This window comes from Panulirus ornatus, chromosome 35, assembly GCF_036320965.1.
Source record: "Panulirus ornatus isolate Po-2019 chromosome 35, ASM3632096v1, whole genome shotgun sequence".
In the NCBI taxonomy this organism is placed as follows: Eukaryota; Metazoa; Arthropoda; class Malacostraca; order Decapoda; family Palinuridae; genus Panulirus; species Panulirus ornatus.
The window spans coordinates 8,522,628-8,594,716 of record NC_092258.1 but is presented as its reverse complement, the minus strand read 5'-3'; the positions used below and the strand labels follow the sequence as shown (position 1 = coordinate 8,594,716).

General features: G+C 40.6%; 1 protein-coding gene across 1 annotated transcript; it reads left to right on the top strand.

Annotated features, from left to right (window-relative positions):
* The first annotated feature begins 18,896 nt into the window (after positions 1-18,896).
* Positions 18,897-50,735, top strand: LOC139760128 (protein O-mannosyl-transferase TMTC1-like). Its single transcript, XM_071683012.1, has 18 exons — positions 18,897-19,029; positions 19,433-20,143; positions 28,028-28,205; positions 34,363-34,436; positions 35,401-35,556; positions 36,437-36,509; positions 36,913-37,013; positions 37,675-37,861; positions 38,073-38,194; positions 38,736-38,894; positions 39,483-39,596; positions 41,893-42,045; positions 43,293-43,507; positions 45,134-45,269; positions 46,693-46,837; positions 47,585-47,845; positions 48,832-48,909; positions 49,222-50,735. The coding sequence occupies exons 2-18, from the start codon at positions 19,467-19,469 to the stop codon at positions 49,345-49,347; spliced, it is 2,955 nt and encodes a 984-aa protein (XP_071539113.1). The 5' UTR covers positions 18,897-19,029; positions 19,433-19,466; the 3' UTR covers positions 49,348-50,735.
* The last annotated feature ends 21,354 nt before the right edge of the window (positions 50,736-72,089 follow it).

Below are 72,089 nucleotides of genomic sequence, written 5' to 3'. Positions count from 1 at the left end.
CCTAAATCCTTTTGCTGTCTGACTATGTTAGCATTATAGCGCTAAGCTCTCTGTCAGCAGAGAAAACGAGAGAGAGCCTCGTTAAAGGTCTGATCTCATAGATTACTGGAAGGTATTTGACCTTTAATGCTAACCTGTATCCCCCTCTTAATCATTAGGCAATCGCTGGCCCTGATAACCTCTCAGTACAGTCAACAAATATCAGTTTATGTATATGATTTGTATGACTCGAGGCACGAAAACCAATTTGTATTACATGTTGACATTCATTCACTTGCAAATGACTTCACAAGGGGAAGGAAATGTGTGCAAGAAAAGTGTTTTGATGGCTCTAAGGGTTGAGGGAGGAAGTGGTGGTGGGGGGAGAGAAGGAGGGATTTCGCTTTGATGCCTTTGTGTTTATGTTGATTATGGTAATGGCCAAGAGCCTCGTACAGACCTCCTTCTTGAAGTTGTTGGCAGAGATGTGATTTGTGGTATCTGAGATAATCTAAAATGAGGTCCCCCAGACTAAATTGGACGTCTTTTAAGTGTTAAGCCTTTCTTGATCCTTCGCCAACAAAGAATGAGAGAGAACTCGGACTGTCACTCTCTCTCTCTCTCTCTCTCTCTCTCTCTCTCTCTCTCTCTCTCTCTCTCTCTCTCTCTCTCTCTCTCTCTCTCTCTCTCTCTGTTTCCAACCCTCTCTGTCCCATGCTTCTTTCCGGCCATCTCACCCTTCCATACCTTCAGCGCACTATTACATTTGATTGGTTACCTCCCCTCCCTTTTACCTTTCCATTACCTCTGATTATATGCAATCTCCTTCCCACTCTCTGTAATCTCGTCGACTCCGCGAGCCACTATCTCGTGCCTCGCCCTTATTGAGCAATGTCTCTTGTCTCGACGTTGTAGCACCCCACTGTCTCTTGCCTTGATCATTCGCCACCCACTGTCTCTCATGCCTTAACCACACAACACCACACGGTGACCGTGTCCTTACCACACAGCACCCAGTTCCATCCTCTCTGTATCACTTCTCACAGCATGTGTCACCAGCCTATCTTCAACTCTTCCATCAAAAAAAATAGAAAATGCCAGGTTTCCATATTTGTAAGCATCATCCTTTTCCGTTTTTCCTCTGCTTCTGTTGGTATTTCTTGGGGGAATATCTACAGCTTCGTAGAATTATCTTTACATACCAATATTCCTGATATTACTGATGTACAACCGCTCTCTTATCTATAGTGCTCTCCACTGTCTTCACGTAAATAGATAAACGACACAGGATATATCATTGAAGACTCTTATCAAAATGGGCTGAGGTCACCTGGTTCCCGCTGGCGTACCTCAGGGATATGTACTGGGACCGTTGTTCTTCTTGATCCGTACCTCAGGGATCTGTCCTAGAACCGTTGTTCTTCTCGATCCGTACCTCAAGGATCTGTCCTAGAACCGTAGTTCTTCTTGATCCGTACCTCAAGGATCTGTTCTGGGACCTTAGTTCTTAATCAGTACCTCAGGGATCTGTCCTGGGACCGTTGTTCTTCTTGATCTATGTTAATGACTGGCCAGATGTTTTCGATTCTTACCCAACTGTGTTTGCTGGTAATGCCAAGGTCTTGCGGGGAGTGAAGAGTGAGAAGGATTGCATCAGCTTACAAGGGGACCAAGACAATCTCTAAAGCTGGGCCCATTTTTATTTCTTTAGGTTTATTCATCTTGACTTTCATCAAACATGGATCGCACTAACTTTGGATTTTGTCTAGGTCCTCTTGTAGATTGATGGAATCCTCTTTCACTCTTCACTTCCCTCATGACCTTGGAATCATCTGCAAACTTATTCAGGTGGGAATATATATATATATATATATATATATATATATATATATATATATAGTAGAAGGGACGATAAATGCTTTACTTACTTACTCTGAGACGAAATGAGATATTCACTTCTATACTTGAGCCAAACACACGCTACCCAGCCCTGGATAAAACATTTCTATTTTGCCGTAACATAATTAGGGACATGTAGGATGGTGGGGGGAGATGTGTGTCTTTTGTTGGCTAATGAGGTTAGCGAGAGGAGTTCTCGTAACTCAGTGTGCAAGAAGAGGATGAGGGAACCTCGTTTCCTTCTCCGGTAACTCAGAGGTGTCGCTTCGCAAGGCGATTGGAGAAACTTTGCTTTTTTTCCACTCTCTCTCTCTCTCCAGTCTCGGACGTAATTGGACCACAAATAGAATCATTTTCTTCCGGGGTTCCGTCCCCACTGTGACGACGAGGGAATAAGCAATGTGAGGCGTAAAAAAGTAATCTAATAGGAGAGCAATCAGAAAAGTAAATAGAGGAGAGGAGAGATGATAAATTAGAATGAAGATCAGTGGATAAGGCGATTGTGCGATGACACAAAAATAACATCTTTGAGTGAGAACAGAGAATAGATAGGAATACATAATTCATTTCAGCTTTCGTCAGACAAGCTCCCTTGCCTCACTGCTAGACTGCTGAGAACATCTAGGTAATTGACTCTGAGCACATCTATCGACTTGAGTGCCTAACTGTTACAGGTCCGGGATGGGACTCTGCCCTTGAGTGTCTTTGATTAATTGCGACGTTAGATCCGTTTGTTGACTGGCGAGTTGGTGAGTTTGACTTGCTGTGTGGATACACTTATCTTTACCACATTATACGTTGCAGTGCATCATACTAAAGTTTGATAGTAGTTGATATACTTTACTAGTAAAGTAAGTCCAAAAGAAGTAAAGGCTGTAGTAAGGAAAAACTATATTCCAGATTATGGATAACAAGAAATTTGCATATTCTTATATATTTATATATATATATATATATATATATATATATATATATATATATATATATGTATATATATATATATATATATATATATATATATATATATATATATATATATATATATATATATATATATATATATATATATATATATATATATATATATATATATATATATATGTGTGTGTGTGTGTGTGTGTGTGTGTGTGTGTGTGTGAATACAACACTGACAAAACACATATGCATCAAAATGACTCAACAAGCCCTAAGAAACACTAGCCTTCCAACTAAGCCTTAAAACTACCTTACTATACATACACCCACCTGAAGTCACAGTCCCCAGACATACACGAGTTGCACTTTCCCCATCTGCGAGTAAGACATCAGTATACCTCACGACCCTTGATGCCCATATTGCAAATACCACAGTGAAGATACTGAGGACTTGCTACTCATATACCCTACACTCCTCTCACATCATGTATGACCTACATATAGTCCGCCCGGTGCCTCAAGCGCCAATGGATTCCCATAGAGGATATGAGGCGATTCTTGGGATAGCAGTACCATGAGTGGTATTAAGCCATCATTTGTAACTTTTGGTACAAATGTCAGTATGATGAGAAAAAGAATTGCGAACGCGTACGCTCATCAAAGTCCCATACATGGAGTGTGAACGTTCTTGAAAATGCGCTTTGGTTTATCATACAGTCTGGCTTCACTCTTTTCCCATCCTACCGCCGTCCTTTTATTCTTCATTATAACTTTGACTCTTAAAAATGAATAATTACCTCCTTCATCAACGTGTTTTTCATCCCAGCTCGCCTATGCTTCACGTCTTGATCATCTTCATCGCAAAACTCTCTTCACATGATGAATGACCTCTGAGGAAGGGGGCAGGTCAGAACGATAACTCGGTAGGGTAAAGGCTGTTTGGTCACCAAATTCATTGCTACTTACGGACCCGAACAGTCTCATAAAACAGGCCTGATCCCTGCCGCATTGCAGACTACCTTCTCCTGTTAACTATGAGACGCATATCTTCCTAAGACTCACATCTGATCAGCGACGAAGGGCAAGAGATATAGACACAGGGAGTTATATAAACCTTGCCATTCTTTCACCTTCTCAATGTCTTCTTCCTCCCCCTCACACAGCCACGACCTGACCCTTCCTTAAGACTCGGAGGAGGAGGGGGTCTGTCTCTCTTCCAAATAGCCATCAGAAACGTCTCTATCTATCTTCCGTCCTCTCTATTAACTTGTGTATCGTTTCAGTCGTATTTTTGTTTAATATTTCATATCAGTCCCGGAACAGATGAGGACCTCTCCTTTCCCCCCAGTCCCGTGACCAGATCTCTCTCGGCGTAAAAAGAAATAGGCTTCCCATGACGGTTCTTCAGCTCCGGTAGCCAAAGACATAACCTGGAAATATCACAGTACATATTTCACCAGTTTCTCCCAGGCTCCGAGGCCGACTGGAAAGGTTACAACAATGAGAGCAGAAATATCGAATAATATATTCATAGTCTGGTGCTAGGAATGGCCCCAGAGTATAGCAAAACATAGCTGTAATATAACCCTGATTTTGAGATTAAATTCGAGAAAGGGATTTCCCGTTTTTTATTATTTCTTCGACGATGACTTATAAAATACGTCTCCATCGTTCAGCCTGGTAGGAAAAAAAAAAAGCATATTCTCACTCAGAATCAGAGGTAGAAAAATAGAAAGTGTGATATAGCAGTAATAAAAAAGATAGTGGTAGAATAGTTATACATTCACGAGTACATACATGTGCACAAAGATACATGAAAGCCTATGTATACATATACCAGAAATATCAACGCAAATATATATATATATATATATATATATATATATATATATATATATATATATATATATATATATATATATATATATATATATATATATATATATATATTATACTATTTGCCTTTTGCCGCACCAGCGAGGTAGTGTTAAGAACAGAGGACTGAGCCTTTGAGGGAAATCCTCACTTGGCCCCCTTTTCTGTTCCTTCTTTTGGAAAATTAAAAACGAGAGAGGTGGATTTCCAGCCCCCCGCTTCTTCCCCTTTTAGTCGCCTTCTACGACACGCAGGGAATACGTAGGATGCATTTTTTCTCACCTATCCCTAGGGACTATGTTTTTTATAGACTGTGTTATGACGCTATGACTTTAGTCTCCAATATTGTTGGAACAGTACAAGTGTTCTCGATAAGGTGGAGTTCCTAGCGACGTCTTTTATGCTTTAGCAACCGTGCCGTTTATAGATGCCACTTGGGTCAAATAAGCATATCAAATAACGTCACTGAAACTCGAAACAGATGTTTTATCAATGTTTTTTTTTTCACCAGTCTTATTGCAATCAGTTTCCTCTTGTTAGCTTCAGTCCATCAAGGTTACCAAACTACTTTCAGGATAGATCCTTCTAACTAGATTAAGGAAATTAGGTTCTATTTTCACTAGTTTCACGGTAATGAGGTGCCTTTTTTGCAAGTTTCAGGGCTTTCTGGTTCCTTTCACTAGTTTCTGGGCACTATGTGTCCTTTTTGCGAGTGTTAGAGCAATCAGTTTCCTTTCCTCTATTCATTGGAAGTCGCATATGTAACCACATTAATTAAAATTACAGATTCGTCTTAGAAAATGTCAGTTCTGAATATGACAAAGATATTATATAGAGATTATGAGCACTCGTATGGTGAATATAGATTGCACCATTGGCCAACTTATCAAGATATCACACCTTCATATATACACACACACATCAGTCCACATTGCAAGGGCACGTATGTACCAGCGGATAAAGAATAGCTTAAATTAGATATGGTTAACTGATACGTTTTCCATAAGAGTAATGTCAATTTAGTCTGTATGCCAGTTTGTTTATAGATATACCAATATCTGGCATGCATTAAGGCGTATGAAGTGACATGCCAACGTGCACAAACTGACACTCATACACAAATACATACACACATTGCTAGAAAACACTGACTCTGTCACACACACACACACACACACACACACACACACACACACACACACACACACACACACACACACACACACACACACACATTACTTTGAACAAAATTAATGAAATCGAGAATGAGGCAGCGATCGGACTATAGCAGCTCTGGTGGTGCTTTGACTCAGGCAACTAATTACATCCAGAGCAAATAGTTTACAACAAAGACATTCTCTCGTGTGTTGCTGGAAAAACGAGCAAAGTATTTGCACAAAATGTATATTATCCAACTACATGCACTTTCCTGACTGTAAAGATATAGAAAAGTCCAGTGATGCATATATATGTATAAATGTATATATATATATATATATATATATATATATATATATATATATATATATATATATATATATATATATATATATATATGTGTGTGTGTGTGTGTGTGTGTGTGTGTGTGTGTGTGTGTGTGTGCATAAGGAAATCTAAAGTAGCTGGTGTCACAAGCAGGTCGTGTTCATAGCCCAGAATGTACAGAAAGAAGGGACACATTGGTCTTTCAAATGCTGCCGTCGAGGTTTTACAGTCATCTTCACTAGGTTCCTCCCTGCTGGCGAGGGAGGTAAGTTATGGCTCCTCCTCCGCTCATGAGTCTAATTTCCTTCCATATATTACTGAAATCTGGTTGATTTATTTCGTAAATGTAGTGAAGCCAGGCGTGGTTGCTGAGGATGGAGGGGTGGAGGATATATATATATATATATATATATATATATATATATATATATATATATATATATATATATATATATATATATATATATATATATATATATATATATGATAAGAACATAGATGTGAGTTGGGATGACGAGCCATAAGTCTCGTGATGAAAGGGTAGTGTGTTGTTGGCATTAGGTGGAAGAGAGAGAGAGAGAGAGAGAGAGAGAGAGAGAGAGAGAGAGAGAGAGAGAGAGAGAGAGAGAGAGAGAGAGAGAGAGAGAGAGTTAGCTTTGCCTCATGTTACAGTACATCGAACCACAAACACTAACTACTGAAGTTTCTGGCACAATACGTACAGGGAGAACCGTGTTAGGTATTTGAAATATCTCAAACACTTTAACAAGACCTTATGACTTGAGATTGGAGGCCTGAGTGACCCTGGTAATCGACAGGGTTAAGGCCTGAATAAGCAGCCAATTAACATAGGATTCAGCTCGTCACTGCTGATGCTGCTTCTCTCTCTCTCTCTCTCTCTCTCTCTCTCTCTCTCTCTCTCTCTCTCTCTCTCTCTCTCTCTCTCTCTCTCTCTCTCTCTCTCTCTCTCTCTCTCTCTCTCTCTCTCTCCCCCACCCTATTTTCCACGTTTAGAGCGCCGTCAATTTCACAATAGGTCAGGGAAGAGGAGGAACACCCCCCCCTTTCCCTTCCCACTCACCCACACCCACACACTTACCCTCCCTCCCAAACAGGAGGTGACTCTCTATCGGGCTGGCAATAACTCCGCCATCTCCCCCGTGCAAGACCAAGAGCCACTCGCCAGCACTCAATTAGGAGAACAAGGGATATCTGCTGTGTAGTGGGTCCTTGGCCGTGCCTCGCTCACTGTTGTATCTACTTGAGTTACGGCTCGATTGGTATTGATAACGAGAACGTGATGTTGTGATTTTCACGGGCAATTTTTTAGGCGTTTATGCCTTGCGTATAATGCTGGATTTGACTGGCCGTCGGATGTCGAGTGGATTAGTGGGACAAAAACTGCATTCACGCCACGAGATATTCAAGTGAAGATTGAGCATTTCCAGTAATTTCAGGTAACTGTAGTCATGATTCATGTACAATTTCAGGTAACTGTCGTCATGATTCATGTACAATTTCAGGTAACTGTAGTCATGATTCATGTACAATTTCAGGTAACTGTAGTCATGATTCATGTACAATTTCAGGTAACTGTAGTCATGATTCATGTACAATTTCAGGTAACTGTAGTCATGATTCATGTACAATTTCAGGTAACTGTAGTCATGATTCATGTACAATTTCAGGTAACTGTCGTCATGATTCGTGTATAATTTCAGGTAACTGGCGTCATGAATCATGTTCAATTTCAGGTAACAGTAGTCATGATTCATGTACAGCAAGACTGAAGCCTTACAGTTATATATAATTGTTTTCAAACATTCATCATTTCATATTAAGTTGTTGAAGAATAGATGGTGTAAATTCACACACAATGATGCATTCTTATATATGTATATTCATGAATCTATATATTCAAGTATTTATCATACCCGTTCCTTTCATATTCTTACATATATTCTAGCTTTTCACACGCAAAACGCTCATTTCTACAGTGGCAACACTGGGTAACAACATGTTATCAAAATTTACGAGACAGATTCTAAGATGCCCTTCAATCTTAATGTTATATTACATAATCATCATTATTCCCATCTGAGTCTATTACTTCTTTGGCCAATTAGAATTTTGGTACAATTTTTATACACACAATTTCTGCTCCTTGAATATTTCTGACACACGTGATGTCCTTGAATTATATCTAATAAGGTCAATTAATTACATTCCGAATGACTCCCTGTCTTTATCTTTGGGTACTTCAACGGGCGAGTGTCCAATCGCATTAGTCTGTCACAGTCGAAACACTCCTCTCAAAGTGATTAACTTAATCACGTTGATTTACAGCGGTATTTTGCTCAGAGATGATTATAGTATCCATCTTTCACATTTTGATTTTTTTCTCTCGTGAACGTGATTCATCAACTGAACTTTTAAACAATTTCTTTATTGTCAACTACTGAGACTGAGTTCCTGAGTAATATATTTCCTATATTACTATATTATCAACAGCTCAATTGTGATTGTATACCACGGTACAGAGGTTGAAAAAAAATGGCCTTAAAACCTTCGGGAAATTAAACGCTAAACAGAAACGAGTTTTATTGCACATAGTATAATCATGGGCGGGAAATTAAGCTCAGTTTAATTAGGTAATTACCTGCGGGAACCTGAGGAATATACATGGAAATTGGGTACTGTGTTTTCCTAAACTCGTGGCTTACATGGTATATCTTGTATTATCGTTTCTATAAGCTTTTCCTGAGGTTTTGAAGGTTGATTTCCGTTTAGGATTGGGAAGGACAGATACCAGAGAAGACCTGATGGTCTATGACGAGGTTATCTGCTGGAGGACAGTACATGTAGAGATAGCAGTTGACCTGATGGTCTATGCCGACGTTATCTGATGAAGGACTGTAATGATATTCTAAATACCTAATCTATATAGATGAAGAGAGGATGATGTGAAAGAAACATATGATGGTATGCTACAGAATAACAATGAATAAATTCAAGGAATAGCAGAAAATGATATACCATACGAATGATATAATATATATATATATATATATATATATATATATATATATATATATATATATATATATATATATATATATATATATATATATATATATATATATATATATATGTGAGAGAGAGAAAAATTTATGACATATAAAGATTATAGAAAGGTTTTCTTTTAGTCTTTCCAGTTAGAAAGCATCCATAACGTAGAAAGTATTGGCTGTAAGAGTTTTTTTTCTACCTTTTTCGACTTCACTTGCAGGGTCAAAGTTTTTTTTCTCTCTCACTTTTCTTTCTTATTACTGAAGCAGTGGTTGGTCTGAGAGCTTTTAGAACGAGCCCTCCTGATTCAGAGGGAGAAGGAGAGGAGGGAACAAGTAAACTTTCAATTTACAAATCAGTTTTCTTGCTGGAGTGAACCTTTGAACACAAATAATGCTCATACCTTTTGCATTGTCTCTAAACCCCATCGTCTTTGAGCACGAATCAAAGCACCAAATGCTAATCTATTATTGATCTAACTAATCGCGAACGAGGAACACGAAACATGATGAATCAAACTGAAGTAATATCATTTTTGTATTGTTTTTGTCTTAAAGAAACGAGAAAAGAATCCTCTTCTTCATCTTGTCTTCTAAGAGGCAATTTTCTCTATGGAAATTGTCCAATATGATCTTTGAAATAGAGCAGAATATACACCCCAGAGGCTTTCCACCATTCTTTGACTTCGTGGGGGAGGGAGTTCGATGTCGTTTTCTACCAAAAGTGTTTTGCCGACGAGTTCGCCTTTGATGGCTCTTTGCAAGAATCTCTTTATGGCGCCTGCAGTTGTGATGTTCATTTCTTGTTGAATGGTGTTTTGAATATCAAGACCAACAATGTAATCAAGATTGGAAATTAGTACAGTATTAAGCATATCAGACTTGTGCTGCAATTTGATTACTTGATGGATAAGATATGCCAGTCTTTCCTTGAAATTCTTGTGGACAAACTTGTTTGATTTGCCCTAAGATAATCTTCAAGCAACAGTATAGAACTGACTGATATTGGCTACCATCATAGAGCGATCCCCAGTATCAGAATCCATGCAAAGAAACCTTTTATGAGGAGATTATTAATCTACTTTTCTTTTCTTTCTCCTTAAGTGCACTTTGGCCTCTCCTCCCTGAAAGTAGCCGAATTGAAGATGGGATCAAGAGACTGGAACACGGCTTTCCAGAAAGCCACACACAGCCCCCAGCTTTAACCACCCCATAAGGAATATTTTCCTTTTAAACTAACGAAGAAAAGAGACACAATTGCAGCCAGGTCACAAGGTGTGTGTGAGCGTATCACACTACAGTTTTCCCCGATGTTCTTTTTTTTTCAGCGTTAGCCACTTCGAAGGTATCAGTCCACTGAGGAGGAACTAGTCTTATAGACGATAAGGGAAGGTAAACCTGTTTTGACAGACTGTGGTATTCTCTCACTAAGCGCCACTCTTACCTCCTTCCTCCCTTCCCCGTAGAGCGAGGTTGTGGAGCCTCTCTTCCTCCTCCTGTCGTCTTGTCCTCTTCCTATGATCATCCACCTTTGAGCGTCACGGAGCTCGAATTAATTTCTTTTTTATTTTTCTTCTCATACTCTGTAGCTTATTCTTGCATAGGAAATTGCCAGTGGCTATGTGTTTGCCTGTGAATTGTCAGCTAATGATCAAATATATATGTGTATATATATATATATATATATATATATATATATATATATATATATATATATATATATATATATATATATATATATATATATATATATATATTTCTGTGGCATCAATTATCGTCTCATGAACTTCTGTAAGAAACTCGTGAAGTAAATGCCAATTGCATTGCACTCAAATGATAGAATATTTTTGCTCTTCACCAAACCGTCGTATTTTTCTCACATATTAATCTTGTTCTATATTTTCATTTTTCTTATTTATGTAATATCGTCGAAGGGATTTATCCAATGACTTTCTTTATGCTTCTGTCTATTTATTTTCTTCAGCTGATCTATCACATTGTCCTTGACTGCAAGTTACCATTTCATAATTGTCTCCTTCATTGTATACAACATTACAGAAATTGTTGATGATGTCTTTACTCGAATGACGTCCCTGAAATACTCAAAATAAAGTCAGAGTCCTAACTTATACTTCCTGTGAATTTATTGTGTAAGAAACATTCACTATAACATGAAGTTCAACCCGACCGTGCACGACCATGCACTCAGCCCTGTGCCTTGTGGTGGATCCATCTCCCTGGCAACCATCAAACTTCTCACTCAAAAACCTTCTCCATCCCGAACCCAGTGTAATGGTATCATCAGCTGTTCTTCCCCCGCTGTTATGCTTAATAGCATTTCTCTTGAAGCTGTAAAATCGTGCGGTTATACCCGCTGCTGGAGGCAAGTCTTTGTCCATGAGTGATGATGGAGAGCGAGTTATCAGGGTAAAAACTTTCTCAGTGACAAAAAGGGTCAAATTCGTTTCTTTGTTGTCCTTCCTACGAGATGACGCGAGAGCTACACACCTTGAGGGCATTCGTCTCTTCCTCTGTCAGTTATGTGTTTACCGAAGGGAGTAGCGTGTCGTCTGAAGTCTTCATTACTCTGCAAAATCCTCAGATCTCTCCCTACCCCTGCCATTATCAGGGACTCTAGATGCACGTTGTCATGCAAGTGTCGGCAGATCTCTCAAGAAATATTCTGCCAGCAGCTTTAATGATGAGGCCTTTTCCATCGCCTTCTTAATCTTCTGCTTTGCCTTCAGTTTCGTAAGAGCATATAATCACAGACACTTACAATGTGGTAAGATACCATTACCACTGTTAGATATAGAGGCACACATCTTTTTTGTCTTCTGGTTTAACAAATGTCTAGATGTGATTTGTTTGCGTGACTGAGTCTGAAGACTTGGAACGTTTATGAGCCATGCATTGCGTGTCTGTTGTGTTTATCAAATACTCCTTACTTCTTACGTCTTTGAGTCAAAATCACTTCATGGGCTCCAAAGCACGTCAACACGAAACGTCTTTCATGGACCGCGTCTTTGGTTAATCCATTATCGTCTTAGCCATAAAGCTATTGTAATGTTTATGTCTTTCATTACACCACTAAGCTTTGGGACGTTTAGTCTTCTCATGGCTGCCCACAACCGGGACGACTCCTGCAGTTTTAAAATGCGCTTTCTACCTCAGAAGAAGAAGAAAATGAAGAAGAAGGAAAAGAAGAGTGCTAACTCTCCATCTAATATAAGCATCGTATAGCTATAACAACAGCACCCAGTAAAGCTATAGAAAACTATTGCATTGGTCATAGCACGACTCATTCTTGGATTTTCGGCAGCTATGAACATTCTTTCGAACAGCCCTAGATCGAGAGACTCTGAGAGAAGAAGCATAGAAAGGAAGAATCATGAGAACAGAGAGAATTGTGATGGGAAGGTCTTTTTAGGACAGCCATGCACGTCTAAGGCGAATGAGAGAGAGAGAGAGAGAGAGAGAGAGAGAGAGAGAGCACCTTACCTACCTACGAGAACCTATGATTTAACTTGCCTGGACATGTAAGTAAGATACACCAAGATACTTGACCGGTATGGAAATAAGATAGAGTAAGCTACCGGGCTGGTAAGGAAGTAAGAATTCGCCGGGAGGGAAAAGGATGAGAGAGCGGAAGACATATGGCTGGTACAGACAGAGGAAGTGGGTAGCAGAGAATCAAGAACAAGACTAGTGTAGAGAACATATGGGGTAAATCTTTCATATCAACTTTCCGGACCATTGTCCAGCTACCTCCTCAATCACACGCGACTTCTGATTGCATCCCATATATCCTCACACCTTCGCCATTCCCATGTGTGGCCGGGGTGAGTTTTTATCCCACAACGGATGATCAGGAAAAGTGTCATTTGTCTTTTGTCGTATTCACTGGAGTTTCTCTCTGTCTATGATAACTGATTACACCGTGTGCGAAACGGGTAAAGGCCTACTGAGGCAGCATCCTTGGGGGGACAGACGACTGAAGTTTTTGGAGGCATGAAAATCCTCTCTTGGTTCTTTCTTCTCTTTACTTGTAGGATTTGATAATACAGGAAGGGAGGTTTCCCAATCCTCTCCCTCCTCGGTTCCAGTGCACTTTTGATAACCTCCTACGTCTCTCATCAGGGATAATTGATCATACATATATATATATATATGTATGTATGTGTGTGTGTGTGTGTGTGTGTGTGTGTGTGTGTGTGTGTGTGTGTGTATACATCAAGGTTGTAGTATAGCGGGTGCGCCAGTTCCAGAGACCCAAAGCGGACGTTGCTCTTCCCATTTGGTCACCTCCCTGTCTGTTCCTCTGTCCATTAGCATCGCTCCGAATAAATTTCTGTACGTATGCCTGGCCGATAGCTGCCTGGATGGCGCACGGGGGGCTGCTGTCTGTCTGTCTGTCTCTGTTACTGTGTGTCTGTCTGGGAGGATAAACCCATCGCTGTACGAGCGGTATTGGCGCCTGGGTTCCATTGTTACACTTGAGTGATATACTTCAGCGTTCTGTTGCATGAGATGGACTGCATGACACCGTTTTAGTGGGGCAGCAAATTACACGTTTCAGTGCTGGGCCCATTTTTCTGACCTTTCAGCAGGATGGTACGACCTTAGAGCACGACTGCACGTCCATTGGACATGCCGTGTCGACTCTTAAGCATGGTGATAGAACCATTAAAGACAACAGTATGACCCTTGAGCACAATGGTACAACTCTTGGGCACTACAAAACGACCCTTGAACACGACAACAGCGAGGTAGCCCTTGGACTTTACTGTCAAATAGTCTTCAATTTGTTCTCAAAGGTCGTGCCATCGTGCTCATGGGTCGCACCGCCTTACTTAACGAAGGATAAATTCTGAGCAAAATCTCATCATGCCGCGAAACTCTACGGAAATCGCCCGCCCGATTTCAGTTACTTTATCGTTCCAAAATGAATCATTATTTATGATACCTCCCTAATTATCCTAATTAAAAAGTATTATCTGAAATCGATAATGACAAACTGCCCATTAGATCATCCCGCCTGCAATGCACTAACTGACAACTCACGGTAGTATATAAACAGGCTCCTGCCAAGCGAGCCTTCAGTCACCCCGCCGGTCTTGAGGTGAGTGGACGTAACCTAGAAAGAGGCAGCGTTGTGGCTCTCACCTGCTCAGTGGGTAGGACTAGATGTGGCCCCGTGTGAAATATATGCACTGGAAAGACTGTAAATTTCTGCTATCTGAATATGCGCCATGCTAGCAATTTTCACCGAGGACATAGAAATATTTTGTATGGAAATTACGATCTTGGCCACTCTCTCTCTCTCTCTCTCTCTCTCTCTCTCTCTCTCTCTCTCTCTCTCTCTCTCTCTCTCTCTCTCTCTCTCTCTCTCTCTCTCTCTCTCTCCCCCGAAGACTTTCCTATGTTAAACATAAGAAGCCAGAAGATACGTCAGATTGCTGGAAATGATACTATATCGACCATTTGTCTAAGCAACAAGGAAATAATTCAGAAAATGAAATACAGTTATTTTAGCAAAATAGACATTCAAAACATATATATATAAATATATATATAATATATATAATATATATATATAATATATATATATATAATATATATATAATATATATATAGAGAGAGAGAGAAGAGAGAGAAGAGAGAGAAGAGAGAGAGAGAGAGAGAGAGAGAGAGAGAGAGAGATAGATAGATAGATAGATAGATAGATAGATAGATAGATAGATAGATAGATAGATAGATAGATAGATAGATAGATAGATAGATAGATAGATAGATAGATAGATAGATAGATAGATAGATAGATAGATAGATAGATAGATAGATAGATAGATAGATAGATAGATAGATAGATAGATAGATAGATAGATAGATAGATAGATAGATAGATAGATAGATAGATAGATAGATAGATAGATAGATAGATAGATAGATAGATAGATAGATAGATAGATAGATAGATAGATAGATAGATAGATAGATAGATAGATAGATAGATAGATAGATAGATAGATAGATAGATAGATAGATAGATAGATAGATAGATAGATAGATAGATAGATAGATAGATAGATAGATAGATAGATAGATAGATAGATAGATAGATAGATAGATAGATAGATAGATAGATAGATAGATAGATAGATAGATAGATAGATAGATAGATAGATAGATAGATAGATAGATAGATAGATAGATAGATAGATAGATAGATAGATAGATAGATAGATAGATAGATAGATAGATAGATAGATAGATAGATAGATAGATAGATAGATAGATAGATAGATAGATAGATAGATAGATAGATAGATAGATAGATAGATAGATAGATAGATAGATAGATAGATAGATAGATAGATAGATAGATAGATAGATAGATAGATAGATAGATAGATAGATAGATAGATAGATAGATAGATAGATAGATAGATAGATAGATAGATAGATAGATAGATAGATAGATAGATAGATAGATAGATAGATAGATAGATAGATAGATAGATAGATAGATAGATAGATAGATAGATAGATAGATAGATAGATAGATAGATAGATAGATAGATAGATAGATAGATAGATAGATAGATAGATAGATAGATAGATAGATAGATAGATAGATAGATAGATAGATAGATAGATAGATAGATAGATAGATAGATAGATAGATAGATAGATAGATAGATAGATAGATAGATAGATAGATAGATAGATAGATAGATAGATAGATAGATAGATAGATAGATAGATAGATAGATAGATAGATAGATAGATAGATAGATAGATAGATAGATAGATAGATAGATAGATAGATAGATAGATAGATAGATAGATAGATAGATAGATAGATAGATAGATAGATAGATAGATAGATAGATAGATAGATAGATAGATAGATAGATAGATAGATAGATAGATAGATAGATAGATAGATAGATAGATAGATAGATAGATAGATAGATAGATAGATAGATAGATAGATAGATAGATAGATAGATAGATAGATAGATAGATAGATAGATAGATAGATAGATAGATAGATAGATAGATAGATAGATAGATAGATAGATAGATAGATAGATAGATAGATAGATAGATAGATAGATAGATAGATAGATAGATAGATAGATAGATAGATAGATAGATAGATAGATAGATAGATAGATAGATAGATAGATAGATAGATAGATAGATAGATAGATAGATAGATAGATAGATAGATAGATAGATAGATAGATAGATAGATAGATAGATAGATAGATAGATAGATAGATAGATAGATAGATAGATAGATAGATAGATAGATAGATAGATAGATAGATAGATAGATAGATAGATAGATAGATAGATAGATAGATAGATAGATAGATAGATAGATAGATAGATAGATAGATAGATAGATAGATAGATAGATAGATAGATAGATAGATAGATAGATAGATAGATAGATAGATAGATAGATAGATAGATAGATAGATAGATAGATAGATAGATAGATAGATAGATAGATAGATAGATAGATAGATAGATAGATAGATAGATAGATAGATAGATAGATAGATAGATAGATAGATAGATAGATAGATAGATAGATAGATAGATAGATAGATAGATAGATAGATAGATAGATAGATAGATAGATAGATAGATAGATAGATAGATAGATAGATAGATAGATAGATAGATAGATAGATAGATAGATAGATAGATAGATAGATAGATAGATAGATAGATAGATAGATAGATAGATAGATAGATAGATAGATAGATAGATAGATAGATAGATAGATAGATAGATAGATAGATAGATAGATAGATAGATAGATAGATAGATAGATAGATAGATAGATAGATAGATAGATAGATAGATAGATAGATAGATAGATAGATAGATAGATAGATAGATAGATAGATAGATAGATAGATAGATAGATAGATAGATAGATAGATAGATAGATAGATAGATAGATAGATAGATAGATAGATAGATAGATAGATAGATAGATAGATAGATAGATAGATAGATAGATAGATAGATAGATAGATAGATAGATAGATAGATAGATAGATAGATAGATAGATAGATAGATAGATAGATAGATAGATAGATAGATAGATAGATAGATAGATAGATAGATAGATAGATAGATAGATAGATAGATAGATAGATAGATAGATAGATAGATAGATAGATAGATAGATAGATAGATAGATAGATAGATAGATAGATAGATAGATAGATAGATAGATAGATAGATAGATAGATAGATAGATAGATAGATAGATAGATAGATAGATAGATAGATAGATAGATAGATAGATAGATAGATAGATAGATAGATAGATAGATAGATAGATAGATAGATAGATAGATAGATAGATAGATAGATAGATAGATAGATAGATAGATAGATAGATAGATAGATAGATAGATAGATAGATAGATAGATAGATAGATAGATAGATAGATAGATAGATAGATAGATAGATAGATAGATAGATAGATAGATAGATAGATAGATAGATAGATAGATAGATAGATAGATAGATAGATAGATAGATAGATAGATAGATAGATAGATAGATAGATAGATAGATAGATAGATAGATAGATAGATAGATAGATAGATAGATAGATAGATAGATAGATAGATAGATAGATAGATAGATAGATAGATAGATAGATAGCTAGATACCCTACAAACACTCTCCCACCCTACAATTACTATCCCATCCTCAAAAACAAAGCCACACCCTCCCATTGCTGCCACAACCTCCAAGGCCTGTTTTACCCTCTAAATATTGTCTCATCCTTAAAAGAATGCCTCAATCTCCAAAGGATGCATCACCCTCCAAACTCTCATATCTGCTTTATCTATTTTATCACTGTCTCTCGACCCCACCCCCACCTTTCACCCCAGCCCTGCTGCACCGAGTTACCGACTCCACATTCTCCTCACCTTGCTCCACCCTTCACACTGGCCCTTCCACAACACAGGAGCCACCTCTACTTCTATTCCACCCCTTCCTTCCTCCACCTTCTCCTCATCTTTATCCATCTCTCCACCCTTCCACAACACAGGATCTACCTCCACCTCTGTTCCATCCCTTCCTCCACCGAACCCTCCACTTGGTGCCTCATCCACCGGAACTCATTCCACTTGTATGTACGCTACAATAACACACGTACATCCTCACAAACTACATATCGGCCAGCATATCTCTACAACTTTCTGAACTATCCCACAACTTTTTGAACTCTTCACAGCTTTTTGAACTCTTCACATCTTTTTGAACTCTTCTCAACTTTTTGAACTCACCACAACACGTTTCTCTTTCTCCAGATTTGGTGCCCCATTATTCATGCCCCCAACAGCATTACAAATGATACTTCAATTCACTCTCCACCCCATTTCCTGTTAAGCGGACAAGTTGTGAGTAGCTAAGTCACTGGCAAGATTGTATATGTCACATAATTATATATATATATATATATATATATATATATATATATATATATATATATATATATATATATATATATATATATATATATATGTCTAAGTATACCGTTCGTCAAGAAAGGAGGAGAAATCTGCTAAAACATAATAACTGGCAACACTTCTTTCTTCTTTGTTCCTTTGAACATAAAGGTAGAGTGGCAACACTGGAACCTGGCCAGCAGTGAAAGCAAGGCACTCGGGCCTCTATGTCTCCCCGCCATAAGGACGATTGCACGTTTTGAAGTCATGTTCGATCTGCCCTTTTGTCCAACTGCTCTCTCGTACAGGTAAATATTTAAATTTTTTGGTGTGTGTTTTCTTTTCACAGTGAAAGTTATAGTGAACTGTGAGAACTTCTTAGGAAATAATTTGTTCATCACACTCTGCCTGACTTTTGTTCGTTCGTGGAGCTTTCAGTGAACATTCAACTACATCATGAAGGAAATCATGTTAATGAAAGTATTTGTGAAGGTGAGGGTGGGAGGGGATTGGGTGGTTCATAATTATAAAAAGTTTGATTATAATCGTACAGCTCAAGAAAACGTATATCAGACTTTAATCATTAATCTTTATGATATTCAGTTCGTGATTAGGGATGATTGATTCAAAATCTTACCATTAAAGCAATACTCGTTCCATTATACGTCAAACATACACCTCAAAGACTTCTTCTCATTTTTCTTCACCCAGGAAGGTCGTCCCCTGTAGCCATAAATATTGAGTGATGAAACCCGAAGATCAAGTCCCGCTCTCACGAGATATTCTACACAATATTCTAGTACGAGAGAGAGCGTCAGCCGGCCAAGGACCCACTACGAAATTCTGGTCTTGTATACGTTTCCGGCCGGAGACGGTGAGTCGCGATGCCGCGTCGCATCACACAACCCCAGAAGGAAAGCCTAAGGAAGGGCACCGGAGCAGCGAGACGAGGACCACCGGGAGTTTACTAATGGCGCGAAAAGAGCCAGGAACACAGGCGACCGTTGAGCAGAGCCAGACGATCCCTGGCCAGAGCCACCAGACGCCTTCCCTGACGGGGCGACTCGGTAAGACGAGGCGGGGTAACAGCGCCCTGCTCCCCAGCGGTAGGCACGTCCCTCACAGCGCTACAGCTAGGGGCAGCCAGGTCGCCAGAGCCAATGCGTGGTCCTGGCAGCAGTTCTCGAGCGCTCCGACGTCCACTCAGATGTATCTGGTGCTGGCGGCGACCTCTGTTGTCATCTACGCCAACGGTTTGGCAGGAGAGTACGTCCACGACGACCTGAGCGCTGTTCTCAGGAACCCTGATGTGCAGGGGACCAGGCCGCTGTGGAAACTCTTCCTGAACGACTTCTGGGGTAAAGCCATGAAGGACCCTGCGTCCCATAAGTCCTACAGACCCCTGACTATCCTCACTTTCAGGTAGGTGATCAGTGTCACCCGTCCAAGGACTCCCTTTATCTCATATCCTGCTTTTGCATGAGGTCGTAACACCTCTCTCTCTCCTTAGGCTTTCGTTACATCCTTTCTCTTCCTTGTCTTCAGCTTCAACAGGAATTGATATATGTGTCTATAAAATGCTATTGCCTCCTGACGTAGCCCTTTTTTCCAGTGCCTATAGAGTGCTATAGCCTCCTGCCTTCGCCTTTCTCCTTTCTTACTTATTACCATATAAATCAAGCATTCAATGTATATATATATATATATATATATATATATATATATATATATATATATATATATATATATATATATATATATATATATATTCATTCCTTTAGGCTTAGCATCTACTTAGCAGAGTAAAGAAGGATAGGATAACAGGCAAATTTTCTATTCTGAGAAACAATCTATTTAGCATCACTCGGCGACGGAGAGGAAACACGTCTGTCGTGTGTGTGTGTGACATCCTGAGGCATCGTGACTGAACTGCTTGCGTCAGGACAGCTGCCTCTGGAGCCATAAATCACTCCCAGTCAGCCAGACTCAAGACAGTGCGTGAGTGGCTCGCCTCGTTTGACCAATTTACTGCTAAATTTAGCATTAATGGTCACGTTCGTAACGAAATATTTCCGGGGTTCCGAACGATTAATTGCCTTATGAACATGATAAACGTCAGGGGTAGCTAACGAGCCACACACGACACGTCCTAGTTGCTAACGAGCTGACCAATTTCACATCCCAGTGGCTAACGAGCCACACACTACACTCCCTATTGCTAACGAGCCACACACTACACGTCCCTATAGCTAACGAGCCACATACGACACGTCTTGATAGCTAACAAGCCAAACAATACACGTCCCTATGTCTAACGAGCCACACATTACACGTCCCTGCAATTAACGAGCCACACACAACACGCCTCAGTAATTCTTGCCATTAACATGCAGCATATCAAGCAACATGCCACATAGTAGACAACATACCACACGTAAGGCAACATACCACACGTTCTTATATTTCATATCAACCTAAGACCACGTCCTATGTTTCACCGAAGCTACACGTCACGGTAGCTCGCATAAGGCACACGTCTCTGTGTACTCGTAGTTCACGTGAGCATCTCGTCTTTCTCGAGCATTGGTTCGACAGGTATCACCAGAGGACACGGGTTCCACACGTCTTCAGAGTACACGGGGTCCATACTTCCCTCCAAAAGTACACGGAGTCATAGCGACTTGGAAGTGCACGGGGTGCACAAGTCCCCTGTATTCTATGTATCCACACATCCCCCCATATAGTACACGGGGTCCACACGTCACTTACATACATAACCAAGGACATCTTTATGATCCTTTAATCATAGATGTTGTCACACACCTGCCAACACTTATACCGACCCCTCCATCACTGCCAACTCTACCTGACAATTATCCACTGTCATATCCTTCTGCCAACACCTCTGACGACCCTTACAACACTTGATGAATATTTTACCTGGAGATTGACTGTTGACAACACCTCCTAATAAATATATATATATATATATATATATATATATATATATATATATATATATATATATATATATATATATATATATATATATATATATATATATATATATATATATATATATATATATATATATATACACACAATTTCCTCAGGAGGAAATTTTGGTCGCGGAAATTCACTCCCGTTTTTCAGAAGTTGCAGCGGAATAACTAGATAAAACAGGATCCAAAGTTATACTGTTTGAGGAAACTCAACTTGGGAGAATAAGGCAGAGACGTCTCGCCTCCTGGGACGCGTCCCGCCTTATAACTTTGATAATGTAGGCAAGATCTTGGCGGAGCTCCCTCGAATGCAACTGAATCTCATTTACTTTACAAATAACTCTGCCCTCTCGCTTCCAACTATTGCGCTCTAAAGAAGGATAAATTTCGGGAAGTGGTGCGATGTTTGTGATGTCTTCATATTCCTGAAACACTTGTTGCAGTGTCTGGGGGGGGGGGGGATTTTCTCCATCCCTCTGAAACGTCCTGGAAATGCATCCTTTTTATACAATTACTTGCAGTGGTTGGTTGGCTGGTCCAGCTTAGGGTACACGTACTGCTGATGGTACACCAGAGCGGTACGTGTACCAACAGTGGTGCATGGTACACCAGAGTGGTCCACATGGTCCGTGTACCACCAATGGTGCACGAAAGCCATCCAGATGGTACACGTATCACCAACGGTACACGAGAGTCGTCTAGACGGTGCGCGCACCGAAAGTGGTACACTTGAGCCGCCCAGATGGTTAGCTTACCGCCAAAGCTGATGTCTTCATAAACCAATAAAGACAAAGAGAATATACGAAACTTGGCAACTGTGTTTGACCAGTTCCCTCTTGTGTGTGTGGGAGGGAAGATCCTCATCCCTCATGGGACCCCCATTTCTCGACTTCACGTTCCTATAGGAGTCGAATTTCCTCTCTCATAAGCAGTGCAGGATTGATTCGATGTGACCACACGGGCTGGGAGATTCCCATAGCCCTTCATGTTATGTGATGTGACGGGCGAGTCTGATAGACCATCAGCTCGTCTGAGATGGTAAGCTTTCGTCTCTTCGTGGTCCAGTGGTGAAGGCAATGTCCTACTGAGAGGTAGGACCGGGTTTCGAATCCTGGGCGACCAGAGGTAAATTATCTATTCCGTATCCAGTGCATGTTAAAGATTAAGAGACGGGGGGCAACGTGAGCGTAAAGATCTCTCTCTCTCTCTCTCTCTCTCTCTTGCCTCCAACACACGGTAGCAATCACACACACATACACACACACACACACACGCACACATACACGCACGCTCATACAATTCCCGTCGGGCGATTTCGAACAGGAGAAATAGAGAGAGAGAGAGAGAGAGAGAGAGAGAGAGAGAGAGAGGAAGTAAAGCGAGACGAACAAACTACTCTCCCACCATCACTGGAAGGTGATGCAAGTCGTCCCGCTAAAACGAGGAGCGAAATTCTCTCTCCCTGGAAATGCCATGAAGAGAAGGGATCACTGGGCGATCTTGCTGAGGGAAAAGACTTGAACACCAACACGCCGATCTTCCTCCTGTGTTAAATTCTCATCAGCCTTGCTCTATACTAACGTAAAACACTTGCTAACAAAGCGCCTTTTTATCTGTGTCTTTTTTCAGCCCTTAGCTGCAGCTAATCAGTATACTGGTAAAATCACTCGTGTTAATTTCATTGTTTTGTTATCATTTTTATTGTTACTATATAACAATTGTTGTTATTGTTATTATCACTATTAGTACTAGTAGTAGTAGTAGTACTGATGTCGTCACTACTACTACTACTACTACTGCTACTACTACTACTACTACTACTGCTGTTGCTTTTTGAAAACGTAATAACAGTAGAAGTAGTGATGGTAGCAGACGTAGCAGTACCAGGAGTAATGATTGTATTAATAGTACTTCAACTACAGCTACTTCTATTCAAAGTAGAAACAATATGCTCATGGCAACAAAAATCGTATATATTTTCAATTTTCTCTTCTATATAAATCATCATAGTTCTGTTTCCTTCCCAGGCTTTTTGCTTATCACTTCTGCCTTAAGATAGGCCTGAAAGCCAAGAGTCAAGTTCCCCGAGTTTTGAATTCCTCGGTAAATGATTCAAATGCCTCAGCAGGTTGGGTTATAGATAACAAAGGCGCTGGTCTAAATACCACCTATATAGCGAGACGGGTTTTAAATTCATAGGGCACTCGTTTGAATGCCTATGGCGTGAAGGGGCTTTAAAGTCCTTGCACACATCTTTGAATACCAATGGCATGACGGGGTTTGGATTCTTCCTGGGACGCTGGTTTAAATATCTAAGCCAATGGCACGACGGGATTTTGATTCATCAGGGTACCGTGGTATTGTGTTTAGCGTTCCTAACCATGACGCATTCATGGGCCGCCCAGGGTCGAGCGCACTGATTTTATATATATATATATATATATATATATATATATATATATATATATATATATATATATATATATATATATATATATATATATATATATATATATATGTATATATATATATATATATATATATATATATATATATATATATATGTTTAAATATTTGTGTGTGTATGTGTGTGTGTTTGTGTGTGTGTGTGTGTGTGTGTGTGTGTGTGTGTGTGTGTGTGTGTGTGTGTGTGTAAGGCGAGACTGTATCACTGAAAGTTCAATCACGTCAAACCACTGATCACTCTATTGAAGCCTACATTTCTCCGTTACTGAAAGTAGCGCAGCCTTCGCCTTCATGAGCCTTTAGGATGGGCGATGGGTAACACCAGGACTGTTTCATAAAAAGAATAGTCTCGTGGAAATTATAGATGAACGTGGGTTTCCTACAGCGATGTCCTCTTTCAATTCTGATAGCTATCAAATCAAATGGAGAGTCCCCAATATCTATTCCTGGTACGTTTTTTGACTGAAAGACACATTTTCTTTCACACATCTTTCATGTCTCTTAGCCTTAGTCCTTCATAAGGATTACTAGAGTTATACAGTCTTTATCAAACGGAAAAAGAAAGATGATCTTGAAGTTATAAATATGGTAATCTTTTCCTCTCTTATTTTCTCTGGGGTGGAAAAAAAAAGAGGCCACACAAAAATGATCCACACCCGTCGACCCAGCTCTTGAGAGCCTCAAGACTCTTTTGCCCCAGTCGCTCTCCTCTAATGGTCATTCGGTCTCCTATTGAGGAGTTCTCCGAATCTGTAGGCCAGACCTGACCCATTGATTCCCAGAAGAGAGTCGCAAGGTGCTGCGAGGTCGGCTTTAAGACTGTTCCAGGCTGGCTAGGTTGTGGTAAAGGCCGTCAGCAAAGCCTTTACCCTATACCTCTCCAGGAGTGTATGGCTTCGTCCACTGCCATCGCTGAAGCCTCCTCACACCTTTCCAGCATTGTAAGGCTCCGTCCAGTGCCGTCGTTGAAGCCCACCCCACACCTTTCCAGGACTGTGAGGCTCAGTCCAGTACCATCGTTGAAGCCTCCCCTCACCTCTCCAGCACTGTTAGGCTCCGTCTAGTACCGTCATCGAAGCCTCCTCACACCTCTCCAGGACTGTATGGCTTCGTCCACTGCCATCACCGAAGCCTCCCCTCACACCTTTCCAGCACTGTTTGGCTCCGTCCAATACCGTCATCAAAGCCTCCCAACACCTCTCCAGTACCGTAGGCTCTGTCCACGGCCTTTGAGCACGACGGTGCGATCCTTGATCGTTATAACACGTTCGTATGATTACGGTACACGACGGTACGATCCTTGAGCACGACGGTACGACCCTCAAACACATCGCTCGAGTGTGATGGGAGGGTCCTCGAAAACGCCATGGTGACCCTTGAGCACAACGGTTTCGATCCTTTCCTTTAGCACGACCGTACAATCCTTGAGTAAGATGGCACGATCCTTGAGCATGGCGTTACGTCCCTGGGATGCGTCGTATACCCTGGACTGACACCAATTCCATAGGCCTACAATGCTTAAGTCTTTTTTTCAGGTGAGATGTGTTGAGAGTAGCGGAGGAAGTACTCCGTTATACGGTCCTGCAGGGGCCATTTTATAGGCCTGACCCTATAGCTTGTTCCCCAAATTTCAGGCTTATGACCAGCAAATAGAATTTGAAGTCTCGCTTCCTTGTTCTCAACTGCTGTTTTCTTTATTGCGCTGTGTCTCTGGAGATTGATTGAGTGTATTGTGTGTGTATCTATCTATCTGATAGATAGGTAGATAGATAGATATAGACAGATAGATGGGTAAACAGATAGTAAATTACCCAGTTTATCTCCCAACCCAAAGGGAGAGATGAACAGTGGGGTGAACTGCAGACTCGCCTTGCCTTGGATTCGCACCCACGCGTCCCGGACTCCGGGTAGACCCCGTGCACACGCGTAATACTAAGTAATGTCAACGGTAATGAGGTTAACCAATACACCACGGAGGGCCCATACCATAACATAAACACATAACACTGTGAACCATCTCTCGCTTACGGGAAAGCCTTTTGCACGTCAGCTAATCTTCATGATTGAGTTATGACCGCACACACACACACAGACAACTAATCTGTTTAATAACTTACATGTCAAATTATTCCTGGGTTAAAACCGGCAAAACTTGAATTTCCATCGTGCTAATGGAAGCTGGTAACAGGGAACCATCTTTGTTCCTTTCGGTTCACTGTGACCAAAACTGTCTGTTGAACGTCGTGTTAAACCATCAGTCGGGGAAACTCTCTATTTTTTTCAGATCAGCAGATATTTTCTGCTAACTTTTCTCTAGCACCAGCTGCTTCACATCGCTTGCACATTCTGCTTCACATCTCTTGCACCGGCTGCTTCACATCTCTTGCGCCAGCGGTTTCACATCGCTTGCACATTCTGCTTCACATCTCTAGCACCATCTGCCTCCCATCTCTTGCGCCAGCAGCTTCACATCTCTTGCACCAGCTGCTTCACATCTCTTCCACCAGCTGCTTCACATCTCTTGCACCGGCTGCTTCACATCGCTTGCGCCAGCTGCTTCACATCTCTTGCACCACCTGCCTCACATCTCTTGCACCAGCTGCTTCACATCTCTTGCACCAGCTGCTTCACATCTCTTGCACCAACTTATAGGCCTAACAGTGGAGAAAGAATTCATGGATTATTAGCATAAAAACGAGGAATGAAACCTTGGTTTTATAAAGTTTGAGACGAATTGCATAAAAAGTGTGTCCTATTTCATGGACACTACTGTCCTGGAGAGAGAGAGAGAGAGAGAGAGAGAGAGAGAGAGAGAGAGAGAGAGAGAGAGAGAGAGAGAGAGAGAGAGAGAGAGAGAGAGAGAGAGAGAGACAGACAGACAGAGACAGAGACAGAGACAGAGAGACAGAGACAGACAGAGAGACAGACAGACAGGGAGACAGACAGACAGACAGACAGACAAACAGATAAATAGACAGACAGACAGACAGACAGATCGATAGACAGACAAACAGACAGACAGACAGACAAACAGACAGATAGAGAGACAGACAGAAAAACAGAGATTCTGCCACGAGAGATAAAGGAATTTATTCCAGACTAGATATACCGTAACATGAGACAACTATTTTGAGAGAAGGAAAAGACTCTTGTTTGTAGGCTGAACTTTTTCCTTGCCTTCCTTGCACAACACAGAACTGAGCAGTATTAAACCCCAGCGATATTTCTCTGTGCTTCTGCAATACCACCAATATTTCCTTTAGTTCGCGGTGATAAACAGAAACTAAAATGGTTTTTAGTTACTCTTTCACCAGTAGATTTAATGTGTTCAACAAATTTCAAAAATCTGTTCTGGTTATAATCTAATTTCTTTTTTCTTAGATTTGAAGACTTTTTTATTGTGTTTAGAATCTATGGTTGTACGTCATGTTTTGAATTGATTAGTTTCTTATACGCTACAGGTAGCATTTATAATTCCCAATTTACCATATGCACCATTTATGTATTTATACGTTGGATCCTCAGAGAATTTGTATCCATTACGATGATATACATATATCATACATACCTTTGACCATCTATACGTACCTGCTATACCCCAGAAACTGTAGCATTGCCATGAAATTCTATATCACAAATCTATGTCCATATCCTTGTGTCTTTGTGTCACATATCCCTTATGCCCATACCCTTTAGGATATTCCCTTAACATATTCTGTACCACAAGTTGTATGTGTCCCGCACAGGCTGAGTCTACATATTCTGTACCACATATTTTCTGTGTCCCGCACAGGCTGTCTACATATTCTGTACCACATATTTTCTGTGTCCCGCACAGGCTGAGTCACTGGATGTGGGGGAACAGCTGTCTTGCAGACCACGCCGTCAACGTTCTGCTGCACATCTGTGTCACACTGTTATACGCTCGGACGCTGCTTTCAACGCTGCGTCTCAGTGCGACACAGACCTTGGCAAGCAGCCTCGTCTTCGCTACACATCCCGTCCATACTGAGGCAGTGGGTACCCTTGGCTCATCCGCCAAGATCATTCACCTCGTTCATCCACCACACTCATCCACCACACTCATCCACCACATATAAAGCCATTCGTTGTCTTGATCAATTTTGGGGGGACTTCTTGTTGTTAAAACAAGCACATAATTGTCCCTGAAAAGGACATGATTTCAATAACTTATCCCCAAACAATTTGCCACCAATCTTAAACTAATCATTTTGATGTCATTAGTCTCTGAGAATGTCACTATTATGTAATGAATATAACGACCTCTATAGGATAAGATATTGGTTGGCTAATCCCTTCTGTAGTCTTTGATGTCCAAGTTGACAGAGAAGCAGATACTTTATGTCGTAAGTTGTGAGGCTCTTTTTTTTTCTCTCTTTCTTACCCCATCTTCTTGGATCTTTCCCTTTTTTTTAATGGGTAGGTAATATATTGGCCTTTGATCTCACGGCTAATGGGTTTGGGGGCTAATAATGGAATATTGGGGAAAGGTTAGAAAAAGCCTCTTGTGCTGGAAATTACAAAGGGAAAGAAGAACTTGTAGGGAGCTATGATAGTCCTTTATATATATATATATATATATATATATATATATATATATATATATATATATATATATATATATATATATATATATATATTATATATATATATATATATATATATACACTCTACATGGGTCATGAGATCACGGGTGTCAGACAATCAGTTCCTGACCCATAGCATGCGAAGTCATGAGTCCACCTCACACCTCTCCCTCATAAGTTCACACAGCCCTGCGCTCACAGAGTTTGAAGCTTAAGTTTAGGGTCAGGATTATGATCAAAAGGAGGCCTATGAGGGGAAGATGAGAGGCATAATATCGTCATACTAGGCCACACTGTATCAAACACCGTCACATTCCCTCATCCGCTCTCTGAACTGGTTGCTGACGACCCTGCAATATCGAGTCCTGTTTTACGATGCCATCAACCTGTCCTGAAATGAGTCATAGAACTAATAGACATTGTAAAGACTGTACGTTCCCCCCGGGGCAGAGGCTGGTTGTACATCCAACAACCCCATAAGTACGCCATGCGAGTGCCTAGATAGCGATTAGCTCATTTGGTTAACTACGCAGTAAACCCTCAGCATGTCTTTTCCGTTTTTTGTTTTCGTTTGGGTACGTTGCTTTTCGATACACTCATAGAGCAAAATTGGTATTTTGGAAATTATGAATTAACATTAGGCACACTCACATGACCCGGGGTAAGGAGTTGTTCCTAGACACCTTAGTGTATCTATTATCATTATTATTGTTATTATTACTATTATCATTATTATTATTATTATCATTATTATTTTTATTATCATTATTATCATTACTATTATCATTATCTATTATCATTATTATTATTATCATTATTGTTATTGTTATCATTAATTATCATTATCATTATCATTATCATTATTATTATTATCATTATTACTATTATTATTATCATTATTATCATCATTTTCATTTATCATTATTTCTATTGTTATTATTATTGTTATTGTTGTTATTATTATTTTGATATTATCATCATTATTATCATTATTATTATTGTTATTATCATTATTATTATTATTATTATTATTATTATTATTATTATTATCAAGAGAGCCACCATCACTTCATTCATCTCCACTTACTCACATCTTCACCACATCATCGACGTCACTCCACCATTATCTCCACCACATCTTCATCTTCATTACACTGTCCATCGAACCTCAAAATCTCTCCAACACCGCTCCTCCAGTACCAACACCCCATCAACCATCCACCCTCCACACACCAACACCACTACGCTGACAATATTCCTCTTTAACACCTCTAACACATTCTCCAACAACTCCTACAACCCCATCCAACAACTCCAACAACAATACCCTCCTCCATCAGTCCTCCCCAACACTCCTTTTACATCTTTTACATCTAAGAGTGCCATTAGAATGACTGTCATTCAAAATTACACTTCATCGCGTCCATTCAATCACCTTAAATTTGCCATTCAACATCTTTTATTAAAAACCATCGTGTTTACTACATGGTGATCTAATGCTTCCCTTTACATTAAATCGTCATTTAACTTTACTATAAGTATGAATTTGCCTTCAAAATACGAAAAAGGTAATCATAATATATTTTCTAACCTTTTAATATCATTAATCTCTAAAATGCAATACTTCTGGCAAGTAAAAGTAAACGACGAAAGCTTTATTAAATTGTTATAAAATCATAGAAAAGAAATATCTTGCAGTTATGTCATTTAAGCTCGTCACGTAGCGTAGTAAAGCGCCCATTTAAAGTGCGAGTGTTGTCATCACATGTTTACATAAATATTTCTCTAAACAACACGATAACGCAATATCTTCCCATATGATACTGCTAATTTACTAAACCCCATCTAATATTCCATTGAGATTCCTTAATTCTTAAATAGTCATTCTAATTCTTATTTGAACTCATATCTTCTTAAATTTGCCACTCAACACTATTATTAAAACCTGTCATTTAAAAATGGTTGGCAAACTTTGCCATTTAAGCTCATTCATGAGACCGTCATAACAAACATTACTTAAACTTGTCTTTTTAATATATTTTCCTTAAATACGGAAGTAGCGATCACTTTCTTGTATTTTTATGTGTTCAATGTTTTATAATGTTAAATATACAGTACATTTCATAGGGAAATAATGGAAGAAAAAGAATATTAAACTAGTACAAAATGAGTGAGAAGGAAAATATTGCATCTATAAATTGCAGCCAGTCAGGCGTCCATTTAAGGTCTGTATGTTGCCATAATATGGTCATGTAAATATTAACCTTAGGGACTGTAAATACCCATTTCTTTACGCTATGATCGTGCTTCCAGTTAAAGCACGTTATCATATAACATTCTTCAACATATATATATATATATATATATATATATATATATATATATATATATATATATATATATATATATATATATATATATATATATATATATATATATATCACCGGTAAATTCTATTGCCGTAGGGAAATGCCAAAGATAAATGAAACTGATGACTGATCCAGGAGGCAGCACTGATACTGTAAAATGGCAACAGCAAACTTTAACCTTCATTTGCGACAGAAAAGCTTAAGGCGTTCGTCTAGGAACAGTGATTCTCAGCCGGATTTTGCCCGACGAACCCCTGCATCTAAGTCTTTGCTCACAACTTACCCATCCCTCAAATATTTCTACAGATGTAAAGAGAGTCATTGGGGTGACTAATTTCAATTCACAGGGTTAAAGGGAAAAAAAATATATCATTTACTCTGGACAATTCTATTTCCGATTTGCACACACGTTCATTCAGGATCATCCTATAGAGCAAATCATATAATGTTAGCTCAGGGTGAGGAGAGCTTGTGACCCATCTTTTAAGAAGTACTAGTCTCTCTCGAGTTCTGTAGCGCTTTCGTAAAGCTCTCGAATAAGCTGTGGTTAGCTTTGAGTTAAGCTTTGCTGAAGGGCTCAAGCTCTTCTCTGATCAAGTAGAGGGGTCAGAGAAGCATCCTTGACCTCTCTGAGAAAGATGGTGCAACATTTAGCATGAGAACCTGTTCTCTAAACTGTTCCTGAAGGGTCAGAGGTAGCGGCAGTAGTAATAGTAGTAGTAGTAACTGTAGTAGTAGCAGTAGTAGTAGTAGTAGTAGTAGTAGTAGTAGTAGCGGTAGAAGTAGTCGTAGAGTAGTAGCAGTAGTAGTAATCGATCGAAATTATTATAGTTCATAGTTAAACTACCATTTGCCATGATTACACTCCTAACCAGTTAGATTTGATCTATGTAACTGTTTCACTTTTAAACAGTTTCATCTCGCACTGCATAACCACACTGTGCGTGTTGCAGCAGTCTCAGTCAGTCATATGATGAGCAACATAGCTGCCAGCTTTCAACATAAGTTGCACGCTGTAATTTTCATATTTCAGCCACCAGCAATTTTTCGTTATGATGAACCTGTCACATCTCTCTCACCCACAAACGTATGCTGTTCTTGGTTATATGTTTCTGACACCAACATATGCTGCATGTTGAATTCTCCATACCTCTGAGAATAGCATATGTTGCATGCAAGCCTTGTTCTATCATTACCACCGACATATGTTGTACACTGTTAAATCTCTACCACCAAGCGAATGTCATACCCTTGACACCAATATATGTTTCATGCTGGCCTTCTTTCACCTCTTGACACCAATCAATGATGCACGCTACTTTTGCTATATCTCCGATGCCAACAGATGTTGCATGCTGCCCTTGTCATACCTCTACCACTGTTAGATGTTTCGTGCTAACCACGCCACATACCACTCTCAGACTCACCCCTGACATTTCCCTCTCAAATAACAGTGAAGTGTAATCAAATCCAGAGTGCATAATAAACTGAAGGGCGAAAAATAGACTAAATGTGTTTTTTTTTTTCGTTTTATCATTTGAATTATAAATATTTTTAGAGTAATTCTATTGTTCTAACTAGATAATGCATAGAAAATTCTCCATATCATATTATGTAATTTTTGGCTTTGTAGGTTCAGTGAATAGTACATATAAAAAAAAGGGTGGCCAAGAGACGTTTATTGTTGTAAAGATTTTCTTTCTCTTTCTCACTTTCTTTATCTTTTTCTTTGTTTTTCTTTTTCTCTCTGTGTATATGTTTCTGTCATTTTTACGTGTGTGTGTGTGTGTGTGTGTATGTGTGCACTATGGGGTGTTTGAATGTTAGCGTCTTATTATGGCGTGTTTGTGTCTCTGTTTATGTGACCGTGACTCTCGCTGCAAATATCACACACACACACACACACACACACACACACACACACACACACACACACACACACACACACTAACCCTTGCTATACCCAGGCGGGAGGGAAGTACTGGTAACATACCTCCGTGGTCGGTGGCTGGCTGGCTTTCACTTACTACCAACCAAAAGAGAGAGAGAGAGAGAGAGAGAGAGAGAGAGAGAGAGAGAGAGAGAGAGAGAGAGAGAGAGAGAGAGAGAGAGAGAGAGAACCATTGACATGAACTACCTTTGAAATTCACTGAACATAAGAGCGAGATATTCAAACCATGAAAAGCAGGTCTTGCCCGACCAACAATGTACTCACCGTACCATGAGCATCGCTCGTCCCCGGAGACAATATGCCATGATGATAATCATCACCATTTCATCTGCCTCACATGTATAAATTCCCCAGGGCTCTGCGAACCAACTGGCTACAACAGTTCGCGGAATTGCGTACGTGCGCTCTCGGTACGCAGAATTGCCGTGATCGCTTCCTGTCCTCATTCTGTAATTACCGCGAGGAAATAAGGTATTATCGAACACTCTGGGATGTGCAGTAATCCTTTATCGCTGAAAACCCGCAGAGCATTAACCTCTCTCTGAATTATAGAACATCTCAGTCATCTGCAGCATATTCGATCATTAACTATTTCAACATCATTTTCCATGGTACGAATGAGGCCAGTAAGTGATTTCAGTATCACGATTCGTAAAGGCGAGAGAGAGAGAGAGAGGTAGACACACGATTACGTGCGTTGGTTCCATTCGTGAATAACAGACAAATGCTATAAACACATGAACAAAGAAAGGTACACAGAGTTATCATTTTTTTTAATGCAGAACAAAGAACACATGAACGTAGGATTGGTTAAGCGTACATTTACAGACACGCGAACCACAACAGCAGCAATATGTGTGTCCTCAGGTACATTTACAGTAGTGATATGTATCCAGTGTTACATATATATAGCAGTGTCATGTATCTAAGGATACATATGTAGTAGAAATATTGGTCCAGAGACAAATATGCGATAGATAAACGTGTCCAGAGAGAAGTCAGTAGCAACAAGTGACCATGGACACATGTATAAAAGTAACAAATGTTTAGGGATATATATATATATATATATATATATATATATATATATATACATATATATATATATATATATATATATATATATATATATATAGCATCAAAACATGTCCAGCGATGGAAAACAGAAATAACGTGTCCATTTGCTGTGTCTTTCCCAATGATACACATGCAGTAATGATGCGTGCACCGCTGCATCTTTCCCCAGGTAACAGGAGTGGTGGGCAGAGCTGATCTCCTTGCTGCTGGTGCTTTTATCATTGCCTTCACAGGCTACGACAGGTAAGGCTGCTTAAGTGTGTCTTTTTCCCATCCAAGGTAAGTACACTTGGCTAGTACTTATTTCATGGAGGTGGGGGTACATTGCATGTATATATATATATATATATATATATATATATATATATATATATATATATATATATATATATATATATATATATATATATATATATATATATATATATATATATATATATATATATATATATATATATATATATATATATATATATATATATATATATATATATATATATATATATATATATATATATATATATATATATATATATATATATGAATTGTAGAAGTGGTTTCATATAAATGATCAACTCATCATACGGACAAATGCCATCCACGTTTTAAGTGATGTGATAAACCACGAGATTCTGTGTGATTAACCAAATATTAATCTATGATGATCAGAATATTATTCAATAAGTGTAACTGAATAAAATCCAATCAGCATTCATCGTGAATGTTAATTAATCATTAACACTGGAAGTAATCACTTCATTATGAACTTAATCAAACATGGAGATTTATAATAAGGTGTGTTAGGTAAAAGTCCACAAATGAGCAATTACATTCGTTCCTGTTACATAGACTTATCTGCTGTTATCTATAGATAAATTGCAGAAAGCTACGATACACACTTCAGAAATGGTGAATTCATCTATGTATCTGTCTATCTATCTATTTTTGTATCTCGCAATATATATATATATTTATATATATATATATATATATATATATATATATATATATATATATATATATATATATATATATATATATATATATATATATATATATATATATATATATATACTTACCTTTATAGCAATCTCTCCATCTACCAGTGATTCCATAACAGAGTATCAAATGTATCCAGCACAGTGCAGACTCTATGTAATATCCTTCCATTTCTGACTCTGTGTGATCAATCTCTGTCATCCCACAGGTCTCTGCGAGCCTCGAGTATTAGCAATGAGAGGCTGTGGGTGTGCTGGTCTGGACTCTGGGCGTGTGTTGGCGTGTTGTGTAAGGAACACGCCATCACCGTCGTGGGAGTGTGTGTGGCATGGGACCTCATATTGAATGCTCCCACAGTTACCAGGTGAGCTCTCTCTCTCTCTCTCTCTCTCTCTCTCTCTCTCTCTCTCTCTCTCTCTCTCTCTCTCTCTCTCTCTCTCTCTCTCTCTCTCTCTCTCTCTCTCTCTCTCTCTCTCTCTCTCTCTCTCTCTCTCTCTCTCTCTCTCTCTCTCTCTCTCTCTCTCTCTCTCTCTCTCTCTCTCTCTCTCTCTCTCTCTTCCCTAGCCCAGGTAGATTTGAAGCCTCTGAAGTCACTCACACACTTTCAACCCATTATGCCCAGTGTATTGTGGGTAAAACGCGGACTTCCACACTTACAAAAGTAACTCTGGTCCACTTTTCTTTTGGTGTTGAGTCGGAATGTGACACCAAAGTCTCCACTTACTGTCGTAAAATGCTTGTGTTCCTCTGACACCCAGTCTTACCCTCTAGCATATCCACCTGAAGTAAACCGAATCATTTCCCTCACTGAATCATGTTCTGTGGTCAATTTCGTCTCCTTGTACGTAGACTTCTAGTGTACTGATATATATATATATATATATATATATATATATATATATATATATATATATATATATATATATATATATATATATATATATATATATATATATATATATATATATATATATATATATATTGAACTGGACCAGACACTCGTCTCTTGTACATTCTCCATGACCTTACCATTCTACTTAACTTTCAATCAAACGCATTTCTAATGCTTCCATCAGTTAAGATTAAAATGCGAGGAAAAATCATAAATATTTAATTGCATGTTCTAGACAAAAATCTCAGTGGCAAAATATGCAAATCAATGTAGAGTCCTTGCCATGATTTATATTCCTATACTCGCCTAACTACACTAAGCTCTAAGGGTCATATTCTCTTCTTCCTGCCAGATGTCTCACGGGAAAACAGGACATATGCGCCATGATCCCTTTGATGCGCAGGACAGGCAAGGTCATCTGTTTGGTGAGCAGGAAATTCTTCTTTTTTTTCTCTCTGTCTCTCTGTTTTCCACTTGTGATACGTATATGATACAGCCAGTTTGTATAGATCATATACGTAAAGCAATAGATGAGGATAGAATTAATTGTTAATTTCCTTTTAGATGGTTTGATATGAACATGTCTTTTGGTTGGTAAATACATGAGTTATCAGCTTATAGGTTTGAGGGAAAAGTAACACAGCTGTGACCATATGTCCAGGGACATGATCCTCATTGACAGGCCTAAAGAGTCTGTCAAGGATGTCCATGTCCCGGGCATGGCCTTCACTGACATGCCTAATGAGCCTTCTAGGGGTGTCCCTGTCTGGGGACTTGGCCTCCCTCGACAGAGTGTGACCTCCGGTAACGCTTGTAACATCTGTCCAGGGATTGTTCGTGGTGCTGCTCCGGCTTCTGATGATGAGGTCTTCTCCTGTCTTCTCCGACCAAGATAACCCAGCCTCCTTCACCAACAGCACACTCACCAGGTAAGATGACACAGGTCTCTTGACGTCATTGGGTGTGATAACCTTGCTATTTCCACGAACCAGGTAAGATCACTTGAACTTCTGTTTCTCCAGTAAGATAACCTCTCGTCTGGGAAGATAACATTCATGTTTGTTATAATCAAGTAAGATAACCTTAGTATTTCTACATCACTTAGTAAGAAAGCCCTTGTTAAGATAACTACATGTATTTCTTCATCACTAAGTAAGAAAGCCCTTGTTAAGATAACCACGTGTTTTCCTCACCAGATAAGATAACTCCATTTCTTTGAATCACCGAGTAAGATAACCAAGCGTTTTATTTCCCATACATTCAAGATAGCCCTTCCTCCCACACCCTCCTTCCTAGGTAAGATAACCAAGCGATTTTTATCCCCCTTCACCATTCAAGATAACCACTTGTTTTCCCCCCTCACTAGGTAAGATAACCTCGTGCATTTTACTCGCCGAGGTCTGGGCTTCACCGAGGGGAAAGTTTGGAGACCATTATCAACTTTGCATACTAATTTTGCCCCAGACTTGCGCTAAACTTCATGCAAGGATAATTTTTTGCCGCTCTTTAATTCCGCTAAATATGCATAACCCGGAGAATGTTTTCTAATGGTTGATAACGTGTGGCGTTCTCTACCTACCCCTCCTGCAGGTTTCTGACGTTTTCCTACCTGCCTGCGCAGAACGCGTGGCTCCTGCTGTGTCCTGCGTCGCTGTCCTACGACTGGCAGCTCGGGTCGGTTCCGCTCGTGACGTCGCTCTGCGACGTCAGGAACTTAGCGTCGTTAGCTCTCTATAGCGCTTTACTGTTCCTCTTCCTCTGTCACTTCAGGTGTACGGTATGTGTGATGTTCCCTCATATTCCTCATAATAATTATGGACATTAATGATCATTGGTGTGAAAAGGAAGAGGTTAGACGTTTGATTACCATTACTAAGATGGTATCATCAAATGCATGACCTTGCAAAGATGATACACATTGATAGGACTTCCAGCTCCCAAGATCGAACTCTCATTTACCTTTCCCTATCCTCACTTTGTGAGAGCAGACGACGGAGCGTCGTGTGGTTGTGTGGTCATTATTGGTGCTGTGTTTCCCCTTCGTCCCGGCTTCGAATCTCCTCTTCAGGGTGGGGTTTGTGGTGGCCGAACGACTTCTCTACATACCAAGGTGAGAATGGACATCTATATATACCGAAGCTTTTGAAGTGTTGCAAAAGTAAACAGATTTGTTGCATGTGTTGCTTGGGGACCAGAGACAGTGAACGTGTTGAGAAATAATTCAGTTGTATTACCTGTGTTGCACAAGAAGTAACGCGTTGTATTGCAGGTTCTATAAAGAGATATTGACTGAATCACACAATAAAAACAAGACTGTGGTATGGTTTAGCAACACATGCAGTGTTGAATGTGCTGACCAAAACAATGATACATCGATACGACGCTTGCTCGCCACGCTACGACCCTTGCCCACGACGATACGACCCTTGTTCACGAGAGTATGACCCTTGCTCACGACGCTACGACTTTTGAACGCATGACCTACGGGCAACGGTCGTAAAGTCGTGCTGGGGTGTTCGTACTATCGTGCTCAAGGATCGCACAGTCGTACCCAAGGATCAGAACGTCGCACCCAAGGGTCGTAGCGTCGTGCTAGTGAGGGGTCGTCGTGTCGTACTCATGAGGGTAATCAGGGTTCCCTACGCCCTCAGCCTAGGGTGGTGCACAGTCGTAGGCGTGGGGACGGTGCGTGTGGCGCGCCTTCTGTCCACAAGACGCGTCAGAAACCTCCTCCTGGCTCTCCTCCTCGCCTTTTGCCTCAGGACTGCGAAGAGGAACCTCGACTGGAGATCCCGTGAGGCGCTGTTCACGTGAGTGCCCCTGGAAAGAGAAGAGGGGGTAACATAACGGCCAATCCTCGTGTACTTGGTCTCCACTCGGATAATGTGGGAAGCAGCGGCCAGCCGCATGTAGCGGATCGCTCGCAAAAGTGAACTCTCGGACACTAACTCTCCTGCTATTACCTCTCTTCAATCATTCCTTTCCATTTAATGGCTTGTTGCTTCGCTTTTACTATTCTACATGTGTTATTTCGACAGCTGGTCTCGTAAGATGTGTCTGTGTGTTCCAGCTACTGTGGCTTGGATGCGTGGTACGTGCCAGGCTGCTGCATCCCACAGTTTCGTGTAGACATACTCAACACGAGGATAGACCGTTATGATGCCTCATTCTCTCTGTGTTTGATGAAGTTTTAGAATCATCTTCCTTTTCTCATCTTTCTTTCTGTAACTTTCCTCTTTTTAAGATACGGTTCTGCTCAGATTAATCATTTTTGCATAACTTTAATGAGTTTGATTATCAACCTTTCGAGGATTCTGCCCATTCAATGTCAAGTTTATATACATATGTATGTATGAATATATTAGAAGTGGTAACATTTCTTTGCTGTGGTCCAACAGATCTGGGCTGCGAACGCTGCCCCACAATGCCAAGATGCACTACAATTTTGCAAACCTCCAAAGGGAATCCTACAATACAGACTTGGCCATCACCCACTACAGGGAGGCCGTGAGGTACGTCATGCCTACTTCCTGTCACGTAGATTCTAAACGTTACGATCATACGACGTCGTAGAATGTTAGATGCCTTTGTGTTTCCCTCTGAAAGATGATGAAGAGGTAATGGGAGCTTATCCACGTCTGGAGGGTAAAAGTGCTTTCTCACAGACATTCGAGTCCAAAAGGTTTTTCTTAAAGTGAAATGATCTTAAGAATGAGGCGACCAACAGAAGTGAGGCTGCCAACAGAATGAGGCGACCAACGGAAGTGAGGACACCAGCAGCATGGAGGCCAACAACAGAGACCAACAGAAATGAAGCGACCAACAGCAATAAGGCGACCAACAGGAACCAAATAATGGAAAACCAATGCGGTGACCTGAAATTCAGAGTGCATACTTCAGAATCAAATGCCACTTCAGCCATCATCTCTCAGTTATTACTAATGTTACTCAGGTTGATCACTTGATGAGATGCCATACGTTGTACTCAGGGAAAATCAATTTCCGAGAAGATGGATAAACAGAACAATTTTCCCTTTCAGAAGGTCTCAAGGAAGTGAGGTGCTTCTGGGAAATGAGTTTTAAGAGAAGGACGGTAGTCTGCGGTCGGTGTGTGGGAGACAGAGACGGACCGACCGACGGACAGACAGGAGGACGACAGATCAAGAGAGAGAGAGAGAGAGAGAGAGAGAGAGAGAGAGAGAGAGAGAGAGAGAGAGAGAGAGTATATTTTCCTGCACGTAAGAGAGGGAGAAAGAAATTATACCTCCTTACGAATACTTTACGACGAGAATTTGCCCCCTGAGGCATGGCTGACGGGGGGAGGAAAGTAGAGAGAGAGAGAGAGAGAGAGAGAGAGAGAGAGAGAGAGAGAGAGAGAGAGAGAGAGAGAGAGAGAGAGAGAGAGAAATAAAAGAGGGGATAATTTTCTTGCAGTCCCCCTGAGCTGGGTGGCAATCTCAGGAGGCAAGATAAGACCCCAAGAGCTTTGATCATATCGCCACATCTTCGCTACTCTGACGCGTAAGTCAAACTTCATCGAGATAAAACTAAGACTTTTGAAAAAGCATATCTTGGTCATATTTATATGCAACCACATATCAAAGTACATACACGTAAAAGCGTGTATATATATATATATATATATATATATATATATATATATATATATATATATATATATATATATATATATATATATATATATATATATATATATATATATATATATATATATGTGTGTGTGTGTGTGTGTGTGTGTGTGTGTGTGTGTGTGTGTGTGAGTGTGTGTGTATGTCTGTCTGTCTGTCTGTCTGTGCAATAAATATATGTCCAGTTTGCAGGACTTTAATCCCATATATCAAAAGAGGAAGTCTAATTTTCATGAACGGAAATATTAGGAGCATTAATAGCAATTTTCCTACAAAAACCAGAAGTGTTTCTCCAAGATTCATAGACACAGTGTGAAAAGATTTGGTAGGAAGTCAGGCCCTTTTTGATACTCTTTGCGGGTCTAGTCTGGTCTCAAATGATCTCAAGTGGTTTCTAGAATCTAGAGAAATGAGACCTGGAAATCTGGTGTCTGAGGTCCAATCGCCCATGTGTTACAAAGGTAAAGGTGAAATATTTGATAGAATACATCAAATTGCGTCATGTTCCCTCGCACATTTTTGGTTGTACAGGAGAGGCTTCCTAATAGAGACAGGAGGGAAAGACATGGACACTGACAGATAAAACAGACAGAGGACAGAAAAATGAACCAAAACGAGATTGGACACACACACACACACACACACACACACACACACACACACACACACACACACGCATTATTAAATGCCATCTGACTTCATAGATATTCAACCACTAAATTCTATAAAAATCAAATTGAGTCAGACGAGTATTATAGAGTCGGATTTATATTTCCTAGGCTGTTCAGGAGTTATTACGCTTTCATCTTTATTTTTCTACAGCGAAGCCAGTGGTGATTGGAACACGTCTCATTTGTCTTTTAAATGATATGACATAAGTGTACATGTACTAAAAAGCTGTTCGTATATTAAGAAGAGACAAAAATGCCTAAGATATTTAATGGTCTTAAAAACTATGACTTCGAAGATTATGATAGTGATAAGAATGATAATGATAATAACAATTACGATAATGATAATAATAATAAAAAGGAGGAGGAGGAGAAGAAGAAGAGGACGACATGGAATCAATTCATTATAAATAAGTTGGTGAAATCAAAAGGAAATCGAGAATACACATTCCTTGCCTTTGAGTAACTCTGGCGTTGTCTGTCGCCAGGCTGTGGTGGAGCTACCCAAGTGCCCACAATAACCTGGGCACTCTCCTCCTGCAGAAGCACCAGGTGCACCAGGCCGAGTGGCACTTCACCGTGGCCCTCAGAAAGCACCCGAAACACCCACACGCTGCACGTAACCTTGCCATGCTCTGGAGGTAAGTCGCCTGCCTTTTCCCACCACCTTCAGTGTCTTATTTCTTACCCTAGCTACCTTCTCTCTGGCGCTGCATGATGCCAGCGTCTGCTGCAGTCGGTTATCTTTGGCTGATTTGGTTAGCGTTTCGAGGCCTACGAGCGATAAAGGTTACCTCTGGTAAAGACTGGGGTGATGATGGCTCACAAACTGTCACACAGCAGGATGAACAGTTGTCTATATTGTCACCATACGCTAGAATTACACTTCCTACTTAAAGGTAATTATCAGAGATGGCATTAGAAATGTTCAACCTCCATTTATCCTTCGTTGTATTATGAGAATCAGCCGGCAGAACTTATATAATCGGTGGATATACAATATATATTGACGTCATAGTGGATATTCATACCAGTAGGAACTTTAAATGAATTTTTGTTACATTTCTGCAGCCGTAGGTGTGTCGATATCAAACAGCAGCTGATCATAGCACTCAGCTAATTGAACCATCAAAACCCAATTACCTAGAGTCAGAAATTAGTTCCCCCCCCCTCCCTCACATGTCGTCATACTTTGATGAATATTGTTAAAATAATCAAGCGATCCAAATTCTCATATTCTGCCGTGCCACTCAAATCCAATATTTTAAATTGCAGTCACCAAAATCATGAATTGTTTTCGTCGATGCCTTGATGAAATTATGATTTTTTGTGTGTCATATTGTTTGGCTTCTGGGCTTCAGAAACCACCTCCACTCGTGTGTAAAAGCTGGAGTAGATTCCTGGTTGGTTGGGGGGGCTTTAAGCCCATAGACTGCCTGGGGTCATGTTAAAACCATCAGTGTCAAGTTATGACCATCAGTCGAAAAGAGACTCTTCAACCTTCAGGCGTTCAAGATAATGCCAAGACCAAGCACGTTCTTATGTACAATATGGATGGCCTTTGTAAAGGGTAGAACTGTATGTATAAACCTTTTGTAGTGGTAGAACAGCATGTATGGCCCTTCCATGGGTAGAACGGTATGTACAGAGTGGTAGAACAACGTGTATGGGCCTTGCAGGGGTGGAAGAGCATGTATAGATCTTGCAGGGGTAGAATAGCATAGATTGCCCTTACAGGGGTACAGTGGCATTGTATGGCCCTTACAGGGGTACAGTGGCATTGTATGGCCCTTACAGGGGTACAGTGGCATGTATGACCCCTACAGGGGTACAGTAGCATGTATGACCCTTGCAGGAGTGGAATAGTAACAACTATTTGCCCTCTCAGACAGCAGGGGCGCATCCAGCAAGCAGTTACCCTCTTAGAATCGGTCTTCGTTCCGGAGGAGGAGGAAGCCGCTGGCACGGGGAGGCTCCTGGCCGACCTCCACCTTCAGGAGGGTCGAACCAAGGAGGCTGAAGACGTCTTCTTGAATCTGTCAGTGGCACAACCTACAAACCCGACCGTCTTGGCCGACTACGCAGCTTTCCTCCACAAGCTAGGTCCGTCTGTCAAGGATTTCTCTACCTGTCACCTACTCTCATTATTGTTCTATCTCTTCTCCTGTAAGCTGGCCAGACTCTGGGGGTTAATGCTTAGGGGTGAGACGAGGTTGTAGCCAACCCTGTAAGTGAGCTGAGCCTGGAGTCAAAGAGGGATGAGGTGAGGAGATTTCTCGGGGAATGAGCTTTGTATATCCATGAGTCAGCTCTTAAGAAACTAACTTTGCGAGATGTAGTCAAGATATATACCTACATATGAAGACTTGAGGTATATTCGGGATATACTCAAAAATGATCCTAGGAGCTGACCCAAGATCTATATACCAAAGGCTGGAAATTAGAATTATTTCAGGGGTGAATTTAGGAAGCATACTCAGGGATATGTGAGATGCCGAAGGAAACTCAAAGAGTATGTGAAAAGGTCATCTCCAAAGAAGTATAGCGTATATCAGAACAGAAAGTATATCACGGAAGAATTCAAGGCTTCAGCGGGGAAAGAATTAACGAGGTATATCGAGAGAAGAACTTTGGGTATATCGGGACATAGGCCCCAGTAGTATACTATATATGTAAGGATGAGGTGAGCAGATATATTGAAGTAACGTAAAAGTCTATAGAACATAAAAAGTTCACATGATGTTAGATAGATAGATGAATACAGGAAAACAGATATAGTGATAGATAGATAGATAAAGAGAAAGATAGAATGAGAGATAGATAGATAAAAAGAAAGATAGAATGAGAGATAGACAACAGATATGTAAATAGATAGACTATAGACAACCCGATCCTTGGCGATGACCCGATAATTGCCGATCACTTACCGATTGCATAATGCAATCCAGGAACCTATAATGACACTTTAGGCTATTGGACAAGGTGCTTTAACACCAATCAAATACAGAACATCCTCTCCACTGTATGAGGTAAGTCGTTACCCATTGTCATCTATGCCTTTTCGAAGGAGTAGCTCAGACCTTTCAGATGCCTTCTCAGAGGTGCTGTCTAGTCCCCTTTTTTCCTGTAAAGAAGAGGCAGAATAGGTCAAAGATAAACTGAAAGGGAAAAAGGTTATGGATGAAATTCATGACTTTAAGATAATGATTTTACTGAATAAGTACCAACATTGTGTTATGTAAAATTCTTATACATATATTTCCAAAGGACAGTCAAGGTATAAAAAAATATCATGGTAGGATAAATCTAAATTCTCAGACTGGGACTTATTTATAGAGATAGTAGCAGTAACAACAGTAGGGTAGTAGTAGTAGTAGTGGTAGTAGTAGTAGTGGTTGTAGTAGTAGTAGTAGTAGTAGTAGTAGTAGTAGTAGTAGTAGTAGTAGTAGTAGTAGTAGTAGTAGTAGTAGTAGTGGTAGTAGTAGTAGTAGTATAGTAGTAGTAGTAGTAGTAGTAGTAGTAGTAGTAGCTGTGGTATTGGTAGTAGTAGTAGTAGTAACTAGAGTAGAACTTTTCAACAAGAAAGTTTATCAAAGCTGAGAAAGATTGGTAAGAGAGACGATGATTACCGAGTGGTGAGAGAGAGCAAGATGGCTCCTGGCAGTGAGTCGTGTTTATTCGAGTGCAAGAAGATAATAGCGGACTTCCCTCCTCCCTCGCCTTCTCCAGGTCGATCTGAAGCCGCAGCCAGGTACTATGAAGCCGCCCTTAGCCTTGACTCCACCCACACACGTGCCCTTACGAGCTACGCGGCCCTTATGAACGCCCGTGACTCCCACGTAGAAGCCCACGAACTCTACACCAGGTATGGCTACATATCCATCTCTCCTTTTTTTTTTTATCCCACTTTAGGGACGAGATATTTTCTTGGACGACATCTATTCCTTTCGACGCATGAGATCATCACTGGTCATGCATTATGGATTCTGATCTGCATATAAGGATGCCTACTGCATGCTTTAACTCATTGAAAATCTACCTACTGGAACTTATTCTATATTTGAACTACGCAGCTGAAGTATAGCTAGGTCACAACACATCTAATCTTCCCTTCTAATTTATTCATGAGGTGATAGCAATCTTTGTACCATAATATAGAGGTATGAGGTAAATTCATCTCTCACAGATTAGCGTAAAGAGACTGACACTATAATCTTTCCCTGTGATACTTTTTCTCAAGAATATCTCTCTTAGAAAACGGGGGAAAAAAAAGCTGTTTCGTAAATTTTTGGTGTTTACTTTCGTTTTCAGCTTCCGTTCTCTAATTACAGAACCTTCCCTCCTGGAAGGGGAGACTACAACGAAATGCAATCTTAGTAATTACCTTCATAAAGCCACTATAATGGTCCTACTAGTACCAAGGGTATTCTAACCCATCATACTTATCATTTAAGTTAATCTGAACCCCTCAGCTTTTATGAATAATCCATAGAGAATTATGTCAGCTGAGGATTTTCCATAGAACTTGCTACCCTCTTCAAAATAAACACACTCTCATCTATTTTGCCTGTCAATCTCGATCCGCTTAATTCCCATAGGCATGAGGTGGACCACGCCCAAAAGAGCATCGAATGAAATACGAAAGAAAAAAGAAAGAAATATGAGAGCATCAGAAAGCAAACAGAGTGTTGATTCATGAAATCATTATTGCCAAAATGAACCATACAAAGAAATGAGGCTCATTTGTATAACCTTTCACTTCCCTGACTGAGGCAAAGGCTTCAGTGGATGAGCAGTCGTAATGAGAGTAATCCACCGTATCTATTAACATTAAATGTGACCTAAATTGATTACAAAGATTATTTTTCTTAATCAAAGTTAGAAGATCATTAGGTGTCACTGATAAGTTGTGTGGTCTATTCGACGATATTCCTACTTCGATAGGCCGAAGACTTCTGAGAAATTTTTGAACATTTGAGCACGAGGGTAAGACCCATGAGTACGACGATACGCGATCCATCATCACGACGATACGACCCTTGACCATGACGGTACGACCCTCAAACATGACGGTACGACCCTTGAACACGACGACACGACTCTTCAGTGCAACGGTGTGACCCTAAGGTTATGATGGCGTGGCCTCGAACCCGGCTGTATAGAGTTGCGATCACGACGGGTCCTACTGTGTTCAAGGGTCGTACCATCGTGCTCAAGCGTCGTACCGTCGTACTCAAGGGTCGTGCCATCGTGGTGGAGAAGTTCACCACGTATCCATGTGTCCACAGAGCCTTGGCCCGCACCTGGGACCCGGACACAGCCACCGCCCTGGCCCGCTTATGTATCCTGATGGGCCAGCTGGACCAGGCCAACACCCTCCTGACCCGTGTCACAGTTCATCAACCTGGACACATCACCGCCCGGATACATATGGTGAGTATCCGCATACGCTCCAGAGAGTCCTAAGACCAAGTGGGATAATAATGCTTAATGATGATACTTAGATACAGCATCTAAACGAGTGTTTGTGAGGGTCGGCGCTCACATAGATATTGTGAGAGGGCGGATGCTACATTTTGAGTGTGTTAGTGAGAGGTTGCGCTCACATAGATAGTGTGAGCGGGTGGATAGTACATCTTACGTGTATTAGCTAGTTAGTATGAGAGAGTTAGTGCTGCATCGTAGTAATAGCATATTTCTAGTAGGATCTAGATGAGCAAGTGGATGAAAATGAACATATATGATACCCTATGTGTCAAAGACAAGTGAACTATATGAAGTAGAAGCAAAAAAAAAAATGAGTAATTTTCTCTGTGACCCAACTGTGCTATAGTTCCCTTTGTCTCCCTTAAATCAAATCCAAAACACAACTTGTTGACAAACAAGAATTCAACGAGTGTTATCAGACGTGCTTGTGAATTCATCTAGTACCGTTAGAAGATCATAATTACCTCAGACAAGTTAGTAATCTATTGGTTATGGAAGAGTGGAAAACACTTGCTCTATTTTGACATGGCCTGTAGTTTTCTATACTGCGACAGGAGTTCCACTGTACCATGATGACATGAGGCCTGCTGTAACATGACATAGTCACTTTACTGTGACATGAGGGGGGAATTTTTCAGAGTCCTTGAACCTATGACCAGATGTTTCGTTAAGGCTTCTTTGATCTCATACCAGGCGCAAGTTCGGCTACAACAGAAGCAGTACTTAGCGAGCGAGAACCTCCTACAGGAGGTGCTGAAGGAGGCGCCGAAGCACCACGAAGCCCTGTACCACCTGTCGCTTCTCTTCTCCGCCACCAACCGCTCTGAGGAGGCTCTTGAAGCAGCAACAGAGGCTGCAAGGACATGCGTTCAGCCACAGGATCTGTGTGCTCTCCTTCACGCCCACCACGCTGATATCCTACACACCCTTAGTCTCCTGGACGCCGCGGTGGTGGTAGGTATCCCTACTGATACCAGAGATAAAAGATAAGGTGAAGAATATGGTACAAAAACCGCGGGATAAGGGTTTAGATAAATTTCCACAGATGGGTTCTGGTTTTTGCCCGTGTTTCGACGGGTAGAATGTGTATAATAAGGTATTACTGTACAGTGTACTGCTATAGAGTGTACTGATGTACACTACAGGTGCTGGAAGAGATGATATGATTCATTCACTTAATGATATATGATTCACTTGATTTTGTAAGTAGGACTGGAGTCATAATTAAAGTGGTGATATATATATATATATATATATATATATATATATATATATATATATATATATATATATATATATATATATATATATATATATATATATATAAACAGGCACTGGGGATTTGCAGTGACCCATTATCTTGCCTTAAGCATCAGAGGGCAATCCTAAGATAAATTCATGTCTTCATATTCACTTCAAACCTTCGACGAAAGGAGATGCAAAACCTCCCTCTGAATTCATGCCAGTTTATGTGTTGCGAATATGATTAATAAAGCTCAACTTTGATGTCCAACTTTGTTCATCATGAGCTGTCTCAACAAACACACACAAAAAAAAAATAACAAACACAGAGACAAACACACACCGTTTGCATGAAAAGTTAGACGTAATGGGCATGGTTCTGTCACACGCTGATGTCTGTAACAAACAAGCTAATTTTCGACAACTCTCTCTCTCTCTCTCTCTCTCTCTCTCTCTCTCTCTCTCTCTCTCTCTCTCTCTCTCTCTCTCTCTGGCCCTAGACATCTACCTATCTATCTACCTATCATCTATCCACCTATCTTCCTCTCTACCTTTCCATCTATCTTTCTATCTATCTACATGGGCCATGTCTTTACAACTAGATTTCGTCGAAGGATACAGCGTAGGAAACACCCTGAACTTGAGCATCTCTCTGACACATCTTTCCCTCTCTCACTCTCCCTCTCTCTCTCCCCCAGAGCTACCAGCTGGCGGTGCGCATGGAACCAGCTTTGGCCCGGGCCCATCTGAACCTCGGAGCCATCTACCATACCCAGGTAATGCAATATATGGCTGTGGGCTATATACAGTTTCTAGAGATAAATAGACAGATCGAAAGTTATGTATATATATCTATATATATATATATATATATATATATATATATATATATATATATATATATATATATATATATATATATATATATATATATATATATATATATATATATATATATATATATATATATATATATATATATATATATATATATATATATATATATATATATATATATATATATACATTATACAAGCCAAAAACTATGATCTGGTGTGAAGTACAACGTTCCTCCTCATCTTCGCCAGGGTCGGTACAACCTGGCTTGGGAACACTACCGGACTGCCCTAACCCAGGACCCGACCAACACCCTCGTGCGGGAGAACATGGAGAAACTACAGCGCGCCATGAAGAGCAAGTCTCAAGGTCGATGATGTCTGCTGCAGGAGCGATGAAGCTCTTCCCCAAGCTTTTGTGTTATCAGACGGTGCTGGCGCATGGGGTCTTCCCTAGGAGGGAGAAAGGGGGTGAGGTACTCCCTTACCCTAGTCGGAGAATGTCATGCATCGTCACATGAGAACACTTTTAGAAGAGTCCCGTAGTGCCGCGATCTGCCTTCCTAGCAATGATGCTAATAGTCGAGAGAAAAAAAATATGAATGAAAAATACTCGCTGCAACACGTACATGTATAATCCCCTTGGTCATTTCTCGTCACGTCCAGAAAAGAAATGATTCGTCCTTCTTCAGGAGTTATGGAGACTGTGAAATGGGTGACACCATTTCCAGACGATGATCTTTGTTGGTGATATCTTGTCATGAATCAAACACCATAGCAGCATCCCTCCCCCCCAGATCCATCAAACGAATCACCAAGATTTCTCTGAAGCCTAAAACTTGAAATAGTAAGACACCTTCGTGGAAATCATTTAAAAAAAGATAGATATGTCTAATCTTAGAGTCGAAAAATGATAATACACCATAGGACGCCTCCAAAGCTCATTTCTTGTATAATTTCTTCTTGTCATCTTTATCTTTCCTTCCTCTATGATGCTCCTTCTCTGACAACTACCATCACTTACTCCACGTCTTCCTCTGCTTATGTCTCTCTCCTTTACGTATTTCTATTATTCCTAATCTATCACTCTCTCTTACATCAAGAAAGCCTACAGTCTGTGGCACCTGTGAAGAGAAATTAAAAAAAAGCATTTTTTCCCACCAGACAATGCAATGCAGCCACAGACAACAGATATTTATCACAGAAACGTCCCAGATCCACAGACAGACAGAAAGACAGACATGAGATCACAGAAAGAACCTTTCTTTTCCTGCCAGACAATAAATTACAGTCATAGACAGCAGATGTATATTACAGAAATGTCCAATAGCCACAGACAGACAGACAGACAGACAGAGATCCTGTCGAACAGACAGAAGCACTCTCATACAGTACGACTCCTCAACCTTCCTCACTCCATCCTTCAGTTGAGTTCGAATACTCAAGTCCTTATATTTTCTGTGGAAATTGTTTGTAAGAAATTCCAAATAGATTCACATTGAATTAGATCTAATGCGAGGTAGGAATATTACCTCTGATTATTGATTTTCATTTGGGAATATGTTCTGCCATATCTCATTATATTTTCAATGGGCATCTTCAACCCTGTCTTGTCACAACGAGAGAAATTACCATATTAAACCCATGCAATTCAACATTGGTTTGTGTAAAGTGTATGATATGTACTTCACTGCTTCACAGCTGCAGCAGTGGAACAAAAATCACGATAGGAATGACTATTTTCGTACAAGATAATAAACTGTTTTTTGCAACAACGTTGTTTATCATCCTTTCAAAGCATCTTAGGAAAAAACTATCAAGAAAATCATAAATTGAGCTGCTTAGCTTCGGCAATAAGGATGGTGAAAATTGATATGTATATATATATGTGATTTTCTGCAATACGTATATATGGAGAAGAAAGAAATAGTGTGATGGTGTGACAAGTGTACAAGTAAAGGATTCTATGGCATCCTCTATGGACAATCGACCCGCTCCATTCTAAACTCCGCCTCACCTACCTGGTCTTCCACTTTCTCAATAGCAAATCACAGCTGCAAACCATTAAAGTACAGGACTCAGAACGATCGCTGACTACCTAACAACCATAAACAACCAAGTCCTAAATGCTGAAACAAAAAATTCCTTCCGTTGCAACCCCAGTGCAACAAGTTCGACACTCAGTTCTTTGCAACAGCATTCAAACCCTCCAATCCGAATCACTCCTCCTCAACCCTACTGTAGAAGTAAAAGGCTTTACCCTGAATCTCACACCTCACCAGCTTTAACTCACGGATTCCCTCTACAAACCCTTACACTAACACAACGCATATACAATAAAAATGAGCCACAAACACTGAAAAAAAAAAAACACCCTTCCAACTCAGTCTTTGAACATCACCCTACCAGACACACACACACACACCCTACCCTAAACTCCACTCCCGAGACATGCAAGAGCTACATTCTCCCTTCTACGCTCGGGACGTCTTCCATCCCTACATGTAATACAAACACCAACTTATCATATTCCAAAACCCATCATACCCACGATGCAACTACCACACTGAAGACGCATAGAATTTAATGCTCAATTTTCCTGTGATCTCCCCACACAGACGTGCACACACACACACACACACCTTCACCACGCTACACTATACGATCAATGGTCTCGCTCAGTGGACGTGGACAGCCTCCTGTGCGCTGCAAGAGCCTCATCAAGATGAATGGTTCCCTGGCATCAGTCTCTGGCATCATTCCTCAATATTAGGGGGTTGCGACAGAAAGTCCCCTCCCCTTTCCCTTCCGCCATTTAGGGGGGGGGAGTCTTATTCCCTGGAGAATGTGACTAAGCCTCCCTCATCTCTCTCTCTCTCTCTCTCTCTCTCTCTCTCTCTCTCTCTCTCTCTCTCTCTCTCTCTCTCTCTCTCTCTCTCTCTCTCTGGTGTCAAGTCGCCAGTGTGGGGGCTGCGCCCCTGTCCTGGCGTCTGCATCCCTTATCATTCGTCGCAAGCCTGGCCGATGCAACATAGCTCTCTAGTCAGGGGGTCTTATTCCCTGGAGGATGCGACAGAGAGAGAGAGAGAGAGAGAGAGAGAGAGAGAGAGAGAGAGAGAGAGAGAGAGAGAGAGAGAGAGAGAGAGAGAGAGAGAGAGAGAGACCCCCCCACGTTGATGCCTGATTCCCTGGCCCCAGTCGCAAGTCTGGAGGCTGAGACGGAGCGCCTCCGTCGGTGTCTGATACTCTAGAATCAGTCGATAGTCCGGCACACATATCTTTTTTCCACCCCCTCCTCCTCCTCCTCCTCCTCTCCCTCTCTGCGCTGTCACTCCCACACCCGCTTCCCGAATCCCACGCTAAGAACCAATTCTCATTTGCATACATGATAACGGGCTTCAGAATAACGTTATGGCATCGCACAGGGAGTCTTAACATACCCACATCACATTATCTTCGGTCTGGGAGGGTGGGAAAAGCAATTTGCGATTGCATTTGGTGAGTAATGACTATGTTAATTATTCTAGCTGAGAATCCGAACACGTAGAAACTATGAAGAAATATATATTGCTTCCGGAGTAATAAGAAAGTCTTTAATCACGAAATTCAGACTCGAAATGAAGCGACTGGCTATAGAAATGTTTATAAATTTTGCGTCCAACACAGTGGGGAAGGAAACACGTATGTATATATATATATATATATATATATATATATATATATATATATATATATAAATGTATATATATATAAGCGTCTTGTACGCCCTTGGATATACGCAATTGTGAACCAATATCCCACTCTTTTATATATCCGAGAATACGCTTACCAGAAGAAAAGAGGTGAAGGGGGAAAAAAAAAAAGTTCCGATAATTCTTCTCCTCTGAGACGCCAGGAATGAATTTGTTCTTTGTCCGCGTTCCGTTCTCCCGTCGATACCTGACGCGTCATCAATTATGCAAATTCACACAAGCGACGCTCGGCGTCGCTAGGAGCTGCCAGAACCCCCGTCTCTGTGTTTACTCAGCGTTCAAAAGCAACTCATACAGCCTCCATGATGAAGTCTCCTCCAGCTTTTGATTACTACGCTCGCGTCGGGTGCACGGGAGCGTGTTGATGTAGGCTGATGATCCCCCCTTTTCGTTACAACGTAAACAGCTTAAAGCAATCCACTCCATTTGTAATGTAATATAATTTGTTTTCAGTTCGTCCCGTTATGTTGAAAAGTATTGCAGAGACATCAACAGTATAATGTGTGTCTTGTCCAACTCGCTCCTGCGTTTGAATATCTTTTACAAGACACTCACAGGCGAGAATTATATATGACGCGTTTGGTTTGCATCTTTGACTCGGCCCACCACTGCCAAAGGCTTGATATGAATTACCATTCATGAAAACCAGAGGATATATCATCCAGTTGTATATTGTATTTCGCATCATGATTAACATTCGTAAGTGATAAATTCTTTTCATTTCGGTTTTATGCATGTATGTAAGTGAATGGGAGAAGGATCTTGTGTAATCGGAGCCTAAACAAGCAAAGAGGGGAGAAAGGTGTGCACAGGATAGAACGAATTTGAATGATGTGATATAAAGGGGGTGACGTGCTGTCAATAGACTGAACCAGGGTATATGAAGCAGCCAGGGGGTAAACTATGGAATAAAAATTAAATACAAAAAACAAACAGTAATTCTAAAGGTAAAACCTAACAAAACATTTAGAATTTTCAAAGACTATGAGTATATAGTTGTCCAGTTTACTAGATGATAAGCCAGAGAGCATCTCAGAAGCCCTACAGAAATAGAATTACTGCAGATAGACACAGTCTAGTGATCCAGGGTTCACAGACACAGACAAGTGGGACAAAAACCACTGACAGACATAGCCTGGAAAGATATGGAATATATCCTCAAAAAAAAATGTAAATTTGCTATTCACTGTATCAAATGATTTAACCAGATACTTTCCGCAGTTCACAAAATAATTCTATTCAGTTCAAGGTAACTGATGGTGTATATACTTGACGATGGGAAGGGATTATCATTAATCTTTCCAATTTCCTGTTTCCCGTAGGCGAGACTTATGATCCCCATAGCTCAGGGCCCCTCCGGCATGCTCGGGGAGCAGGTGTCTCTTCTCACAGTTCATTTTCAGGAGTGCTACGAGGCCACTGGATCCGCCCATAGGAAGGGTGTATTTATGTGACACGAACATATTTGGAGAACACAAAGTATCTCTAACTCACGACGTATCTGGTGAGAGATGGTTACCCTTAAGCACGACGGTACGACCCTTAGGTACGACGGTACGACCATGAGTACAACGGTACGACCCTTGAGGACGACGGTACAGCTCTTAAGTACGACGGTACGGCCCTTGAGCACTACGACACGACTTCTGAGCAAGGCAGCGCAACCCTTATACGAGTGTTTGTGTGTTAGGGTTAGTCTGTATTTGTCTTTGTGTGTGTATTTGTGGGGGAGTATAGGTGTGTGTGTGTGTGTGTGTGTGTGTGTGTGTGTGTGTGTGTGTGTGTGTGTGTGTATGTATTGGTAAGAGATTACGTGTGCATATGTGTTGTATAGACACGTCCCTGGTTGAGTAGATGTATGTGAGTGTCTTTGTAATTGTGGTCGTCTTTGTGCACATGAGTATACAACATAATGTAAGTTCCTTCAAAGCTTTCAAACCTCTTCTAAACCCACAATCTACCTTAAGAGAGGTGACTTGCCTCACTGGTCTCGCTAAATGTGTTTTGTCCACTGCAGAATCTTTCCACCAACTCGGTGGCCACAGATATGAACAAATACCTTCGTTCTACTATACCGTGAAGTACATGGGTATTGGACCATGCTGGAGATCCCCAACATGTGTTCAGCCTGGTAGAACATGACGTGGCGTCGAACCAACGTACTCAATTTTCCAGAAGAGTAGCTACACAGCTGCTAGGAGTAAAAGCGCTGTGGGATTTAAAGGAGATATGGTCATATGGAGGAAATTCAAGACACAGAATTGAAACAGAAACATGTGTGCACTCGTCAGATGATCAACCATCTACACATGCGTCACTTGATATCAATCATGAGTCATATATATATATATATATATATAGAGAGAGAGAGAGAGAGAGAGAGAGAGAGAGAGAGAGAGAGAGAGAGAGAGAGAGAGAGAGAGAGAGAGAGAGAGAGAGAGAGAGAGAGAGAGAGAGAGAGAGAGATAGATAGATAGATAACATCAACCATTTTTAGTGCTTTTAAGAGCATGATGAGTTTATACTGGTTCCCTGAACCTATATGGCTTCAACCATCTCTTTTAAAGTAAGTCTTTCATGTGATTCAAAGTGGCTTAAAAAAGAAAATCCTTAGAATACCATAGGACCATGTAAATATTGATGCAGTTTGTTTACAGTTCGTGATCTGGATGGCCCAAGGTTCAGAGTTCAACGGCTTGAACTTGTATGGTGAATAAGGTCCAGGTTATGAGTATCAGTGAAGATCCATAGGCCACATGCGCACTGAGAACGCATGATATTTTTCTATGTCAGCTGAGAAGGCACGGACAGCTGAGGCCCTAATCAACAACATATATATATATATATATATATATATATATATATATATATATATATATATATCCTAGGCTGAGCCAGGTACCCATTTCATCGACCAATCCCTGGGGCTGGGTGAATAGTTAACTGGGTTGACTTTGGGCTGACTGCCGTAACCAGGAATCGAACCTATGCTTTCGACCCTGGGCGACCCGTGAATACGTCACAGTCAGGAACGCTAACCACTACACCATGGGAGTCCATAATTCGTCCTTGACACTTGAAGACGGTGGTTTAAAGACAGCTCGATTGATGGCTATAGTTCGACGTTTAAAGGTCTTAATGACCCTTGGTAGTTGATAGGCCTAAGGCCTTACCAACCAACCATGTATTAATTGATTTTCAACCTCTTCCTCAACATGAAATATATTTTTTCCTTTTCGTTTTCTATTTTTCCTTCTTTTCCTTTCCTAACCTTTAGATCAGGAAGATATAGTCCTTCTATTCTCAACAGTATAGATTACTACCTTTGTTTCCCTTGTGAAACACTCATATATATAACTTGTATCAAGAAATGAAACAGTTCTATGGAAGGGAATATGGTGGTAATGGGTAATGATAAACATCTCAAACAATTTAACATAAAGGGTAAAGGTATTCTATGTCTGGGGATAACTCCAGTGTTCCGTAAATCTTCCCTCCCTCCCATGTATGATCCGGTAATGATGCCAGGAAAGGAAAAGACAAGAGCTTGAGAAATATTCTCCATGCGTTCGTCCAGTGCATGGAGCTCGCCAGCAAACCTCCCCCCCAAAAAAATCCTGTTATTGGATTCCTAACATTTTCCAGGGATGGTGTTGAGCGGCCGTGGAAGCCAATATTGTTGTAGCGTGTGTGGAGGAATCCAACCTCATTCTTATCTCGACATGTAGCTTCTCAGACCTTGAGTTCTTGGTGGCGCAGAGTGCCGACCTCTCAAACTCTCTATATATATATATCTTCCCGCTGCAGACTAGACCCAGAGACTCTGCACTGTTTTGTTCGAACAGCTGAACACGATGGTATGAGGCTAAGGGTATTGCAGTGCGGGCCTTGAACACGACGGCTCAGAATTCAAGCACGAAGGTTCAGCCTTTGTGCACGACATGACTTGCCCTTGAACACGGCGGTGTAAGCTTAGAACACTTCAATGTGACCCTCAACCATGAAGGCATAATCCTGTGTCACTAGGTTCCCATTGCAGCCCTTGAGCACGATGGAATGGCCTTCGAACACGACAATACGACCCTTGGGTACGCATCTGCTTGAGCATGGAGATAGCAATACCTCAAAACAATAGCACAATCCATAAGAGCAATTGTACGACACTTAGGTATCATAGTCTTGACCTTGTGACCTGACCCTTAGATATTTTGTTCAAAAGCCATGTCATCATAGCAATGTTATATTGTCGTGCTCAAGAGTCATACTGTCGTGTTCAAGGGTCGTCCCTTTCGCCCCCAAAGGGTCGTTGGCAAGATAAGTATAATCCACAATGGAACGACACGTCGTTTCAATTTAAATGACAGTTTATCACAACTTTAATCCAATTACCATGACCATACGCTTTGTAATCAAAAGGAGTGTAATTGATTACTGACATCCGCGATGGTATATCTAATGTAATCATGGGTCTTATATCATCTTATAGTTAACATCAACACCTGACGAAGGTGTAAAAGATCCTTCTATATTGGTAGGTATAATTTGACGTTGTCGGCCCTAATGACCTCGTTAATTCACTGACCTAAAAGACCAACCAACCAATCATCAACTCGGTGCTATAAAGCCTCTCTAATTGAGCCTTTTAGATGTCAGATCTCTGTCCTCGACACTGCATAACTGCCACCGTCCGTAGTCGGGTGAGGTGCCCACACCACAATATGACCAACTTGCTTCAGAGGTGAACGGATCGGTTGGCAACATCGGTTTGCGGAAAAATGATAGCAACCCGTGCTGAAGATAATTTGAGTCAAAGGTGCGTAGATTATAATCTGGTAGAGGGTGTACTCACGTCATCCATTACCTCACCAACCGAAGGAAGTAAAAGGTGTTCAACATGGCCCTGAGAACCTTTGGCTGCTCTTAGGAAAATAAGAGGTATCTCCTCACTTCGCAGAAACTCTTAAGGCCATTAATGAAAGGCGAGCGCTAATGTACATTACTATGAAAATCTTACTAGAGAATAATTTTCTCACGATTTTTTCACGAAAGAACGTGTATATATATATATATATATATATATATATATATATATATATATATATATATATATAAATTCATTTTCTTGCAAGAATTTAACCATTTTTTTGATATTTCAATGTCTAATGATCATAGATCGGTATGTTGATCATATAAACTTACTTCCATGACCAAATTTCTTGTATTTCCTAATATTCAACGATAAATTATTTGTGAAAAAAAAAGATATACTTTGGTGTTCAGGCGCATGAAACAGATGAGTATTATCTCCAAAGGTTCCATTATGGCATCATGGTAATTCTGAGAGCTTCTAAGTGTAGTAGAAAAAAATATATATAATTAATTTGTTTATGGATATATATATATATATATATATATATATATATATATATATATATATATATATATATATATATATATATATATATATATATATATATATATATATATATATATATATATATATATATATATATATATATATATATATATATACGTGTATATAACTTATAGTCATAATATTTATCTGAAAATTATCTACGATATTATCTTGAAATCTTTTTAACGTCTAATGACTTAAGGACTGTGTGCATAGTGATTATAAGCTCGGAGTATCATTAATGGCTTCTTATCCCCTCAAATGAATGAATAATGACTCGAGACCTTTACGAGAGATAGTCTTACTAGAATGAAAAATATGTATGTGTTTATTTGCGTGAAATATATTTTTCAAGGATTTTTTTGGCGTAATGTATGTTTTTTTTGGATTTTTTTTTTTTCTTTGCGTAAGCTTTCCTCCCTGAAACTCATGGTATAATTTCATTCGCCCTCTCCAACACAAGCCACCTTTAAGCTTTACGCCATCTGGTACTCCTCGCCTGTGTCTGTCAGTCTGTCTGTCTTGCTGTCTGTCTGGCTGTCTGGCTGGCTGTCTGGCTGTCTGTCTGTCTGTCTGTCTGTCTTGCTGGCTGTCTGGGTTTAATTCAGATTCGATCGATCGTCTGAGTTCTTCTTGATCAAGTGGCATTCCCCCTTTGCATGAGCTTGACACCAACACCCTTTAACTAATTTCCATTGGACAATGAAGACTCGAAGCGCCACCTCCTGCATTGTGTTCTAACCCTCCCCACACACACCCACACACACACACACCCACACACACACACACACACACACACACACACACCCACACCCACACACACACACACACACACGACCCGTCTACGCCTTTTCCTTCAGCCACTCTCAGCACACACCACCTCATTAAGGCGTGCCACAGGCGACTCCTCCAGCCTCTGAATCAAGTTTTAATTAGGCCAAGATTGGAACCGATGCCAAGTGACTCCCGAGAAGCAATTTGAATATGTCAAATGCATCTAATTAATTCTTTGTATTAGGAATCCGAGAATTTTCAATGGCAATTGTTCAATCGTTGGCGTTAAACGCGGAGACCTAACACGTGCGCGTTCCACTTGCAGGGTTCTGTTAGACCACAGTGCTGGCAGAATGGTGGTATCTGGGTTGTATAGCATTGTGATCCTCAGAAAAACAAAGATGCTGGTGTGAATGTGGTGTTATTTCTATAAGTGGATGACGTCTCTCAGACCTGGTGTATATGTGACACTTTCATATCACATATGAAGCCAAGGTAGATCGTAACAAACCAATGTATTCGTCTTGTATGTGTGCATAGTCGACATATCATTTGTAGGTGATAATTTACATACATATATAGGCATAGGCTTGGGTATATGTGTGTTTCTGTGTGCACACATACACAGGAGTAGAAAGCATTGATCTTACACCGTGACTAGTCATGTGTATAGTGTTCCAGATAGTGTACTAACTTTACTGTTCCAGCTGTCCATTTCTGTTCCATCCGTCTGGGACAGAGTCCTCCTTCTCTTTCATAATGAAGGATGGGAATATTTTCAGTCCTTCATATATATACCAGCAATAAAAGCTAAGACTACTGTAATTTCTCTATAGCGCACCAAGAATTAAAAACGACAATATTACATTTTTTTTTTTATATACGTCGACTGTAAGAGCTAGGACGAAAATATCTCCCTGTAATATGACTCTGCTGCTCACAAGAAAGTTGATTCTGGCATCCGACCAGCACTTCCAGCTTCTGGGAAGTAGACTGAGTAATGGTGAGTGTGTGGGATTTCCAGGACCCTCCTGAAGATATGGCTGTGCGTAACACACTCGTCTTATTACAGGGTTGAACTATGGCGGTCGGGGAATGAAATGAAGAGAAACAATTGATTCTAGAAATAGGTATAGGGAAGAATTTGCGTTTTAAAACTACTAGATCTTACATGGAGTGACTATTCCAAGGGGCGTCACAAACAGTGATGTGAATATTGGCGGAATATCACAAATGGTGGTTTAGATGTCTTAGAAACGTCAAAAGAAAACAATGGTGTTGAATAGCTAAGGAGTAGTGTGAATAGCGAAGGAATGTCTCCAGCGATGGTGTAAATAGCGAAGACACGTCACCAAAGATGGTGTAAATATCAAAGGAATTTCACCAGTGATGGTGTGCATTCAAAGAGAAAGAATCTCAATGATGTAAACATGTAAGAAACATGACAAACATCTTCACCAAACGCTAGCCAACCCCACTCACATAGTCGCACAAATATCGACATATTTTTTTGTCAGCAAAACCCTGATATCATTTCCCATCACGACGTCATACAGCTAAAACCCCCGATGTGGTTAATCTACCCAAATGGTGAAGAGTTGATGCATTTCGACGGCTATCTGAAGCGTGAGGGAGAAAGAAAAATATTCTTCCCATTTTATTTTCTTTTGTTTCAACTCGATGGGATCAAAGTGTTCACACTTTTCCGTATAGGTGTTCGATCTCTTTCCAGTTCATTCAGTTCTGCGTTAACGCGTTGGAACCAGTCTTGTTAAGGGAGTGGGAGGGAGGAGGAGGGGATAGGGGCTATTCGATTCCCTAGAAGGGGGGATCCCGGATGACACCACCGTGTCATGAACATCGGTCACCTCGGCGCTTCCACACCTCCCTCCCTTCCTTCCTTCCCCTCCCTCCCTCACTCACTCCCATCCCCACTCCACACCACCCAGTCGTGGAGGACAGAAAGGGGGAGTTGTCTCTCTCTCTCTCTCTCTCTCTCTCTCTCTCTCTCTCTCTCTCTCTCTCTCTCTCTCTCTCTCTCTCTCTCTCTCTCTCTCTCGCCATCTATCTCTCTTTCTCGTGAGTGAGTGAGTGAGTGAGTGACTCAAGTTGAAAAAGAACGAGCGTGGGAGGGGAAAGAGATCAACTCACCTGATCCCCTAATCCTTTTGACTCGCCCCGAATCCCCTAATCTTCAGGGAGGCCCCAGTCCTGTGGTCCAATCACCACTAAGCATACACCAGTGTCCAATCCTCACCAAACGCGTCGTATATTAGCGAGGAATTAATGGGTATGTATAATTCACAGTGGTTAACGACCCCACTGGCAAAACATTCTTCCCCAGTAGTGGTGTACATGGTAATGAAGTACCGAGAGAGAGAGAGAGAGAGAGAGAGAGAGAGAGAGAGAGAGAGAGAGAGAGAGAGAGAGAGAGAGAGAGAGAGAGAGAGAGAGACGTCTGTCGCACCAATGGTAGAACGTCATCCGTGCAGTTAGCTAATGACCTTTTCAGCAGTTAACCACCAGCAATGAGGTAATTAGAGTGTAAGGAGCAGTCATCACCCGTCAGTAGGGGAGTAATTACAGTATAAGCAGCAGTCTTTAGCTGTCAGTAGCAAAGTAATCAGAATAGAAGTTCGCAGTAAACAGATGTCAATAATGAGTTAACAACTGTGTAATCATTAAGAGCTATCTATCATTGATAAAATGATTACAGTATAAGCAGCACTAGATATCAGTCAGTAGTAAAGTAATTATGATATAATTATCGATAACGAACTATCACTGGTAAATTACTTACCTTATGGCATGCATTAATACCTAGACGTCAGGAGTGAAGTAGTTATAGATTAAAATAAGGTAATTACCCTTTATCAGTAAAGTAATTACGGCATATGGAATAGAAGAGGTATTTGGCGATAATCTGTATATTTCTCTTTGAAAAAAATCCCTGAAAATAATCAGCTAATGCCCATTCTCTGTTCAGTTTTCTAATCAGATTTCTATCTAGTTATTTTTTTTCTCGATTCCTTTAGTGTAGTTCTCTAGTTGGTATTCAACTCTAATTTTTTTTTATTCCTCAAAAGTTTCCTTAATTGAATCGTTAACTTTAGCGAGAGACAATAGATTACCCAGGACTTCCCTACAACATGGGAGGGAGTCCTGTCTCCTCCCTACAACATGGGAGTGACCTCCACCTCCTCCCAGCAACATGGGAGTGACCTCCACCTCCTCCCAGCAACATGGGAGTGACCTCCACCTCCTCCCAGCAACATGGGAGTGACCTCCACCTCCTCCCAGCAACATGGGAGTGACCTCCACCTCCTCCCAGCAACATGGGAGTGACCTTCACCTCCTCCCAGCAACATGGGAGTGACCTCCACCTCCTCCCAGCAACATGGGAGTGACCTCCACCTCCTCCCAGCAACATGGGAGTGACCTCCACCTCCTCCCAGCAACATGGGAGTGAATTCTACCGTCGTGCTCAAGGGCCATACCGTCGTATTCAAAGAGGTTAGGTATAGAAAAAAGAGAATCATCTAATCATGCAATAACCATTTCAAACCGGATTAGAAGTATGAGAATTTACACCCAAATATTGTGAATATTTCCCAATAAACAATACTGAATTCTATACACCAGAGGCTCGAGCGACGATTAATTTCACATAGCACCTGTGAGAGCAGAGTGAGAGAGGTTCTCCCAGGGAGAGTGGGAATAGGTCAGTGTCACAGGAGAATGGACATGTCGGGTGGTAATGACCCACACGGATATTGTCCTCCACTGGGTCCCCTAATGGAAGCCGCGCGTTGTGATAGATTAGCAGTTAGAGGCCACTACTGCCACAGTGTGTGGTGCGGGGTATAGCCGATGTAAGGTGGAAGTTGGGGAGGTCGGTGCCGTCTCTCTCTCTCTCTCTCTCTCTCTCTCTCTCTCTCTCTCTCTCTCTCTCTCTCTCTCTCTCTCTCTCTCTCTCTCTCTCCCTCTCTGCCCCCCCATATATCTATGCATCCATTCTTACTCCCTACGGTGTGATATGTTTTCCCGGAGAAGCAGAGGAGACATGTAAGAGATGTAGAATAGCGGTACGTCTCGTCCCTCACACTTCATATTGCTGTAGTCTCTCCTTAGAGAAGAGTTCTGTCTCGTCTATTCCTCCCATGTATCTCTCTCTCTCTCTCTCTCTTCTTCTCTCTTCACGTCTCTTGTCTCCCAGGTCGGTATATATCATCTCCGGAAACTCCTGTTTACGGATGATACATTACAACATTAATACAGCCAACGCGTTGCCCTCTGATTCAAGAATAAATCACATTACCACGCACCAAATTTCCCCACTGTTGTATTAGGTGCATACATCACTTGACATCATCGCCCTCGCTGGCTTTCCCAGACTTCCTGTACATCCCTCCCTACAAAGGACAGATTCTCTTCTTCATATTCTTATTCTCTTCTCCTTCTACGCTCTTCGCCACCTCTGACCCCCTTCTTCAGCAGCCTCCAGGAGACTTACGGGAGTCCCTGACGGAAACACCAAAATTTAATTTGCATTTAATCATGGTTGAGTTCTTGCTGTGCCCCCCCACCCACACCTACATATTTCACTGGTGAGGTAAACAGTTGCAGAGGCTCTGGGCGACCAGCCAGCCCAGAGAAAGGACCCTCCACCAGATTACTGGTGATGACCTGAGGTGTTGGGCTGGTGTGTATGATCGAGTTGTGTGCCATCGACCTGATGTCATGAGGCATGAAGGCATGATCTGTGTGCCATCAGCCTGCTGTCATGAGGCAGGAAGACATGATCTGCGAATCATAAGTCCAAGGTATATTCGAGGCGTGTCTGTCAACCGGGGATACATCCTATACCTTCATGTCATTAGCTCTGGTTAAGTACAAGAACCTTACAGCTGTAATGAAGGCTGGTAATACATTGTTAAACTAAATGGAGATAAAGTGAGGTATACGTCAAAAATCCATTTATGGTTGTAATTTCCACAATGGAAGAGACCCCTGTAATATGACCATCAGTAGCGTCATATAGCTGTAATATCTGCTGGTACAGGGACAACTCATTACCATATGGTCAGTGACAAACAGATCTAAAAAATTATTTTTCCTCCGAATTTTCCCCCCAACTCGCCAGAAATTGATGAAAGGAAAACAAACTCAAGCTGCAGGAGAAAACAGGAACTTCCTTGAAGTTCCTGGAGAACGCGTGACGAAGGGCAACAGAAACACTTCAGGAAGTGGTTGTTGAGGACGCCAGACACACACACACACACACACTCGAGTGAAGTGCAACAGCTGCTCTTCGCAAACGATCTTCCACAATCTAAAGGCACTTGCACGTCTGCCGACAATGTAATAAGGTCATCCTTTGACAACACCGTGGTCGGTGAACGAAGTGGAAGTCCGTCCAGTAATTACCCTACTGTACACTTTGCCTTTTTTGCTCCCCTTCTGTATGTAGATGATGGATTATATAACACTTACCTTTCCATTTCTGTAGCCTTTTTTCACTCAGTTCTGGGGGATCTGAAGTAATAATCAGGTGACGACCAAACACAAGAGCTGGTAAGTGATGGATTATATAACACTGACCTTTCCATTTCTGTAGCCTTTTTTCACTCAGTTCTGGGGGATCTGAAGTAATAATCAGGTGACGACCAAACACAAGAGCTGGTAAATGATGGATTACATAACACTTACTTTTCCATTTCTGTAGCCTTTTTCACTCAGTTCTGGGGGATCTGAAGTAATAATCAGGTGACGACCAAACACAAGAGCTGGTAAAAAACAAAGTTGTGAACTTAATCCCATGGGATTTCAAAATGTTGAATGGCAGTGCCAACTATGAGAAGGATTGTATGGGAACTAGATAAAGAAAGATGAGATTGAGCCAGACAGACTCTCTCCAACTAGATTTACCCCACTCTCTGCTCCATCCCTCCTCTCTCTCCTCCCCCCCACTTATTTCATGAACTAGTACGAAAGATTTACCTCCAGTGTCCAGACTTTCCACAGGATTTTGAGAGAGAAATTTGATTTACGGAGTTTTATAAAGGATAATAGCCAATACCCACGCCCCTAAGTACATCACGTATTTTTTCCACAGGAGATATTCTGATGAGCCAATATGTAATGATAAATTGTCAGTTTTCTCATTCACCATATTCTACCTTGCTTTACGGTTACACGTATTAAACACGTATATTTCAGTAGGTTTGAACGTCTTCCACGAATCTTCAACTTTGCTGCATCCACCTAGAATTATTCTGGAGGTTTTATTCCAGTCCTCTGCAGACTCGTATGACCCCCCCAAGGCAAACCCTGGAATTACATTCCTGTCCATACATCAGCTGGGAGAGGACCCGGTGTGGTCTCGCTACCAGAGAATGGAGGGGCCCAGGTCTTCCATTAATACACCAAGGCCGGGGGAGGGGGGGTCAGGTCAGTGGTCCGAAGGCCCGTAATGGTTTGTTGGAGGAGAGACACATCATCGTAACTCATTCTCTCTCTCTCTCTCTCTCTCTCTCTCTCTCTCTCTCTCTCTCTCTCTCTCTCTCTCTCTCTCTCTCTCTCTCTCTAGTCCTGAGCCGCAGCCCCATAACTCGTAACTCTCTCCGGTCCCCATCCCCACTCTTGTAACTTGTAACTCTTGTAACTATTTCAGAAGAAGGAACATAGAGGTTTATGGGAGTAGATGGTAGGCTAACGGAGAGGACAGAAAACAGGGGATGATGGTCTATGACGGTGGTTATCTGCTGGAGGACACACAGTACGTGGGGAGGACAGATGAAAGAAGACCTGATGGTCCGTGACGAGGTCATCTTCTGCATAAGAGTAATAGTATTCTAATTCCTATTTTCCACTCACTACTGCAGATGGAAACAGCTTAGTTAAGACCTCTCCCTACCCACTGATGTGTTCGGAGACAAGATGTTAAAGCATGAGGCTCCTCTCCACCCACTACTATAGATGGAGACAGGATTATAAAGCAGGAGGTTCCTCTCTCCTCCCTCACCTCTCATCTCTCCATCCACCGACCATCCGCACTGGTTAGAGATGGATAGATCGCAGAGCTGATAGAGCGGAACAAAAGGAGAAATCCATTGGTCTGCCCTTCAAGGTCAAAAAAATTATTTTCATTTCATCAAATATTACGAACATTTCTATTCTTTGTTGATTAAAGATTTGGGAAATAAAGGCGTTAATACTTTGTTAAATTTCTAAAATTTGTTATTTTTCATTAATTTCTTTCGGCATCATCAGAATATAAGATACTTTTGAAGTCCTTCAAAGTTTACCAGTTTAAGAAAACAAGCAATCAACATTTTATATATATATATATATATATATATATATATATATATATATATATATATATATATATATATATATATATATATATATATATATATATATATATATATATATATATATATATATATATATATATATATATATATATATATATATGAAAGAGAGTAGATTTAAGAGGCAATGGAAAAAGCAATATCTTTTCATGGTCGTCTGGGCGTGTGGTATGACGCATTGCTTTCCATGCAGTAGGAAAACATTATTCATGATACACAAGAGAGGATATCTTCCTGCTGTAGAGGGTTTTTTTTCCTCTAGTGAAACTTTCTGGAGCAGAGGGAATGTAAGTGTGTGTGTGTGTGTGTGTGTGTGTGTGTGTGTGTGTGTGTGTGTGTGTGTATAAACTATAAAAGTCAGGAAAGGATACATAAGCATGAGCTGAGAATCCTTATTCTGGACACGTGTTTCAGCCTCACACACACACTTTCTGAGACTTCACGTTATTTATACCAATCTCGCGACTTGGGAGACGAGACGGAGCTACGTCGGGTGCTGTCCTCTCCTTCGTAACCCTCCAATCACGTACTGCCATTCCCCTCCCCCCTGCCGCTGTGGCCCACAACCTCCACCCTGACCTCTTGTTGATGTCAAATTTCCAAAGTGATGCCTCAGTGTCTGATGTTCGTCTCCTTTCCTCGTTTATGTGAGTGTATAACGAGTTTGTAAACATGGAGTAACGAACATAAGCCAACCCTAAGCTCGTTAATTCTCGCTATAAATCCACGTTCTAATTTCTTCGACATAGGACGTGCTGCAACCGTTGCATGGGATCTCGTATACTATACCCTCCTTCTTCACTTGTGTCTGTCCCTCCCCACCCTTACCAAGTCACTTTATCTCTTATTCATCTCTTAATTTCTGATGGATAATTGCTCTAAGAACCACCAAATATCGCGCTAGAGGTTGGGAATACACCAAATACTGCAATATTCTCTTTCAGACCAGAAGTGTCATAATGGATGGGTGAGACATATTCAAAAGGGGTGGAATGATGAGGATTAGAAGATGAGGGAAAAACAGGACGAAAAATGGGGGACTAAGGACAGAAGATGGGGGACTAATGTAATAGGACATGGCTGATAAATGGGGAAATCGGAATATGGGTGATAAAAAGGGAGGAGAAAATATCATTTGGGTGGATGAGGCTGAAAGAGTCGAAGTGGTGACTAGGGGTTACGAGGGTGACCTGGTGACCCCTCTAGCCAGGTGACCTGGTGTCCCCTCCAGCCAGGTGGCCTTTCTAGCTAGGTGACCACCAGGTGACCTTAGCCAGGGCGAAAGTGTCATTGGAGCCATCAAGACGTCCAAATACACAGCACCTTCCCAATATATCTCTAAGACCCAACTTAACGTCCAGATAAGCCAGAATTTCGCTCTAACGGACGCTGCATCTGGTGACTCTTTTTTTTTTATCTTTCCCAACAAGAATTTCTGAAGAAATCGTGCCCAAAAATTCGTCCTGATGAGCCATTATGTCCCTTTTTTCCCCTCGTGGTTGTGGCTGGCGAGGGAGGGAACAGGTGTGAGCCTTCCTGTTTGACCTGCATGTGTAATGTCTTGTGGTAATTATCCTTTAAGGTGATGTCCTCCGCCGCTGAGCATCTGGCGCAGGGGCAAGACTGACTCTCTCTCTCTCTCTCTCTCTCTCTCTCTCTCTCTCTCTCTCTCTCTCTCTCTCTCTCTCTCTCTCTCTCTCTCTCTCTCTCTCTCTCTCTCTCTCTCTCTCTCTCTCTCTCTCGCACTTGGTTGCCTCTCCACGGGAGGAACGAGCGGGGAAACTTTAATAGTTGGAAGGGTTGGCTTGTCTGTTGTACCTGACTGATGGCTGAACCTTTTTGCCAAGTGAGGAAGCTGAAATGACCGACCACCAACGTTTCCACTACCCACACCATGCGTCCTCTCACGGCTTCCTACCACAAACATAAGGATACTGAACCCATCACACGGACAGAATAGGATACTCCGCAATCCTGGTGGTATTCTTACACAACCATGATCTCCCTCAGGTCTCTCCAACACTTAGGAGTTCTATATATATATATATATATATATATATATATATATATATATATGTATACACTTGTGAAAGCTTCTAAAAATCCGACACGTTTTCGTTTCTAAGTCTTGCAAATGCATGTATTTTAGTCCTGCTCCTTCTAGATTTACTTGTGCAAACACAGCCTGAATATCGCTCAGGGAAGCACTCTCACTGTTCCCAAGGCAATGTACACAGACATGTTCACAGTTACGACACTGAATTGGAAACTGTCGTATGAGTGTCTGATTACCCAAAACACTCACATTGAGCCTCAATACTCTTGTTCCTGTTTTGAAATACTCTTGGTAGAATTCGTATCACCTTATTAGTTGCGTTTATGACTTCACACACTTTACTTCTCCTTCTTCTTCTCCTCCTTCTTCTTCAATCAGTCACTCATCGATTTTCTTTAGACACAGTGAAGTATGTTCACAGCAGAAGCCAAAGACAAAAAAGAATAGGAACGAATGTTTAGCCTCACTTCACTTGCTCCATCTGTCACTCTGAGTCAGACGTAAAGCAGTTCTCCTCAATTTGCAGGTGAAGAAGAGAAGGTGGTGTTTCCTCGGACTTCTGCATTGCCCGAGAGGAACATCGAAGTCTCTCTCTTTCCCTACTTCGAAGGAAGACCTCTACCTCCTTCATAGGGCGAAGAGGAGTATCGAAGTCCGACTCTGTGTCTCTTTCACGAGAGGGTGGAGGTGTGGAAAAGAACTCCACCCTCTGCACCAGGGACAAGCTTGGATCATCGAACTCTCTCTCTCTCTCTCTCTCTCTCTCTCTCTCTCTCTCTCTCTCTCTCTCTCTCTCTCTCTCTCTCTCTCTCTCTCTCTCTCTCTCTCTCTCTCTCTCTCTCTCTCTCTCTCTCTCTCTCTCTCTCTCTCTCTCTCTCTCTCTCTCTCTCGGGAAGAAGAACTCCGCCGATAAGATGTATCACCGCCTCGATCGAACAAGACTTCGCTGCGGGTTCATCCACATTCCGGGCTGCAGGTCGTATATCTGGGTGATGCATCGTCTTCCCACCAACCACTATATTTTCACCCACGTGCTGCCTTCCCACAAGCCAACCATCTCCAGGGTATCGTCGCTCACGTTTCCACCACAAAACAACCTCACATATGCAGAGTAACTTATCATATATATATATATATATATATATATATATATATATATATATATATATATATATATATATATATATATATATATATATATATATATATATATATATATATATATATATATATATATATATATGTTTGTGTATGTGTGTTCATGTATGTATATAAATGAATTACCCTTTGATGAATTGATTACTTATTGGATCATTTCGGTAGACCATCAGTTTAAACCCTCCCCTCCCTTTGAATAATCCACTCAGGAACTTCCTCTCCTCTTCAAGCGGTGTTTGAGAAGGGTTCTCGTCATCTAATCTGGGCTGAGAGAATATTATGACGGAGAGGCCAAACAATGGGACCTCAGCCCACATGTAATCAAAATGCCCGACAGATTGTATCGACTCAATCACACACATGACTGGTCCAATTCATATTCTAAATATCAAAGGAAGGAAAGTCCTTATTTACACATCAGATTAAACTTTGAATGATGGGAGGGCCTCTGGTATTCACATGTGCTCAGGAGGGTTTGATTGCGTTGGCTCAACTGGAAATCTCGGTGAATGGGTTTAAGCAAAGGGTTTAATCCCATGTGTCTTGTACATGGTTAATAGGTTTTAACCGCGGATATACACACTCGTGATTTGTATGTTGGATATGTTGCTGGTCCTCTGAAGGATATGTCATCTCATCAAAACGGAAGGATATACACATATATTTTCTTCTGTAATTCAATGCCAGGTTAATACTTGCCATGTCTTCATCTGATGCTCGAATCTAAGTCATATTCTTACTGATATTTTCCTGTCTGGTGTCGAAAATGCCTTGTCAAACCTGCGCTTGTGCTTGTGTCCACACCAGTGCAAAATATATTGTAAACTCGCCTATGAGACCCACCAGACGTGACTGAAGCCGAGTTTACCAAAGGCGAGAGGATATGCTGGGTAATAAGAATGTTGAACATGTAATCTGGTGTCACTCATGCAAGTGTCGGGCGCCCCCTGGAGCGTTCAAGACAGTTTCCTTTACGGCAAAATGTGACATTTGTTCCCGAACTTAAGATGATGTGAGGAGCGGAAAGGCTACAGGCTGAGCAGAGCTCCTCTCTTAAGCACGACCGTACAAGCCTTTGGTAGAATATCACAAGGTATTACATTCTGGACTTCGACATGAGCCTTAAGAGACAGTTCAAAGACCACGCCCTCATATACAAGGGTCGTACAGTCGTGCTCAAGGGTCGTACAGTCGTGCTCAAAGGTCGTAACGTCGTGCTGAAGGGTCGTACCGTCGTGCTCAAGGGTCGTACTGTTGTGCTCAAGGGTCGTACCGTCGTGCTCAAGGGTGGTACTGTTGTGCCCAAGGGTCGTACCGTCGTTCTCAAGGGTCGTACAGTCGTGTTCAAGGTCATTTATAACTCAAATTATGATTATACGTAAAAGGAAACTCTGGGATACCAAAAAAAAAACCTGATATTTAGTATGCTAGAGCAAAATGTGGTGACTGTAATTAAATGGAGCCTTTGGGGCATAAATTATGAAGACATATTACTCGCCAAAGTTACGCCGATAACTTGCTGACATAGCTTCCTGGAATCTGAAGATCTCTCACTCTACACACAAAAAAAAGACAAAGATAGATGGGGATTACTACCTTATCTTCATTTCTTTTTTTCTTCGGGAGTTGGGTTTCCACATCAGGAGTTGGCCCACAAGCCTACATCAGGGTATATGCACGTTATCCCCATTTTCGCGAGATGAATCGACCCTCTTTTCTTCCACCAATGCTCATCTCCAAGGAGGTGAAGAAGAATTTAGACATCTCGACGTACAGGTGATACAGAAGAGGGAGGTGGACGTAGACTTGGCCTAATAAGTGAGCTGGATCTTATTCTATATAGTCTATATTCGTGTGAGTAATACTAGATCGTATATTCCTCAGAAACGAGAATGATTTGGAGTACATTACCGCTGGCAATGGGCAGTAACTAAACATGTACACAACACCACACCGCTGATATCCCTCTCTGCCTTTCATATATTGCCATGTGACGTATTCATCATAGTCTCACCACATACTCAAAGCCACGGATTCACCTAGGAGGGAATAGCATAACGCTTGGATGCCTTTGATAATGATGATAATGATAACGAGAGTAATTACATTACTAATAATAACATTAATACTATTACTACTATTACTACTACTACTACTACTACCACTGCTCCTGCTGCTATTACTACTACTACTACTACTAATAGTAATAATGATAATAATAATAGTAATAATAATAATAATAATAATAATTATAATAATGATAATAATAATAATAACAATAATAATAATATTAATGGTAATAATGATAAACACGAGCAAAGATATGATTAATTCTACTGCGTATCTCTGTATGATTTTGCGACACGTAATATGGGATTGTATATTTTGAGTGAGGAACTCTGTATGAAAAAATTTTCTCTCTCGAAAAATTGGAGCAGCGATGGAAATTGAGACGGACCATGGGGGCGTCCACTGGGAATATGAAATTGAATTAAGCAGGGCATAAAATATCTGTGGCCATGCAGTTGCTGCCATGAATATTTGGAAATAAGAGACGGCGTGCGTGTATGTCTCTTGAGCGAACAAGG

Excerpts from the sequence above, each read along its gene's own strand:
- LOC139760128 (XM_071683012.1), top strand. The coding sequence starts at position 19,467 with ATGAAACCCGAAGATCAAGTCCCGCTCTCACGAGATATTCTACACAAT. Across the intron at positions 36,510-36,912 it reads CAGGCAAGGTCATCTGTTTG|GGATTGTTCGTGGTGCTGCT; the intron begins GTGAGCAGGAAA and ends ACATCTGTCCAG. Across the intron at positions 46,838-47,584 it reads TCACCGCCCGGATACATATG|GCGCAAGTTCGGCTACAACA; the intron begins GTGAGTATCCGC and ends ATCTCATACCAG.